Source organism: Pinus tabuliformis, chromosome 9 (assembly GCF_031772625.1).
Source record: "Pinus tabuliformis cultivar Carrire ecotype Pingquan chromosome 9, CPIR1, whole genome shotgun sequence".
Lineage (NCBI taxonomy): Eukaryota > Viridiplantae > Streptophyta > Pinopsida > Pinales > Pinaceae > Pinus > Pinus tabuliformis.
In genome coordinates, this window is record NC_142307.1 from 1,416,726,921 (window position 1) to 1,416,799,009 (window position 72,089).

Below are 72,089 nucleotides of genomic sequence, written 5' to 3' on the forward strand. Positions count from 1 at the left end.
CGTGGCATTAGCTAAGGCTCTAACTATATAAGGAGATGAATATCAAAGTGTTAAGGGTGCATGTGAAAGGGGTTTTGTTGAATACTTCAATCTGAAGTATATTTACATTGTAAGGGCCATAGTTGACACATAGATCTAAAATAATTATGCACCAATAATATAATGATGGATCAGGATCATGAGACCTGAAATGACTTTCCATTGCATGATATTCTCATGGATTGACTAGATATAAGTATTGGCACATGTTTTATCTCTAAATATTATGATCTGGGTCTTTCTGAAGTTCTGAAGAGTTGCGCAATTTTAGGTCAAACTTTACAGATCTATACGCAGGTTGGTCTCAATAAAGTCGCATATACATGCAGGTTCGTTTCTTCAAAGTCACCTATATAAAGTAAGGGTTTTTGCTCATAAATTACTGATCAACCTGATCAGTGTTGTTGTTTCTCTATTATCTATCAATGATGTCCTCATGTTGACCTAGGTTGAGTGATAATGTTTGAAATAGAATGGATTGAATGATGAAGTTGAATTTGTTTACATGTTGATTGGTTGAAAATACTATTGATGTTGCTAATTTTATGAGGGTTCTGTAAGCTAACAAAATATTTTAGAATATCTCTAGTCAACTCTGTGTCTGATTCAGAATTAGAAGTTTTCAGTTTTCAGTATATTAAGATTTGTACATAGGTTTCTCTACCGAAAAGCATGTATACATGCGGGTTGCCTTAAGTGAAGTAGCGTATACATTTTTTCATATGAATGATCAGGGTTTCAGTTGATTCTCTGTGTTGATGCAGTATTCTAAGTCCAACTTTGTGTTCTTCTTACAGTGATCTCACTGTTTTGTTTGAATTAAGTTGGTGTTTACTTCAGTTGATATACAAGTTGTGATGTATTAACGCAGTTGCATCCAGTGTGAAAATTTATGAAACATGGTCCACAGATGTTATTAAGGGTTGGAGCCTTCAGTGAGGAAGTTGAAGCTTCCTGCCAGTAGTAGTTGGTAATCATATTAGGGGGTTGGATTTCCCTTCAAGTAGGACCTGGGGAACGAGTGAAGGTTTTAGACTTTAGCGGGTGGGTGCCTGCGTATTGGTATGGGTCTACACCAGTATAAGAATGTAAGAAGTTTAGATATTAATAAGTTTTAAGAATAAGATGAAAACAGTGGTGGTTTTCTCCCACATTGGGTTCCACCTTAAATCTTGGTGTTCATGTGTGTTGCTTATGTGTGATACTTTATTTTGTTCTTATTTCACCTGCTTACTCCTTATCAAATGTCTGATAAATCTCTTACATTTTAGTTTAAGTTTAACAGATAAAGAATTAACTGTTTTACGAGTTTACTAAGCATACAGTGGTTTCTTTTACAACAATCACGTATGTACGTGAGTTGGGTTCAGTAAAGTCACGTATGAATTTCATAAAATAAAAAAAGTTATTTTGAGTTTTTAAAATAATGATTCACCCCCACCCCCACTTAGTATTTTTCCCAACAATTGGTATTAGAGAAGGTCCTTCAAAAGAAGCTTGATCGCTTGAAGGAAGATCTCCCAAGATGAGCAATCAAGATGGAATGACATCTATCAAACCACCACTCTTCAACGGAAATAATTTAATATATTGGAAGACAAGAACCATATCCTATCTTCAGTCCCTTGGAGCAGATTTTTGGGCAATTGTGGAAGGAGGTTACCAATATCAAGCTGCATTTCCCACAGATGCAATAGAAAATAAGACGTATGAAACCAATGCCAAAGTTGTCAATGAATTATAGGGAAGTCTGACAGAATCATAATTTGTCAAATTTATGCAGTTTAACACAGCAAAATAAATATGGTACAAAATCATTCAAAGCTATGGAAACGATACCAAGGAAAAAAGTGCTAAAATCAAAACTCTCAGAATTCAATATGAAACTCTTAGAATGCATAATGATAAAAGTATTTCTTATTTCTTTCTTCGTATAGATGAGATTGTAAATCGCATGAAAACTATGGCTGAAGAAATAAAGGACACCACTTTAGTAGAGAAAATCTTAAGATCTCTAACTCCTAAATTCGAGTCAAAAGTGTCTACAATTGAAGAGAAGCAGGATCTGTAGACTCTTACTGTTGTTCAACTTCACGGGATTCTGACTGCTTTTGAAATGAGGAAAGGAGGTTCCTCAAAATTCAAAGAAGCCACATTCAAAGCATCTGAAAAATGAAAATAAAAGGAAGAACACAAGGAATCAGGATATATATAAGAAGAAGATGAGGTGAAATTTGTAAATAAACTTAAACTGGGCACTAGCAAGTTCAGAGGTAAGCTTCCCTTTAAATGTTTTGCTTGTGGTAGAGTTGGTCATTATTCTGCCAAATGTCCTCATAAATACAATCATGACAAAGGGAAGGATACTGCTAAAGGTAATAGGAGATGGTTTGACAATAGAAGAAGTTATTATACTCATGATGATAGTGATGGATTGTCAAATAGTGAAGAAGAAGAATCTAATCAAGATCTTAAATTACTCGGCTTTTGAAAAAAATTCTAATGAGTCTAATGATAAATCTGTGGATGATTTAGAGGAAAAAGATTTCTTTGAAGAAATTACTCAAATCAAAAATTTCTTGGAAGAAAATAAAGTAGCCATAGATACATTGAAACATCAACTCATAGAAAAATAAAAGCATAATGAGAAGCTAGAATGTGAAGTAGTAAGTCTAAGAAAGGAATTTGAGAAAATAAAAACTCTGAATCATATATTTTCTAAAGGATATGAAACCTTAGATGAAATTATCAAGGTACTCTCCTCTTATGAAGACAAGTCTTGGATACACTGAAGAAACATCTCAAATAGAAAACTCTTCTGCCACCACTAGAAGTTATCTAAATGCAGCAAAAACCAGTCAAAAAAGCTTTAGTAATGCAGCAAAAACCAATCAGCAAAGCTTCAGTCCTTAGCAAAATAATAAAGGCATTACATAGGTAAATTGTGTTCACTCCAATCCAAGGATAAACAACAATAGAAGTACCAATCAAAAGGTAAACAACACCATAATATTCTATGATCACATAAATTTCTTCTTTAATGGACAATGTTTCTCATGTCATAATTTTGGTGATAAGGATGCCCAATGTGTTTCATACAAAACCATCATGACTAGAGAAGAAAGAAAACAAAGGAATGAGACATGAGTCAAGAAGAACACTAATAACAACTTCTCACCTCTTATAGATGAAATTGAATGCTTATTTTGCAATAACTTTGGACATGAATAATCTGAATGCAAGAGAAAATTACATCCAACATATCGAAAGGAGCAAATATCAACAAATTATAAGGTATGGAAAAGGAAGGAGTTATAGTCTGAAAGATGTGGCATAGCATTATTTGCAGAAGGACAAGAAAATCAATGGTACATTGATAGCGGATGCTCAAAACACATGGTAGGTGATAAAGATAAACTTATTTATACAATGCTTTAGAGAAAGAAAAGAATGTCACTTTTGGAAATGACTCGCCTGCTATCATTAAGGGTAAAGGTTATACTTTTTTAAAATAAAAGGTTAAAGTTGGTAATTCTATGTATGTTGATGGATTAAAGAATAACTTGTTGAAGGTCAGCCAAATATGTGGCCAAGGAAATGAGGTGGTATTCTAATCAAAAGAATGTGTGGTTCGTGAAATTGACACAGGAAAGACCATAATAAAAGGAATAAGAACCCCGAGTAATTTGTATATATTTAAAGGTGGCCAAGAAAATGTTACATAGGCAAGGCAAAGGAAAATAGGTTATGGCATAGAAGGTTGGGACATCTAAGCTTCTCTCCAATAAGAAAATCAAGTAGGCTCAAAGCTATTCGTGATCTACCCAACATCATCATACCAAAAAGTACCATATGTAAGTCATGTCAATTCAGAAAGAAAACCAAAGTTTAATTCAATGCGAAAGAAGGATAAGCAAGTAAGCCTCTTGAACTTATCCATATTGATTTGTGTGGAACAGTAAGGAAAAATTCACCTCGTGGAGAACAATACTATATCTTATTCATTGACGACTTTTCTAGAATGTGTTGGATCAGCTTATTGAAACACAAAGATGAAGCATTTGATAAATTTAAAGTCTTCAAATAATTAGTTGAAAATTAATTAGATCTAAAAATCAAATGTCTAAGATCTGACTGGGGAGAAGAATACATATCAAATGAATTCTTTGATTTATGTGAACAACATGGCATAAAAAATACAATTTTATGTAGCTAAAACTCCTCAACAAAATGGTGTGGCAGAAAGAATGAATAGATTTGTTCAAAAAAAGGCTCTTGCTATGCTTGATGAGTCTGGAACTCGTGACACCTTCTGGGGTGAAGTTGCACATTTCTCAACAAGGCTCATGTTCATATGAATAATGATAAAACTCCATATGAATTTTGGTATGGTAAGCCTCCCATTGTAAAGCATTTTAGAGTTTTTGGAAGCAAATGTTTCATAAAAAATAATGATGAAAAACAAGTTGGTAAGTTTGAAGCTAGAGAAGATGAAGGAATACTTCTTGGTTACTCATCTATAAGAAAAGGATACAAATGTTACAATAAGAGACTTTTTGAAAAAAATGTTGAATGCATTGATGTTGTGATTGATGAAGCATGCACATGTCCCAAAAGGGTAACATTAGCAAAAGACGATGATGATGATGAATGCTTTCCCACATCAAATTGCAATGATATAGAAGAAGAAACTAATGAAGAAGCAGAAGAAGACACATCAAGCAAAGAAAAGGCTCCATACACGTATGTTTTCAAAAATCATTGAGAAACTCAAATTCTAGGAGAAAAGGAATCCAGGGTACAAACAAGAAGAAACCTTGTAGGATCTTCTAATTATCTAGCTTTATTATCCACCATTGAACCACAAAATTTAAATCAAGCTAGTCAAGATGAATGTTGGGTTAAGTCCATGAATGAAGAACTTGCTAAAATTGAAAAGAATGATACTTGGGAATCGGTTCCAAGGCCTCATGATAAAAATGTTATTGGGACAAAAAGGATATTCAAAAATAAGTTGAATGAAAATGGAGAGGTCATTAGGAACAAGGCTAGACTTGTTTGTAAAGGTTATGCTCAACAAGAAGTTATAGACTTTGAAGAAAAATTTGCACCAGTATCTAGAGTTAAAGCCATAAGAATGTTTCTTGCATTTTCAAGTTTTCGAAATTTCAAAGTTTATCAAATGGATGTAAAATGTGCTTTCCTTAATGGAGATGTAGAAGAAGAAGTATATATTGAACAACCAGAAGGATTCACTTTGGGGAATGATGAAAACCTTTTATTCAAACTCAAAAAGGATTTATATGGGTTAAAACAAGCTCCGTGGGTATGGTAGTATCGTCTTGAATAATATCTTCAACGACAAGGTTTCACAAAAGTATCCACAGACAACAACTTGTACACAAAAATTGAGGGTGAAAAACTACTAATTATTGTTGTTTATGTTGATGATATCATCTTTGGAAGTAATGAAGAATCTATGATTCAAAACTTTGCTTCTATTATGCAACAAGAATTTGAAATGTCTCTACTTGGGGAACAAACCTATTTTCTTGGTCTACAAATGCAATAAGAAAAAGATGGAACCTTTTTCTCACAAAAAAAATATCTCAAGCATATTCTGAAGAAGTATGGGATGGAAGATTGCAAACCTATATGTACTCCCATGATGATAAGATGTAGCATCAGTTCTAATGATGATTCTTCTACAATAAACCAACCAGATTACAGGTTTATGATTGGAAGTCTTATTTATCTAACAGGTATCAGACTAGATATCATGCATGCAGTTGGGATTGTTGGATGTTTCCAAGCCAATCCAAAGGAATCACATCTTTAGGTAGTAAAGTGAATGTTCAAATGTCTCCAAGGAACCCAATACTTTGGTCTATGGTATCCTAAAGATGCAGATCTTACCCTTCATGCATACACAAATGTGGATTGGGTTGGAAATGTTGACGACCAAAAAAGCACTAGTGGAGGTTCATTTTACATGGGACCCCAATTGGTATCTTGGTTCAACAAGAAACAAAATTCCATTTCCTTATCTACAGAGAAAGCAGAATATGTGGTTGTTGCATATTGTTGCACACAACTTCTCTGGATGATGCAAACATTACAAGATATACAAATCAAATGTTTTCCACCCATGTCCATCCTATGTGATAATACAAGCGCTATTAGTATATCGAAAAATATTGTTATGCACTCCAAGACCAAGCATGTTCCTATTAAGTATCACTTTCTATGAGAACATGTTCTTAAGAAAAAGGTTAAAATGGAGTATGTTCCCTCTAAAGAATAATTTGTTGATATATTTACTAAACCTCTTCCTCATTTTGCTGTTAATCTAGTCTGCTCAGTCTACATGTGAAAATTCAGAAGGTTGCTTTCCATATGCATATGTGGGTTTCATGAAGTATAGTCACGTATATATGCAATTTTCCTTGTAGACAGTCATGCATGTTTTTCTCTAATAGAAAAACAATGGGACAGACTCAAGATCAACCCCTGACATGCTACTGACAACTATGATTTGATTTTTCTTGGTCTGGTGTTGATGGGTACAGTTTGTTGATATGGTATTGAGTTATGTTTTTCTCATTGATATTTATCTAAAAGTTGAAGATGCTTTGATGGATGAGTTGTTGACAAAGAACAGGTAGCACATGTTTAGGTGGAGCATTAGCCTTGCAGAATATAATGCATTGTTGGCATTATGGTTGTTGAATTATGCTACTATTAAGATATTTTGGTCTCAATTATTAATGTCATATCTATCATTTGATGTAAAGATCACGTGGAGACCTATGATGTAATAATTATCATATTCAATCATGTATGGACTTTTAAGGTCATGTCAAATTTGTAATCCCACTTGGTTGGGTGGTAGTGTCAAAAATGTAATCCCGCTTGGTTGGGTGGTCGAGTCAAATATGCAAACCCACTATGATTGGGTGATTGATGTAATTTTTTGGTGATAGTACCAATTCTATGAGTCATAGAGTCATGTACTTCATTGAAAATTTGTCATATAATTTAACATGTGCTTGGGGGGAGCACGGTCAATATTCATACTCAACAGTTTAGATATGGAAGTCTTCATTCATCGTTGGTCTGCCTTTTTTCCTTGATGTCAAAAGGGGAGAGTATCTTGGTGTTTGAGTAATGGTTCTTTGATGTATCTAACAAGTTTCTACAGGTTGAGGTGATAAGCAACAACATGGTTGCCATCAAGTCCAAAGGGGGAGATTGTTGGAATTATGATGTATGTGTTGTCCTTGGTGGCAACTCACTTGTAACAGAACAAGTATATAGTAACTAGATGAATCCACAGATCAGTTCATAGGTGACATAGTGACGGAACAAAATAACAGAATGATGGGACAAAGGTTTACAGATCAGAATTAGAAGTTTGATACAGGTGAATTGTTTAAAATCAATATGCAGGTTCATCAAGGCCAAGTCATGCATACACAGAGGTTTAGTGAAGCAAAGTCGTGTATGGTATTGGCCCGTAGTAATGAGTGTGACAACAGTTACTTGATCCCATCCAAGATTACCACCAGCACTAGTGTAGTTTTGATTTGTGGTATTGGCTAAGGCTCTAACTATATAAGGAGGTGAATATCAAAGTGCTAAGTGTGCATGTAAAATGGTTTTTGATGAATACTTAAATCTGAAGTATATTTGCATTGTAAGGGCCATAGTTGACACATAGATCTGAAATAATTATGCATCAATGAATACAATGATGGATCGGGATCATGAGACCTGAAATGATTTTCCATTGTACGATCTGCTCATGGATTGACTAGATCTAAGTATTGACGCATGTTATTATCTCTGAATATTATGATCTGGGTCTTTCCAAATTTCTGAAGAGTTACAAAATTTTAGGTGAAAATTTGCAAACTATATGTAGGTTGGTCTCAATAAAGTCGCGTATACACACGGGTTTGTTTCTTAAAAGTCACGTATATAAAGCAAGGATTTTTTTCATAAATTACTAATCAACCTAATCAGTGTTGTTGTTTCTCTGTTGTTTATCAATAATGTCCTCATGTTGATCTAGGTTGAGTGATAATGTTTGAAGTAGAACGGATTGAATAATGAAGTTGAATTTGTTTACATGTTGAATGGTTGAAAATATTATTGATGCTACTAACTCTATGAGGGTTCTATAAACTAAAAAAATATTTCAAAATATCTCTAGTCAACTCTGTGTTTGATTCAAAATTACAATTTTTCATTTTTCAGTATATTAATATCTATACATAGGTTGCTCTACAGAAAAGTGTGTATACATGTTGGTTTCCTTAAGTGAAGTAACGTATACATTTTTTCATACGAATGATCAGGGTTACGGTTGATTTTGTGTGTTGATGCAGTATTCTAAGTTCAACTCTTTGTTCTGGTTACAGTGATATCACTGTTCTATTTGAATTAAGTTGGTGTTATTTTCAGTTTATCTACAAGTTGTGATGTATTAAAGCAGTTGGATCTAGTGTGAAAATTTATGAAACATGGTCCACATATGTTGTTGAGGGTTTGAGCCTTCAGTGAGGAAGTTGAAGCTTCCTTCTAGTAGTAGATGGTAATCAGATCAGGGGGTTGGATCTCCCTTCGAGTAGGAGTTGGAGAATGAGTGAAGGTTGTAACCTTCAGCAGGTGGGTGCCTACGTACTGGTATGAGTCTACATCGGTACAAGAATGCAAGAAATTTTGATATTAATAAGTCTGAAGACAAAGACGACAACAGTGGTGGTTTTCTCCCACATTGCGTTTCCACCTTAAATCCTGGTGTTCACGTGTGTTGCTTATGCGTGATACTTTATTCTATTTTACTGTACCTACTTACTGCCTATGAAATGCCTGATAAACCTCTTACATTCTGGTTTAAGTTTAACAGATAAAGAATTAGTTGTTTTACAAGTTTACTAAGCATACGCTAGTTTCTTTTACAATAGTCACGTATGTATGTGAGTTGGGATTAGTAAAGTCGTGTATACATTTCAGAAAATAAAATTTTGATTTTGATTTTTTAAAATACTGAATCACCCCCCCTAAGTATTTTTCTCAAAACGGGACTGTAAACTACCCATCCCAACGATGGCAGGCTAAGCTAAAAGGATGTCCCAAGGACCGATCGCAGACACAGAAACCCCATATAACCCCATCCTGGATCAGATAATCTAGAACAAAAAAAACATAAATACCATGCCATGTAGATGGACCTGTTTCAGTAGGCAACCACATGCAAGAATATGCATGGTGCCTCTCTTTCTTACAAACCCTAGAAATTCAAAACCATATAGTCCCAATTCCAACAAACAAATAAGGCAATTCATGGAGGAGAGAAATGAATGATGGATCACATACCATTTACCCACATAGGGAGAATACTAGCCTGCCACCTTTCTTGAATACGCTTCGTTCCACCAAGCTCGACACCACCCTTCCCCACTCCTTGACCATGAACAAAGCACTTACCAACTTCTCTAATGGATCGACTAACCAAATGCCAAAACCAAAAAATTATACCATTGTCACCTCTTGCGGGAATATTTACACCATGCATGCATGGAGCCACTTCACCAAATACCTCAAGCATGTGGAGGGTAGTGGGTTTGTACCCCAAGGGCATCATCATTAATTTATCATAATGGGATTCCTGTCCAACTCGTACCCTGATTGGGGAAAAATATTTTTATTTATGTATATATATATATATATATATATATATATATATATGATGATGATGATGATGGTTAACGTCCACTGAGACCAAATAATGATCTATCGGACCTAAAAAGACAAATTATTTATTTTGATTTAAGATTTTATTCCTATGCTCAAAAAGCTTGGAGAGAAACCTCCCGAGATCACTATAATTTTGGCATTGTAAAAGGCTAGGAAGGTCAGTATTGTAACAAAGGTTGTGAAATTGAGATCTAATGTGGTTGTATACATGGCACTCTAAGAGGAAGTAGTTTTCATCCTCGATGCTCCCGTTCTCACAAATATGGCAGATCCTTTCCATCCATGGCGTTTTAGGAACTACCCAGCGGCCAGTTTCGCTATGGAGCTCATGAGAATTCGTTCTAATCTTTGCTATATTAATTTTCTTTTTTGAGCTAGTTAGAATAGAGAGATACTTTTGATCTTCAAGGGTGGGGTTGATGACCTTCTTATAATAACTTAATTTTCTTTTAGACGCTAAATCTTTCTCACAACACAATTTTTCTTTGAACTTAGAAGTAACAATATCTTTAATGTTATTTATGTTTTGCAAAGCATCATTCTCATTGATCCCCCAATAGTTTAACCAGGCCCTTGTGTCCTTATGCCATCCTCGGTTAAGCCTTAGGTGATTTTGGCTGGAATTTAAAGCTAGCTTAGGAAGTCTATGATTGTCTAAGTTATTGAGCTTGTGCTTGTACATCAGAAACCTGAGCATAGCTAGGCTCTCAATAGAAGAAAGACCTGCTTCTATAAGGAGAATAGGATAGGGTGTATTACTTTTAATTTTTAGGTTATAAGTTATAAAACGCTTCTGGATTTGCTCAATCTTCCTCCATGATTCTCTGGAGATGTTGCAGCCCCAAACTTCACAGCCATATAAGATAACAGGAGTGACTAAAGTTTCAAAGAGGAACTTCTTTTTATCCCACATTACGAGGTTCGTTGTTTTACAATTATTCTCAAGACCAAAATAAGCTTTCCATCCCCCATTGATCCTTTTCTCAATGCTATGGTTCCAGTTGAGCTTGTGATGGATATCAATTCCTAGGTACTTGTAAGAATACACTTCCTCCAAGTTATTATTGTCATACGTAAAATTAGCGCAAGTGTCCTTCTTAGATTTGATAATCATAACTTTTATTTTGTCTGTATTAACAGTCATACCCATGGTAGAGCAGAAATCCTTAAGAAGCTTGAGTTGCTTATCAAGATCAGAAGGGCACCTTGCCAGAAGAACAATATCGTCAGCATAGAGAAGAAGGATAATGACTATCCCAGCTAAGATTGTGCCACCACATCCTGCTTCTTCTAAATAACCTTCGAGCTTATCGATGTAAATGCCAAATAGGGTAGGGGAGAGGGGGCAACCTTGTTTAACTCCGATGTTACACTTAATATCTTTTGACCACCCCTCATTGTTCTTTAGCTTGGCAATAACATTCTCGTATAGCCTTATAGCAGCAGCTCTTAACTCAAGAGGAACCTTTAGCTCTTCTAACCTATTCCAAAGGTTGTGTCTAGGAACCGTATCGAAAGCCTTTCTAAAGTCTACAAAGCAGCAGAATAAATTGGATTTATCATTACGACATTCCTCAGCAATGATCCTTAGCGTAACAAGGTGGTCTGTTGTTGAGTGATGCCTTCTGAAACCTGCTTGGCCTTTAGCCTGCTTACCTTCACTTTCAAGCCATATGCTTAACTTTTTTTCCAGAATACTACCATATAATTTGGCTAAGAGAGGGCTGATCATAATTGTTCGATAATTAGAGGGGTTATTTGTATCTCCACTTTTAAAAATAGGGATAATGAGGCTCTCAGTCCAAGGCTTAGGGAACCCTTGCTTAACAGCTTGATTGAAAAGCTTGTGGATGTGGGGGATGAGGACAGGGCCTCCAATTTTTAAGATTTCTGCCTGGTAACCTTCAATGTCCTTAGCTTTCCCATTCGTGAGGCGATTAACCCCAAACTTAATGTCTTCTAAAGAGAAGACTTCTTTCGTTGTGAGCAGGGTTTCCAAATTATCCGTGACATTAGGAGATTCATAAAGCTTTTTAAGATAAGAATTCCAATCGTGAAGAGCAATTTTATTATTATCCTTAGTCTTCCTAGTCAGAATCTGCCTCCAAAATTTCTTAGGAGCAACCTTAGAGAGGTGTAAGAGATTCTCCTATCTTCGACGAATGTACTGCCTCTTTTTCCTTTTAATTAGGGCTTTGTATATTCTTATCTTGTCCATTTTAAGAGAATCATCAACAGCTTCCTTAATTGCTCTCCTCGCATTTTTACAATCTTTGTCATACCAAGGATTGGTTTTGCTATTTCTTTTATTATTAGAGACTTCAATTGAGAACTTTTTAATAAAATATGAGAGGGTTGTAGTAAAATTATGATATAGGTCTTCTATGTTATCTATACTAGATAAAGGAGGAAAATTAGTTTTTAATTCATTTAGAAAGAGGTCCTTTTTATTTTTATCAAATATTAAGTTCTTTTGGTTGAAGTATTATTTTCTATGGGAACTCTATGCATGACAAAATTGAGGGTTATAAGTAAAGGCCTATGATCGGAGTCAGGCTCGTGGTTGTTTAAGATGTCAAAGTTTATCATTTCGTTGTATAAAGGAAGATCGGAAATAACGTAGTCTACCACGCTGCTACCAAGTCCATGGATGCAGGTCATCTTGCTGGAATTGGGCCACTTTTTTATACCGTTGCAAATTATGAGATCCTGAGCACTACAGAGCTTGACAAGCTCTGACCCAAACAAATTTTCCCCGAGGTCTTCAGAGCTCCTTTTGTACCTACTAGCCAGGGTAGGGTCTTCGTCTAACCAAAGAGGGTTAGGGTTGGAACGATTGCTTAAAATAATAGCTTGGTTGCTTGAAGTTCGGGCATTGAAGTCACCTATTAAAAGGATATTACCATCATTCCTTAGGCTAGAAATATCGTTCTCTAAACTATTGTAAGGGTTAGTTTTATCTAGATTGTAAGGGTTAGGGCAAGATATATATATATATATATAGATATAGATATAGATATATTGTAAGCTTGGTAGGACTACATATTCATCATGTCCAACTTCTCATCCCAATTGGGGGGATAGCACAAGATTTAAACCCAATACTTCTAGTTTGGTGAGACTTCATTTCCATGACCATTTCCAATTGAGCTACCCCAAGTGGACATAATGAGTTTTAGAAAATTGACTAAAATAATTTTTAGGTGTTAAAAGTCAGTTTATAATTGATTGACTATGCAGCATGGACATACAATCAAATGATAATATTTTGTTGTCATTTATGAGATAATTATTTGTGTTGAATGATTTGGATAGCAAGGAAAATTCCCACAGACTAGACACACACGCATGAAGGCAGAGCACCCAAGCGCCCTTGGGGGTGTCACGAGTTGGGCATGTTAGGACATCCACCCAGTAAGGGTGCCCATGCGATGAGTTGGTGGGTCGACCCAACTTGGAAAGGGGTGCCCACATAAAAGAAGTAAGGTCACCACATGACTTCCCATGAACAAAGTTCCCACCAAGGGGTCACATAATGATTTTTAGAAAATCGACTAAAGTAATGTTTAGGTGTTAAAAATCAGTTTATAATTGATTGATTATGCAACATACTACTAATAACTTATAATATTTTGTTTTCGTTGATGATAGAACAAAGGTGGGGCGACTAGGTTCCCATGGGGGCATCACATGCTGGGCATGCCAAGGCACTCTACGCCCAAGGGGCGTCACATGCTGGGCACACCAGGGCGCCCATGCACCAAGTTGGTAGGTCATCCCGACATGGAAAGGGGCACCTGCAAAAAAGAAGTAATTTTGGCTGATGACTTCCCATGAACAGAGTTCTCGCAAGGGGGTCTCATAATGATTTTCATAAAAATAAGTCAATTAACATTTTGATGTTAAACTTCTATTTATAATTGATTTATTATGCAACATGGAATAAAAAATGATAATATTTTGTTTTCATTTATGAGCTAATGATTTGAGTTCATTGATTTGCACAGTAGGGTGAATTTCCGCGCCCTGGGCACACCGCACGAAGGTGAGCTGCTCAATGCCCATGGGAGCATTGGGTGTTAGGCATGCCAGGGCACCCGACGGCCATAGGGGTGTCGCATGTTGGGCACACCTGGGATCCCATGCGATGAGTTGGTGGGTCGACCCAAATTGACAAGGGGTGCCCACAAAAAAATAATAAAGTCAGCCCATGACTGCCCATGAATAGATTTCCCATAAGGGGTTTCATAATGATTTTTAAAAATGAAGTAAATTAATGTTTAGGTGTTAAAAGAAAATTTATAATTGAATATTAATTATACGGCATTGAAATAACAAATGATAATATTTTTTTATCATTCATGAGCTAATTATTTTTGTTCACTGATTTGCATAGTAGGCACGCTTGAACGAAGGCAGGGTGCCTGTGCACCCATGGGGGTGTCGTATGTTGGCACGCTAGGGCACTTGCACAGTATGGGCACCCATGTGATAAATTGGTGGGTCGAACCGGCTTGGAAAGGGGCAGCTGCAAAAAATATTTAAGGTCAATCCATGACTTCCCATGAATAGAGTTCCCACAAGGGGGTCTCGTAATGAATTTTAGAAAATTAACTAAATTAATGTTTGGGTGTTAAAAGTCGGTTTATAATTGATTGATCATGCAACATGGTACTAAAAAATGATAATATTTTGTTGTCATTAATGAGATAATTATTTGTGTTCACTTATTTTCACAGCAAGGTGAACTCCCGCACCTTAGACACGACCACATGAAGGTGGGATGCCCAAGTGCCCATTGGGGCAACACGTGCTGACCGGCACACCAAAGTTCTCGCCCGATAGGAGCACCTATTCAACAAGTTGGTGGATCAGCCCAACTTGGCAAGGGACGCCCACACAAAATAAGTAATGTCAACCCATGAATGTCCATGAAGAAAGTTCCCACAAGGGGGTCTCATAATGATTTTTAGAAAATTGACTAAATTAATGTTTAGGTGTTAAAAGCTGGTTTAAATTGATTGATCATGGAACATGGAAATAAAAAATGATGATGTTTTTCTATCTTTGATAAGCTAATGATTTTTGTTCACTGATTTTCACAGTAGGGCGAATTCCCATGCCTTGGGCGTCCCCACATGAAGACAGGGCGCCCGGGCACCCATGGGGGTGTCACGTGTTGGGCACGCCAGGGTGTCCATGCGATGATTTGATCATGCAACATGGAAATATCAAATGATAATATCTTTTTTTTTATTGATGAGCTAATTATTTGTGTTTAATGATTTTCACATTAGGGTGAACACCTGTGTGCTAGGTGAGCCCTCACGAAGGTGGGGTGCCTGGGCGTCCATTAAGGTGTCGCGTGCTAGGCATGCCATGGTACCCGTGTGATGATTTGGTGGGTCGGCCCAAGTTGGCAATGGGTGCCCACAAAAAAGAAGTATTCTTGGCCCATGACTACCCATGACTTGAGAATGGGGTCAACATTGAATTTTTTTCAGTTTATGCTCATATACATTGAAATTTGACATGGTTATGGTAGATGCATGCACTGATGATATGGGAGGGTTTTGAGACTCAAATACGAATCAATGAAAGAATTCAAAAATCAAACAAAAAGATTATAACATACATAAATGTCAAGGAGATGAAATTATTTATTACTAATTACCAGTTGTGGGCTTATAATGTACTTCATAGTCCAGAGGTTGAAAAAAATCATATCCTTCCATTTGAGAAAATTTCTTACCCTTCATTGTCATCACTATCATCATCAACATCGCCATCATCACCATCATATTTGTTCCAAGTGAGTTGGGCGATGAGTGAACTAGGGGACACGACGATTAGGCAAACATGGTTTATTCCAAGTCTAATATAACCAATTTAATCCATTAAAAAACATAAAATATTAATATACCCTTATAATTCATAAACAAATGTAAGAATAAATATAATCAATTAAATAGCGATAAATAATGAACACATCGATTTGGGAGGAAACCTCACCATATTAACACTATAAGACTTACCTTATTAATCATAAACTAATTTTCAATCCGTGGTGCTCCGTTATTTTATCACAAATTCATGTTTCTTCTTTACAAATGATTTGTAGATAATGGCGATGAATTAATAAATGAATGTATTTCACTAATGCATAATCCTTACTTATAGACAGAGGATAGGTTTATAAAATGAAGCTCCATCATTAGGTAAGGAACTGTTGGACATAGTCAATCATGATCCCTCTTTCTATGTTAATTTAACCAAATTTACATTCATTTAAAGTAAGTTTTATATACCCAAGACTCATTATATATGGCCTAATTTGGACCACATTGTAAGCATGTTATTAGAAGCTAATAGGTTCAGAAAAAAACAATTTTAGTAGAAGCAATGAGATGACCATCTATGCATACAATATACCCTAATAATGTGCTAAACGGAATCCAAAAAATACATTAAAATTAAAATAAATATGTGACAGTGAATATTACTCAAACATAAGGCCCAATGGCTACATGGTCTTTTAGTATGTTGTACATCGTCCAAACTTCTAGATAGACCTCCAAAAACTTGTGAATGTCTTATTTGAATGCTACAATGACCATCTTACAAAACATTTTAGGGGCATACTTAAGTCCAAAATGTGTGATATTGTCTAAACCCCATCTTGTAGCAAAATTCGTCTTTGTTTCCTTCCTACAACATGGTCAAGCACCTAAACATTGAATGTTATCAAGAAAGCTTCATGGACATAAGAACCATTTCATCCCTTGGCATCCACATAAACACATATCCATTCTCTTGGTTTTTAATCCATAATTATAATTAGGGTAATGCACTCTTAATATTCTAGAAAAAAAACATTTCCATAAATAACATCTTGTCTATTCTTTCCTTTAAGTTCTTTCTCACTTGAGAATACATCTTGTAGGACCACTTCTTGATGAGTTTGACATTTGTTTCAACCTGATTTTCCTCTCCCATAACTCTCTTTTGATTCCATTCATCTCTATAAACTCCATGGAAAAATCCTCATATTTTCTAAGAAAGGTTGCAACTTATGAAATGATATTCACATCCGAGTAATCTCTCATTGAAAATATGTTGGGATTCTCTATAGTACCATATTACATTTTGTTATATTCAAGGATGCTTGATAGATTTACTCACCTTCATCATCCCCAACTTGGTGGTGCAACTCCTCCCACTATTCTATAACCCTATAACCATATTATATATATATATATATATATATATATATATATATATATATATATATATATATATATATATATATATATATATATATATATATATATATATATATATATATATTATTAACATAGAGCGAGCAGGGAGGGCATTCATTAAGTGGGCACGAGAGCATACGCTAAGTGGGCATGCGACAATTCGAGTAGGTATGAGTAGGTGGTGCAACATTGAGTCCACAAGGGGATGGGTAAAACATATGGCGGTAAGCTCGAAACCATTCCAACAAAAAGTATGGCCACATGTTTTAAAACGAAACCTGTAATGAAATTCTTGATTGCATTTTTTTTAGTCCAGGTCATAAATAGATATTCTGCCCTCTGGTTAGGGCTTCCCATTTTCACTTTCTAGTGGATTCATACCTCATGCTCTCATCTCATTCAATCCAGTAAGAAGTAAGACCACCTTCCATGCCCTCAATCAATTGATAACGAATAGAAAAGTGTGAAATGGTTTACCAAATAGGGCCTAATTATGTATTAAAAACATAGAAAATAAAATGTATTGGCCCTGTTTTTCCTTCCTTCTCGTATGGAAAGTCATAAGGTCCGTCAATCCTGATCTGATGGTAGTCTTGGTTTGATAGGAAAATCTATAAGTTAAGGTTCCAAGCTATGACCTATTTGGCTCTGTCGGTCTCCTCAAGTCTAATCAAAATATCCAGTAGTAAGGTTCCTCAAGCCAAGCCTGCTAGCGTGGGGTTAATATATCATTATAGAAAAAACCTATAAGGTCTTTTCTTCAAGTTGGCATAGATCCTATCCTAGGATTCTTCTACACAGAATTGTGCAGAACCTTATGATTTTTGGATCTTTGAAATGTGTAACAATACCTTTGAATTTAAGCACTTTCTATGCCTAGCCTCTTATTATAGCATGTGTAACAGCCCTTCGCTCTAATTTCATTATTGTGTTCTGAAATTATTTCAGTGATTTGAAGTGCACATCCATGGTTTCATATGAAAGCTCCCATTTCAATTCTGGATCATACACTGATTTAAGCTTGAGAGTGAGTAGAGAGTATTTCCTATAGGTTCGTATATCTTTCCCATTTTTTCATGGACCAAGTATAGATGCACATCCTTTTGGGAGCACCCGTGTTCCTCCTCTTTTATTATTCATGATGGAGATGTTCAATATTTGGATAAAACCTCTTCAACCAATTCTATAACAACTATCTAGGGAAGTATGCATTAATAGTATAATTATTTGTCTTTCAAGGATAATGAATCTTGATAGCAAGGCTTTCTTCTTGTTAACAAAGGCCAAATATGTCCAGATATGTATTTCTTATAAGCTTTATTGAGCTCCTTACTAAATTTGAAGATGAAAAATATATTGTGTGTCTATTGCAGTCATCAAGCCATCTAGTTTTCTTAATGACATGCCTATGTCTCACTAGCTCAATTTTGTTTCTGAACTGAGTAGCCTGTGTAGTCTTAGGTCCAATTTGCAACTTCTCTGGAGGCACCATGATCTCTCTCTCATTTTCAATTTTACTTGGCTTTTTGGTAATAACATGTTGTTGGAATTTAATGAATTTTATTAATGAGGAACTGTAAATATCTGTAAATTCCAATGGATTTTGCATATAATCATTTCATATACATCGTAGATAGTAGAGTATATCTGTGACATTCATAGTCAACCAAAGGGAAGTGTCATAAGCAAGTGCTTTAAGCTTCACTCGGTAGTGATTCTAATTTCTATAGTCACTCTCTGTAGCATTTTTGATATAATATAATGTTTTGAGCTTTGACATGTTTTCTATTATTACTTCTTTGATGAAAATAATCTCAGCAGCTTTTTTTCCATATTTCTTGGTCATTTTTTCTATTTGTGATCTCCTATAAAATGTTTTAGATGAAAAAATGTTGCTAGGCTAGAAAAGTGAAAACATAACATGTTATTTTTATCTTTGGACGAGCATGTGATTGATGTCTCATTGTCTCTATATCATTTGTTTACTATATAAGTTCTATATGCATTAGTTCATCTGTGATCTTTTGAAAATGAGAGCCCATAAATAGAAAAAGCACATCATAACAAGGATTTCTTTTGAGAAATTTCAAACATAAATTAATTGATTGATTGGATTCCAAATCAATGATATCCTAATAGTAATATTGTTGGAAATAATACTGAGAGGAGGGGTGAATCAGTATTATCAAATCACTAACTTTTTCATTTCCATACTTAGATTCATATATGCTACTTCAGTTAAGGGAACCCGCGTGTACACACAACTGTGTTTAATGCAACTAGCGTATATCCAGTAAACTTATGATTCAGTTAGTTGATCTTTAATGAGTGCATTAGAACATTATTAACCATATGAACAGTAAACAGGTGCAGTAAAACAGAACAGATCATCACACATCAGAAGCACACATGAACACCATGATATAAGGTGGAAACCCAATGTGGGTGAAAACCACCTGCTGCAATTTGTCTCTATCTTCTTTTAATAAGAAACTTCTTTTTACAATATTTCTGTATTGGTGCAGTCTTATACTAGTATGCAGGCTTCTACCTGTAGAAGGCTACAACCTTCTCTCGTTCTCCATCTTCTCCTGGAAGGGAGCTACAACCCCCTTAGCTCTTGTACTAGCTGATGTGCTAGTACATAGGTGCTGACCTACGAAAGGCTACAACCTTCTCTCGTTCTTCAGCTTCTCCTGGAAGGGAGCTACAACCCCCTTATCTCTTGTACTAGCTGATGTACTAGTACGTAGGTGCTGACCTACAGAAGGCGACAACCTTCTCTTTCTTCCTCCAGGTACCACGTTTCATAAATTTTCAGATTGGATACTCATGGAACACAACATCATATTCTAAAGGCCATGTTTCATCCAATTTTCATACTGGACCCATCAATATCATTGAAGCAAAAAATCAATCACCACTTGCATCATTAATCTCTGAATCACCCAATATTGAATCAATGAAACCCTGTCAACAAAACGCAGTCACCAGAACACAAAGTAGAACACAGAACTCTACAACAATGTTCAGATCCAACTGTATCATCAAAAATCATGCATCAAAGTGCATACGCCACTTGGAAGAGTTGAACCAGCGTGTATACGCAACTTCACCAAAGCGAACCAGCATATATGTCTCAAATAATTACTTATAACTTTGCTACTCTTCCTGACTTTAGACATACCCATATCATTACATACAAAGGATAATACGTGAGTCAACAATCAAATCTAGTCCACAAGATCACATAAAGATAAGACATTATGATCCTGATCCATTATTAGATCTCATCCATCAACTCTGAAGCTAATCACAATCAACCAATCTAAATGTGCAGAATACTGACACCAGTAAACAGTCACCAAAACTCAAAACTTTGCATCAACAACCAGAACCACATGTAACTTCATAGTTCATCTGGTATACGCTACTTAGATGTATCTAACCTGCGTGTATACGCGCTTTTATCAAAGTCAACCAGCGTATACATCTGTAAATATTCATTCATGATTTGCAGCTATTCCAATAGTGAGTTATACCCAAATCATAATATTTACAGAACATTACATGCTCAGTATACAGATCTAGAATAAGCATGATCAAACTGTATAGAGATGATTCATTCCAAACCATTAGATCCCGATCTATCCTTAGATCTTGTTCTCCATCAAGCAAAGCATCATGAATCCATAACTTGCATATTGGATCTCCTACTTCATCAGATATTCAAGACTTTCTGAATTCATTTGCCAAATGATCTTCTCCTCTTTTTATAGTCTTAGGCCTTACTCAATACCATGGTCCAAAACCACTTAGAACTAATACCTTGGACCAAATAACTGGGGTCAACATGTCAGACAGGATACCTTGAACCAATACCATAGATCACAATACCATGGTCCAAATACCACGGACCAAAACCACTTGTACGCACCTTTCCTTGCATGAAAGTGTGTGTATAGGCATACGCGCCTTTTGTGCTGCTAATCTGCGTGTATACGCGGCTTGGTCAAGATGAACTTGCGTATATATCTTTTTCTCCATTTTGAGAGCCTGAACTGTGATCTGTCATCTTAGTTAGTTTCCATCAAGGACAACACCTGTATCATAATGCCAACAATCTCCCCCTTTGGACTTGATGGCAATGTTAACTTGCTACTGTGAACTGTCATCTTAATGAGTTGTCATTATGCATTACCTCTGAACTGATTCCTTTGAACTACCCTGCATCCCATGTATTCTGTCACATCTGATATCTCTTCTGTAGATTCATCTAGTTATATATAAGTGAGTTGTTCTGCTACAAGTGGGTTGCCATCAATTACAACATGTGCATCATAATGCCAACAATCTCCCCCTTTGGACTTGATGGCAACAACACCAACACCAAATCACTCTCCCCCTTTGACATCAAGGGCAAAGGGTCATGCTTCCCCTAAGTGCATGCTGAAATCTCTAATTGAGCTCCCCTTCTATTCATGCTGAGATGTACTATATCATCCATACTCCCCTTTAGTACATGTAGATTCTGTAAATATTTTCAAGAAAATAACATGGCTCTATAATTCAACTATGTGAGTTTGACCTTCTATCACCAATGACTTATACATACATTTATTCTCCCAACCAAGTGGGGATAAACTTGACTCATCCACCCAACCAAGTGGGGATATACCAGATGCCAATTATTTATACATGACTTGAATTATTACATCATCCTTCCCATGCATAGTGGGGGTACAAATTACATCATATGACCAAAAGGGATTCATCAAATGACTACAATAGATAGAGACAATCTGATATGACCTTTACATCGAATGACATTTATAACAGAGACCAAATATCTAAACAAGACCATGATAGTCATCAACAACTATCATACACAATGTATGATCTGCTCCATAAGCATCTATCAACAGCATCCAAACCAGCAACCTGTATATGTCCATTAGTGTAGATATCATCAACCTGTAACAAGGTATGTCTGCATATAGATATCAACTCATCCTTTTGAACATTATCATAGCCTTCCATGAATGAATTCTACATATGTCATACAAGATCATTCACATTATATCATATGTGAAAAACACCATAGTCATCATATTATCATCAAGATATGTATGATCTTTTATACTATCCATTTATCATCCCTTGGGAACATCCCTCATCTGATAAGAATTAATCAACATATGTGAGTATCAACCTATCATCACATAGGTAAGAACTCATGTCTTCAAATAGTTATGTCTTCATGTGACCTGTAATAACTCCATTATAATGCAACTTTGAGTAATCATCCATGTATTCAGCATACTGTATATAGCACTATGTATCTAGCAAACCTTGAGCTCACAGCTATCACCAACAGCATATGAGTGACTCATCATCAAGTAATGAAGTTGTGTATTCAAGCTTTGTACTTCTCCTTATCCTTATGAAGATCACCATGTAAGCACAATATATGCATCATCAGAGAATCATCCACAAATCTGATCTAAACACCAACTATGTAACCCCAAGAATCATATGAGATTTTGTCATGGGCAACTCATAACCATATCATAGCAAGATGTATAATATAAGCATCATCACCAAGGACTTCTAACCATAATGCCAACAATGCATTATTCAAAGTATATGCTCCCCCTGAACCTGTGCCATCTATTCACTGTCATATCTGATCATGCATATATCATCAAGAAGTATCAAGACATCATCATCATCAAGTAAGGATCAAGAACATCTTACGAGTACCAAGACATATCCACACAACATCAGCATATTGTAATCATTATCAAACAGAGCAAATAATGGATTGAATCATATCAGACCCTTTTTCTTGAGTCTGTCCCACTGATTTTCCTCAAACTAACATATACGTGACTGTGCAGTGTCTAACTCACATATATATGTGACTTCTCTTCATGAACATTGCGTATGAGATTTAGAACACTGAATTTTATACTTTCAGCTCCCTCTAAGTTTGTTATACATTGTGTTGTGCCACATCTTTCTTCCTTCTTCTTCCATATCTTCAAGTGTGATGATGTTTTCTCCTTTTGGTATGGTGCCTATACTTTGTTCCTTCATTCCTTTGTTATATGCCCAAGCTTGTTACATGCATAACATCTTACATGTTTCATATTCCTTCTATGGAAATCAACAGCTTTGTGACCAAACATATTGCAAGAAAAACAATATCCCTTAAAGTACCTGGAACGTGATTATCTTTCTGTGTGATGGTCTTGAACCATTCTACTTCTACATCTAGCTACAACATGTCCAAAATTATGACATACATAACATTCAGCATTATTCATCGGAGGAAATAACCAACTATCACTTCCATAGTTATGAGTAAAAGATTTTCTTTGAAGATTTTCTTTCCTTGGTTGTTGATGGGATTGACCTCTCATCTCCTTGTTGAGCATTTCAGATTTTGCATTAGAGTTCCTTGTCTTACTTTGTGAAATAGATTCACCTTCAACAAATTCATGAAAACCAAGACCAATTTTGATAGCAGGAGACCTTTGACTACAAATAATATCATCCAAGATCTTAGTACTATATTGAAATCACAAGAGCTTATCCTTTTCTTCTAATTTATCTTTTAGAATATTTACTTCAACCTGATGTTGCTCTTCCTTTTCAAGATGTTGCTTCTTCATTATTCCTTCAGCTTTTCTTCCTTCTTCCAACTGATGTCTTAATTCAAGAACTTTGTTTTCTTGTTTTTCAAGAGCGTGGAGTAGTTCTTTATTCTTCTTATTTGATTCTTCAAGATCTTCTTTTAGCGAGAGGATCTTAGCCTCAAGACTTTCATAGTAACTGGATCTTTCTCTGAGTTTCTTGATTGTTGTGCTCCTTTCATTTACTTCATTTATTAATGATGTCACTTCATTTTATAGCTTTTGACATTGATCTTCCTTTTCCTTGAATAGCTTCCTTACCTTGATTCCTTCTTCTAGTTGAGCTTTTAGTTTGGTAGCTTCTTCTTTGGAGGCACATTCCCTTTTGTCCAATAGATCTTGTTGATCTTTAATTTTGTCCATGAACCTTTTAAATTTTGTCTCTATTTGATATCTTTCGTCCTCACCCATAAGAGAAAGTTCATTTGTTTCGCTATCACTTTCATCATCTTCAAATGGATGGAGAAATGTATCACTAGAGGATAACAAACTCATACCTGATAGTTCTTTTGTTTGTTCATCTTCATTCTGAGGTGATTCTGAATCTGAATTGTTTCTTCCACATATTTCCCATTCGATTCTCCCACTGTCATAGTTCCTTTGAGATGTCTTCTTCTTCTAAGGTGCTTTCTTCTTTAGCTTCCTTCCCATTGTTCTACAGATATCCTTCAAGCTATCAAGCTTCTACCAAAGGACTTGCTCTGATTCAAATTGTTGGAAATAATACTGAGAGGGGGGGCGGGGGGTGAATCATCATTATCAAATCACTAACTTTTTCATTTCCACACTTAGATTCATATATGCTACTTTAGTTAAGGGAACTTGCGTGTACATGCAATTGTGCTTAATGAAACTAGTGTATATCCAGTAAACTTATGATTCATTTACTTGATCTTTAATGAGTGCATCAAAACACTATTAACCATATGAATAGTAAAAAGGTGTAGTAAAATAGAAAAAATCATCACACATCAAAAGCACACATGAACACCATGATATAAGCTTGAAACCCAATGTGGGTGAAAACCACCTGCTGCAAATTGTCTCTATCTTCTTTTAATAAGAAAGTTCTTTTTACAATATTTTTGTACTGGTGTAGTCTTATACCAGTAAGCAGGGTTCTACCTATAGAAGGCTACAACCTTCTCTCGTTCTCCAGCTTCTCCTGGAAGGGAGCTACAACCCCCTTAGCTCTTGTACTAGTACGTAGGTGTCAACCTATGGAAGGTTACAACCTTCTCTAGTTCTCCAGCTTCTCCTGGAAGGGAGCTACAACCCCCTTAGCTCTTGTACTAGCTAATGTACTAGTACGTAGGTGTCAACCTATGGAAGGCTACAACCTTCTCTTTCTTCCTCCAGGTACCATGTTTCATAAATTTTCAAACTGGATACTCATGGAACACAACATCATATTCTGAAGGCCATGTTTCATCCAATTTTCATACTGGACCCATCAATATCATTGAAGCACAAAATCAATCACCACTTGCATCATCAATATCTAAATCACCCAATACTGAATCACTGAAACCCTGTCAACAAAATGCAATCACCAGAACACAGAGTAGAACACAAAACTCTACAACAATGTTCAGATCCAACTGTATCATCAAAAATCATGCATCAAAGTGCATATGCCACTTGGAAGAGTCGAACCAGTGTGTATACGCAACTTCACCAAAGCGAACCAGCATATATGTCATCAAATACTTACTTATAACTTCGTTGCTCTTCCTGAATTCATACATATACCCAGATCATTACATACAAAGGATAATACGTGAGTCAGCAATCAAATCTATTCCATAAGATCACATAAAGATAATACATTATGATCCTGATCCATTATTAGATCTCGTCCATCAACTCTGAAGCTAATCACAACCAACCAATCTGAATGTGCAGAATACTGATACCAGTAAATAGTCACGAGAACTTAGAACTTTGTTTCAACAACCAGAACCACATGTAACTTCATAGTTCATCTGGTATATGCTACATAGATGTATCTAACATGCGTGTATATGCTCTTTTATCAAAGTCAACCAGCGTATACATATGTAAATATTCATTCATGATTCGCATCTATTACAATACTGAGTTATACCCAGATCATAATATTTACAGAAAATTACATGTGTCAGTATACAGATCTAGAATAAGCATGATCAAACCGTATAGAGGTGATTCATTCCAAGCCATTAGATCCTGATCTATCCTTAGATCTTGTTCTCCATCAACCACTGAGATTCCTCCTTGGCTCAGATCAAGCAAAGCATCATGAACTCATAACCTGCATACTGGATCTCCTACTTCATCAGATATTCAAGATTTCTGAATTCATTTTCCTAATGATCTTCTCCTCCTTTTATAGTCTTAGGCCTTACTCAATACCATGGTCCAAAACCACTTAGAACTAAAACCTTGGACGAAGTACCTGGGGTCAACATGTCAAACAAGATACCTTGGACCAATACCATCGATCACAATACCATGGTCCAAATACCACAGACCAAAACCACTTGTACGCACCTTTCCTTGCATGAAAGTGTGTGTATACGCATACGTGCCTTTTGTACTGCTAATCCGCGTGTGTACCTGCCTTGGTCAAGATGAACCTACGTATATATCGTTTTCTTCATTCTGAGAGCCTGAACTGTGATCTATCATCTTAGTGAGTTTCCATCAAGGACAATACCTGTATCATAATGCCAAAAATATCCCCCTTTGGACTTGATGTCAATGTCAACTTCCTACACTGTGAACTGTCATCTTCATGAGTTGTCATTTTGCATTACATCTGAACTGATTCCTTTGAACTGCCCTACATCCCATGTATTCTATCACATCGGATATCTATTTTGTAGATTCATCTAGTTATATATAAGTTAGTTGTTATGCTACAAGTGGGTTGCCATCAAGTACAACACATGCATCATAATGCCAACAAATATGACTCATGTGATATAGAATATCATGAAAATTGATAGTCAACATAGCACATGATGCTCTTACACATTCCAAGGTAATCTTCTCAAATGTTGCCTCACTTCCTAATCACGAACTTTTAACCACTAGTAAAACCATTGTACATTTTTGAATTCGTTGCATGTTTTGAAAAGAATCAATGCAAACCTTGACAAGGCATGAATCATAGTTATCATGGCCCATCTAACAATTGAAGAAAAATATAGTGTGCCTTGAAACTAAGGGAATGTTCAAGGCCTACGCATCAAACTCAAAACATTTAGGAGCTTTTCCATCAGGGATGGGAACTTGTGCATACTCTATAGGAAATCCTTCAACCTCTAAGCCTTTGAGAACCTCCAAATAATTTTGAACTACTTTTGAGTTCTTTGTTTCCCAAGAATCATATATTTGGCTATCATTAGTGCCATGAATTATCATTATAGCACCTCCATAGTATTCTTCTTTCCCATTTTTTTCTTTAAGCCAAGACTCCATCACATTATGTTTACAAATAATGACATTACCATACTCTCCATCGATCTGAGTATTAGGAACACATGCACAATAGAAATGAGAATTAGTTTCTAGCATCACATAGACATTCAAATTGTTGCAATCAAACACAATAAGTCTAATGAAAATTTGGACATAATTTAATCATGTTTTATTTGTTATTAATTTTAATGATAACAACTTTTAAACACTCTCCTTATTAAGAGATAAATAAATATGAGTTTGAATCATTGTGAGGCCTTGCCAAGACCAACCCAGCCACCAAACAATCCATACAAAGACTTCCCAATACCAAGCCACCCACCAAACAAGCTAGACAAAGACTTTCTAAGACCAAGCTAGCCACCAAACAATCTTCCTTGAAAAAAAAAAAGATATTCAACGAGCCAACAAGGTTGAACTTACCAATAACGTAACTTCTCTAAATTTTGGCTTCATCAATTAGGTCTGCAACTTTGGCTTCCAAAAATTTGTAACTACAGCAACTTAAGAATCACAAAAAGTCGCACGAGTGGGCCAATAATAGTAGGATATCATACTTCTTTCTTTTGCTAAGATTCTTATTTTCTTCACTGGGGTGATTTATTTTCTTCTAGACTCCTCACACCACTTTTATATCACAAATCAAATTCCAAGCTGTGTATCACTAGAGGAGGTTGAATTCCTCTTATTTATAGTCTTCACAAGGGCTAGAGTGGGCCTCTCTAGGCCAACTTTATCATGGATGTTCGAACTTGTCATGGGGTCTTTCTAGAATTTTCTAAACATCAAAATAATATTTTATTTCTTTATACAAGATCCTAATTGGTTTTATTACATCATGACATAAACTTTGACTCAAGAAAGAAACCCTAGAGCACTCAATGGGTGCTTAGACCTAGGAACCAAAAACTTTGAGCAAGAAACCCATGCTTTAGTAATAAGTTTATTTTATAATATTTTTATTTTTATTTTGATAATTACATAAGAGATACATCATGTTATGATCCCAATATAATTATGAGGACCAATACTAGTTACAACGTTTAATAGGAACTTCGCATGTGTACATAACTTCAATGTCTTCTAAGGAAAATTTATCCTCAATTAAACTTGCCTCTGCTTTTGTACTTCACATTTCTTTTTATTCGTAGACTTGCTTTGAATGAATTGCATGTTTTATTTCTCTCAAAGGAGGTCGAATTTATACTTTATATAGCCTTCCAAGGGCTATTTAAGCCCAATGGGAATCCAACTTCAACTAGCTAGTTGACCTATTCTTAGAATCACTATAAACATTTTTCCAAAATACAAAATGATTTTATTTCTTTGATACAAGTGCCCGAATGGGTCTTTAGATAATGAAAATAAACTTTTTCCTCAAGACAACCCTATAGGCATGCAATGGATTCCTATCATATTAACCAAAGTCTCAAGCATGAAACCCGTGCTTTATACAATTTTCTTTCTTCTTTTGATCAATATATAGTAAGTACATCATAACATGAGACAAATGACAATTATGAAGACAGAAACTAGTTACATTTCCCAACATATAAGAGCATGTTGATTCAACTAATCCATAGGAGAAACATCAATTATATTTCCATTTTGAGTTTCTCGTTCAATTTTGGACAAAGTTTGATTTGATACATGATGACAATAAGAGAACTATGGTTCATTATATATGTTTCATGATGAGATTGTCCAACCCTCTAAGTATAGTGAAACAAGATCTCCAAGGGTAGTGAAGCAAGATCTCTTGAACATGATAGCTCTTCTAGCCTTTCGTGCTCACCGAGGCAACCTGTAACACCTTATGCAATTTTGGACCTAAGGGAACCCTAGAAATGCTAGGGTATTCACACATGTGAAATTAGAAGATAAATCAAAAACTTTTGAAATATTGATGTGTCTATCAATAGACTAAAGATCCATGTTTATATAGAATTTCCAAGAGGCTCCATTAGTCCTCTCTAGGCTAACTTGGCCTTGGGATCCTTCTAGACATTTCTAGTTTCAAAATATTTTTTCTTTCCTTGATACAAATTCCAAAAAGGGTCTTTTACAATATGACAAGGACTTTTAACTCATGACGAACCCTAGGAGCATTCAATGGATGGTTGACCTAATGTCAAAGTGACTTAAGCATGAAACCCATGCTCTACAAAAATAAATTTCTTTCTTATTTTGATAGATACATAAGAATTACATCAATACATGATTCAAATGACAATTATGAAAACCGAAACTAGTTACATTCTTCAACATATTGAAGTATGTGGATAATTTTTTGTACTGGAAGATTAAATGCTATCAAATTATGTTTAGTTCTCAAGTTATCGAGTGAGCTAATTGGTTAGGATGAACAGGTTCTCAAGTTCTCAAGTTTTTAAATATTACTTGAATATTTTAAACGCAAAGAACTTCCTTATAACTCACTTGTACTAATATAATGTTCTTGTGTTTTCGTCAAGACGTTTCTCAACATCCCTTATGACACTCACTAACATTTTCTCTCACTTGATGGAGTGTTATAGGATGTTAAACCAAACAAGTATTTTTCATATATATCTTCAGGTGACGGAAGTTCAGGTAGGATAGAATAAATTGACCAAACATCTATTACATCATATTGCAGGCAAAGATCAACTAAATATGAAAAGATTATAAGAAAATTACATAGACGCATGGAATTTTTTCTCGCTAAAGGGGGGTCATGTTCTTATGATAATGAGAGCATTCAGGACATTTGGCTTCCCTTTAGGTACAAACATCTAGTGAAACAATGGCCACCCAAGGACATTCCTGAAATAAACACTAATTTTTATGTCAATGAAAGGATATACCACATTGGCCCATCATCATTACATGGTTTGGGGATATTTTCCATGGATGGAATAAAGGTATGGTATGGCGGATTAATTGAATTGATCAAGTATTCCAAACCCCGTTACAACCACAATGATTGGGTATGAATAATCCAATATACCAAAAGTATGTGAAGATATGGAGTGGTCGCAAATTATATACAACTAAAAGGTAATGATGAAAATAAAGGCGAAACTATGTGTATTGATGGAAGACCAAAAGCAACAGAGAATATTGCAAGGTTTATACATATTACATGGCCCACCACCACAAATAAGAAACCTAATTGCATATTCGAGGGATGTGAAGGAAACCATGTATTCGTATGTGCCATTAAATCAATAGTTGCAGGGGAAGAGATTCTCATTGATTACCATTTGAATAGAATAAATACAAGTATTTCTATTACGGGGGCATTATGTATTCAATTTTACCCAACTTGTAAGCAATTTCTATTATATGTTATGATTGTCATTTACTACGTGAAGTTTCTATAAAAGTTTAGACATATGTCAATAGTGGTTTTATGATTAATATAATGATGATTAATTGTGGATGAATTGCAAATTACACTTATTTGATAAACAAGGTGATAAGGGGAAGGCACCAGCCTTAGAGAAGTCCACGGATGCTCATGAGTAAGAGGTTACTGATGATGCAATTTTTATGTTTGTTGATCCATTGCAAGCAATAAGGAAGATTAAATTCAAACCAAACAAGGAACTTAATTATTTTTTTTTGACTGAGCCTCAGATAGATGAGATAAAAGGCGAAATCAAAACCTTGCTACAACAAGTTCATCAGTATGTGGTGAGAAACTCATTTAATTATCCCAATTTTGTGTTTATGATTTAGCTATCTCATCCTTTATAAAAGACTTTTTATTTTACAGGATTTTTTGGTGGAGTTTGATCCTCATGCTATGACTATGAGTCAGGACAACATTGGTAGCGGCGTCAATGCTCCACGAGTCACCGGTCATTGATACTTGTACAACTGCTCAACCACCCACAACAAGCTCTGCACCTCCTAAAAAACGTACGCCAGGATCTACACATGATGTTTTGGATGTAGATCATGATATACTTGCACAATTTGAAATGATCTTTCCTGGATCTTCCCGTGTTAGTGGCACGAGATCACTACTGATCACATTTTTGGTAGATGATGACAATGAACCTATGAAAATAAAGAAACTTCCAGGTATTTAAGAAGTTTTTTAAATATTAAGTACAACCTAAGTGAAATTATCATATAGTTTGTGATTATTTTAAACTAATGATAATCTCATTTTGCAGGAATGTTGTATTTTATAGTAATTTGTATGACATACTTGGAAATATTTGGGCCGACCATTTGCACAAACTGGAAATCAAAAAGTTCTAAGTTAAAAGAGGAACTTATTAACTAGATGGTTCGATTGTTTGGTGATGGTACCTTCAAAAAATCTGGAGTTACCTCAAAGGCAGGCCTACATTTAAAATATTTGTGGGACTACTATAGGTTTATGTTGGAAAGGGCCAGGTTTTATGAGCACCCTCCATCGATTCCATATATGTAGTGGAGAGAACTCATGGCAGATGCACACGAGAAGGCACGTCAAAAAGGAGGGAAGACTCCACCCAGACTAGGAAGGTATGATGCATGTTCAATAATGTAATTATGATGATTTATCATCATTGCAGCATCTAATTAATTTTTTCAATGCTTTAAATATAGGCTATTAGATAGTTCCAAATCCACACAAGCTAGAATAGCCAAACATGGGAAGCATCATCTTCGCTCGAATGGTTACTCAAAATTGGCTGCAAAAATTGTAAGTATATAAAAAAATCATCCAAATTAGAAATTGTTAACAATTTTACTTTAATATCACTGAAGAAGAAAAATCCATATTCTAATGCAAAATTGTAGGGGACGCAATTCAAAGAGGCTTTGACAAAGGAAGACCTAAATCTTTCTTTCAAGTATGACTATCAAGTTGTGATTGTACAAAGCACAAGTATTGCATCTTCACAGTCTTCTAGCATTGAACATAACACTCATGAAAATAAAAGCAACAAATAACATTTATAAATAATTACTTGTACAATTGATTGGTTATCATTTTTGGCCATAAAGTAATGTTCTTGTGATGCAGAGCATTAAAGCTTCCAAGCCATCAAACCTTTTGGAGATAAAGCTCCAAAAGTGGTTTCAATATTGTAAGGGAATTATAATTCGTTAATTGTAAATATTCTTATTTATTTTAATTATTATATTTTAAAGGAATTTTAATTCCTTAATATTAAATATTCTTAGTTCTTTTCATTATTATAGAATAGTTTAAAAAAAACTTATGGATAGGAAAGACTTCTCCATAAAGAAAAAGCTAATTTACCTTGAAAAGAATGATACATTTATGGAATAAATCATGAGAACTTTATGGAATAAATCAAGAGTAATTTATGGATGTAAAATAATATACATTATTCTAACTTTGTATTTAATCATTGTAAGCAAATCAAATGGCCAAATGAATTTAAAATCAAGCCAAACATGTACATATAATTTTCTTACATGCTTATGGATTGCGTAGTATTTTTGCATATATCTTAATGAATGTATTTACATGATTGTAATAGTTAACTAGTTGAGTAATTAGATTTGTGTAAAGTTCTTGGTATTCTTAATATTTTAGGTTCGTGGAAATGAACATAGCAAGAAAAGTCAAATTTTCCTGCATCAAGTGGTATCAAAGCAGGAGATATGGAGAAAACATAAGAATTTTGTGCTACAGTATGGAGAAAAATTAGAACGAGATTAAGACAACTGCAGGTAAAATGATTTTGGGTTTTTTATAATTTGTGGATATTGATGATAGGTAATCGTAATTCAAAAGGAGGATGTGGTGATAATTATGATACCTAGGGCACCTGTGACGGATGAAAAAGAGTGACTGGAGAAACCTGAAGGGAAAGGAGTGCTCAAAAGGAGTTCCATAGGAGGGAACTAGAAATGTCGACAATCCTAGATTAGAGGAGATAGTGTGGTGAGGCATGTGTAGCAGGAAGGAGAGTTGTTACTGTAAAGGTTATTTTCAGTTCATAATGGGTAGAGGAAAGCTCACAAATTGGGAAGATGAAGATGACTATGGGAATTCATATGAAGAATTTAGAGGGAAGCCACAAAGATGCCAAAATAGTTGGCATAAGGAAATTGAGTGATGAAGAATACTAGAGGGAACCTGTTGAGATAAATGAATAATTGAATGTTCTTACAAAGTTTCTACAATAGAATGAGGAGAGTCAAAAGTGAAGAGAGTTAGAAGTATGGGTGAAAAATGAGGCAAAGGGTTAAATGGATTATTGAAATATTATGGGCCAAGAAGCAAAGACATAATCTGACACAAGTTGAAGTAAGAACTCAAAGCTACTGAGTGTGAGGAGGAAATTCATAGCGCCGAACCTGAGCAAGGGAAAATCCATGGAGAAGATGGCAATGTTGGTGGAGATTTTATTTTAATTGATACATCAAATGAAGCTAAAAATACTTATGTTTTTCTTGATGGTTTGTTTATGGTTGAAAATTTTATTAATGATTGGCATCCCTCTAAAACTTTCATGAAGAAAGAGGATGATATAGGAGTGTTACTGCCTAAATCTACCACAGGCTCAAGGAAGGCAGGTCTAGGGTAACATCAAACCACGCTTAACTTGGTAGCTAGCCCTACCAAGTCGGGAGAGGGCTCTCTCCTTGTCAATCTCAAAATAATATTGCAACTTAGGCTTGAGATGACTGAAATTAAATGATGATTTTAGGCTAGGTATATTCACTTAGAGGATTTTGATTGATTTTAATGGTTGGTTGCTGGATCAGATGAGGAAGGTAGATTTGGGTCCGAGAGATCAACTCAGATTTGCAGAGGTTTCTATGGGGTGAGGTAGGCAAGTGTTTTAGCACTTTGAAATGAATGTGATGGTGATTCTAAAGACTGGTGAAGAGTTGGAGAGGGCATGCAAGGTTCATGAGTCCTCTTCAAACAACAGAAACATTAAAAATTAAATGTATCCTCTAGGCAGAGCATCGAATATCAATGGATTCTACCTAATTCTCTTTATTCATTTAATTATGAAGAAATAAATAGATACTGGAACACATACACATAAGAGAAACTAAATTACAGAAGAGAAAACAATTCCAAGACACATTACCACAAGAATCCCACAAAATGCTGCAAAACCCTGGTTCATTTCTTTGCCAAACTGCAGAAGTGATTTACAATAGTGCTCAATGCATCCACAAGAGTCCAACCTTGACAAATGACTAAGAAATTACAAGATATAGGCATCAAACCACCTATGCTAGCCATCAGGGGTCGAATCCATGAGTCAAGGAGTTGTTTCAACAACATCTAAACTAGGAACTACAAAATAGGACGTGGAGTAGCTTGCCTCTAAAATTATGGAAACTTCCAACCAATTCTAACTAATGTATCTACACCCTCAAGTCATTTTTCATCATATTTACATCATAGTACATCATTAATTTACCAAATAGAGAAGAAAAAGTCAACTGACAGCTAAACTGGGTGAAATTATGAACAAATAGGCAAAACTGGCAAAATTTCTCCTATGCGCAGCGTCACTGATCCTATGCATAGCGCCTTTTCCAGGACACTTTTGGAAGGCTTCCTGAAGTCCAAATTAGGTGTAGGATAGCTTGCTGGAAAGCTTGGTGAGTCTACTTTCTAGAACAAATTGAATTTTTGGATTTGGAGTTCATTTTCTCCTCTAAAATGGAATATCCCAAGACTGATTCCTGTGTGGCAAAAAAGTGGCAGAGAGGGCACTTTTTGAATGTTTTTTGCCCTTTTGGAGACCCAGAACTTGTCCAAAAATCTCAGCCATTCCTGAGCATGCATATTTTTTCATGTTGATTCCAAAAAATGCAAACTTTTTTGCAAATGGATGCCCCCAACAAAAGCGAAGCGCCAGTGGCGCTACGCACCTGTTGAAAGAACCTATTTTTTGCATTAAAAATTTCAAGAATGACAATAAATTCTCCAAATTCCTTGAAATTTGGCATGAGTGATCCTTTTTAGGTGATTTGTTGGGCCAATGATGCTTTAGCCAAGATCTTGAGCTTATCTTGTTCTTTTTTTCTCCTCAAAACTCTTCTTAGCTTGGCCTTTAACCTCTTCACCCTTGTTTTGCAAATTTTGTTCTGGGTTAAGTAGTGATAGGCCATATGGCGCAACATTTTCTTCTCTTTGTTGGCTTTCTCAAGAAATTTCTCCAGATGAATGTTTTCCCTCTCTAACCATGATTCCCAGTCAGCCTCAATTTCTTGCTCAAGAGATGTCATCTTGATTTTTCTTCTTTTTGCCACTTGCCTATTTTCTCTAATTGTTTGCAGCTCCATAATAGTTTGTTTGTCCTCCAGTTGTTTGTTCTCCTGCTCAAGAAAGTTAATGATCCATTTTTCCCTCTCAAGGTCAAGTGATAAGGCTTGGATTTTAGCTTCCTTCTCTTTGATGATTATATCCTTGAGTCGTGAGCTTTGAGAGCTCAAATCAGTGTCTGCCTCCTCAATCAAAACAAAATCCCTGTCTTGCCCTTCAGTAGGGCCCTCTTCATGCACCTGTTGCTTTCCTTTGTCTCTACCCTGTACCTGTTCAGCTGAAGAAGAAGGCAAAGCCCCTTTCACCCCTGGTGAAGATAGAATTTGCCTATGATCCGGTGAAGAAAACGAGACCCCTTCCACCCTTGGTGGAGATAGTACTCGTTTGGCAGCAGCAAAAAGTCTCCTGGTGCCTTTCTCATAAGTGACAAACACTGGCACACCTGTAGTTTTAGTCTCATGAACATTTGGCTGGTTTGAATGCCCTCCTTCCTCTTGAAGCACCAATGGAGTCACCTAAGGGCTTTGAAAATATCATGTGTAATGAAGGTATCCCATGGTATGTTCAGCAAGCTTAGCTGATGCAAAACAACAATTTTAAATAATGAGAAATGGTAAATGCTACTAAACTGTTGAGGAAAAGGTTTCCTTTGCACATATAGAGCCATCTTCTCAATATTCCTACATATAAAGTATGGGAGGTTCATCATCCTCACTCTTGTGAAATGCATCAACAATCTGACATGGTATGTATATAGACGAGAAAACCTCCCTTCACAAGTAAAATACTTGATGATGAGTTTCATGAGAGGAGCATAAGTGTTTTACAAGTATTTAAAAGGAAAAACCCTACTGATTTGCCTATGATAACCAGCCTTAATATAAGGCTCATAATGCTCTCTTCCCACAAGCTGCCCCTTATTCCACTGTTCACCTACATTAGGGATGCATGTTGCTGCTGTAATTATTTTAGGTGTCAAGGTGAAAGAGACACCAGTAAGGTTCACCTGGCCATTGTGAATACTAAGAACAAATAACCTAGCAAGCTCATGATGATATTTCACCCTCTCTACCATTTCACAAAACTGATAACAAGACTGGTGTTGAAAACAAGTTACAACAAGAGGGCAAGCAAGTAATTCTGTGAGAGTGGTGGGCTCCTCCCAGATGACTTTCCCTCCTTTATGTGGTTTTCTTGGCACATGAACTTCTCAAGAGGAATCACTGAGAGTTTCATCTTCCCTCCCATAGTCTGAATCTGTCTCCATTCTTATGAATTTGGAGAGAAAACTAATGAGTATGAAGAGATTTTTAAAGTATGAGGGTGAATAATGTATGTAGGAAGTGACTGTTGTTTTCTTTTTGGAAATGAGGGAATGGCTGATATTATGAATGTAGATGAGGGAATGGGAAATGGGAGTTGGGGTTTTGGGGATAGAATAAAGGGTTAGGGTTTTGGAATAGAGTAAAGGGTTAGGGTTTCGTAAATGGGAATTGGATTTGGGTAGTGAGTGATAATGATTTTTGGAAAGGGAAAGGGAAAGGGATTTAGGGAAATTTAGTGTAAGGGAATGGGTGTAGGAAAATAATGTAAGGGAATAAAAATAGCAGAAGAAAAAACCCTATGCAAATTTACAAGACAATTTGGAGGATAGCTAGGGTTTTAGTTTTAGAGACATACAAATCACCACAGTTGATGAAAAACTCCTTACTAGACAAGATGAGAAGCTTCACTTACTTGATGAGAGGTCAATCGTGAAATTTGAAGTAGAGGAAGGTGATGAAAATCGTTTTGAACCTCAACAGACAGGTGTGTAGCACTGCCTCTCAGGTGTGCAGTGCACTTTGTATGCGTAGTGCCCGAACAAATCTCAGTGTAAAAGTTGTGCCAGGTGTGCAGCGCCAGGTAGGTGCGTAGTGCCAAAGCACAGGTCCGCAGTGCCAGTGAAATTTCGAGTTTTTTTTGCTCAGTTTCGCCTCTTTCTCCCAAAAACATGATTTTTGCCTTTAGCTCACTCACTTGCAAAAAATGAAGACTTCAAACACATAGATGAGCTTTATATCCCCTTGGCTTTAATTTTTTCATTTACCAAACCCACTTTTCTAAAGTCTTAGTCATTTTCTTTAAAAACTCTATTTTTCATTTGAAGTTTGACTTTTCTTGATCAATTGATGGATTGATGCATAGGTGCTTTTGTTTTTTGCAGTGGCTGGAGTTGGCAAGGTGACCAAGAGTAGCTGCTGAACTTATTACATATAGAAACATTTGAAATTACATGAAATTTGTACATGAAATGGAAAAAATGTTGTTTTCACCTCAAAACAGAGTTTTGAGGTGAAACAAATTTATGGAGCCTAACAAAAGTAAAATTTATAATTTTATGAGTTTATTTATCTTCCTCGCCTGCATGCTGACCTTTTATTCAGTTTTTGATGAGTATGATGACAAACCCTAGACCTAGTGAGACAAAATCCTAAAACTGATTTGTGAATCAAATGAAACTGGATGACAATAAATAACCTGAAAAATGTGACAACAGGTCAGCAGATGAAAGACATGAGGGAAGTTGACATAAAACCACTACCATCAGTTGATCCATGACCAAATGGAATGCAGCTGATCAGATGGGACACCTAAAATGCATGCAAAAAGAGAAATTTGATCATTAATGGAGGGATGCAGATACCGACACTATCAAGGAGAACCAAGTTCAAATTTTGTTCTCAATGGAGAGGAGAAATACTTGAATGGGATGCTCATAAGGAATGATGAGCCAAAGGTAGAGAAAAAGTTTGGTCTCAACATTGATTGTGTGCATGCTGGTGCGACAGAAGTGATTATCGAATTTTAAATTGATGTATGTCGAACATAAATATTGGGTGAACAACTTGCAAAAGTTTTTGTGAATGAGGATGCATCGAATTCAAAGGAGGAAGACTTTGGAAGCATGGAGATATAGCTCAATCAACATATTGAAGTGAGACAAAGAGTTAAGGGAGAAACATTATAAGTGTGGAATAAGGCTGAAAATATGGTTGGATGTTCATATATTTTGTTTGGAAATTTTTCACTTTAAATAGTGAGCAACAATGTGCAGGTGAAAGAAACTGGTTTGCAACAAGGAAGGCAAAATATGAATTATAGTGGAATTCAAGAAGGAACATTACATCAACATGACAAAGTCAATGATCATCGACAAAAATATGTATGGGATCCAAGAGGATGTCGAGAACAACAACTCATGGTCAGGAGACCATAAAATTATTTTCTACCTTGGGAGTCGAAGCATTAAAGCTTCCAAGCCATCAAGGTTTTTGGATATAAAGCTCCAAAATGGGTTTCAATATTGTAAAGAAATTATAAATCCTTAATTGTAAATATTCTTAGTTATTTGAATTATTATATTGTAAGGGAATTTTAGTTCCTTAATAGTAAATATTATTATTTCTTTTAGTTAGTATAGAATAGTTTTTGAAAGAAATATGGATAGGAAAGATTTGTCCACAAGGAAAAAGCTAATCTACCTTGAAAAGCATGAGAGCATTATGGAATAAATCATGAGACATTTATGGGATAAATCATGATAGCTTTAGGGAATAAATCAAGAGTGATTTATGGATGTAAAAAAAATACTTTTATTCTAACTTTGTATTTAATCATTATAAACCTACAGGAAAATCTAATGGCCAAATGAACGTGAAATTAGGCCAAACATGTACATATGAATTTGGTTTTAGGATGGAATCTTTACATGCTTATGGATTTTGTAGTATCTTTTCATATATGTTAATGAATATGTTTATATGACTATAATAGTTAATTGGCTGAGTAATCAAATTTATGTAGAGTTCTTGGTATTCTTAAGATTGCAGGTTCATGGAAATGAACATAGCAAGAAAAGTCAAATTTTCCTGCATAAACTTAATTATAAAAGGTAGGAAAGTAATGTAGATACAACACATGAGCCTACTGATGGTGGAGTGCCTTGAGACAGATGTTCAGCTCAGTACTAGAGGTATTTCATGTGTTATAAAAAAATTGTAGTATGGAATACAATTAAAAATATTTAAATGCAAATGATGTATTAATTATAACCTTTCTTGTTTATACACCAGAGCATGTACAGGATGTGGCCAGAGAAGAGGAGGGATATATGGCCAAATCTAGAAGTATTTTTCTTCCTTCCACTACCGAAGCAGGTAAAGAAAACTATACTAATCTTTTTATTAATAAAACATTTGTAATAATAATAACTATAAATATGATTTTAACATTTATTTCTTATTGCAGTTGATACTTGGCCCCACATGCAGCAACATAGTCATTAGACTAGGTCACAAGCAAGACATATTACACCAAAGACCACAACAACTGAAGGGGGCCAAGATCAAGATATCTTGGCTAATTACATGTTAAAGAAGAGAAATAAATATGATAAAAGATGATTGAACATGTTTATTTAGAGCTCGTTGTTTTGAGTACCACATTTTTGGTTGACATGTTCAATGCCTCATGGCATGTGCATATGTAACTTTAGACTATCTTAATAAAAAAATTTCATTTGTCCATTGCAAAAAATTATAATGATTTTGTTTCTTATTGTGCAAACATATTTTTTGTGATACAAGGAGGGTGTAGAATACCATATATTTGATAAATTTGTGGTATAAGTAAATTAACTATGTTATGAACTTGAGAGCATATAATCAGGTTCCAGTGTTAAACTAAGCCTTTACACAATTTGTGCCCATCATAATTCAACCATATAATAATTTGTATACATATCCCAATCGACCATACACTACCACACTCCCAATTTAGGTGCTAGCTACTCTTGCTTCAATGCCTAATCACAACAATTTGTGATTATGATGACAATTTAAGTACATATGTGTGTAATGTCCATGATGGTATGTAGTAATTTTCCTCCCCAAATTTCCCATCAATCACTATAATATCCTTGAATAGGCTAGCACTGGTATGTCATCACCATCTCAAAATGAACAGACATATGAAAATTTACCATTTTTGTCATCATCAATTCAAACTATCTCATGGATGGCCCTTTCTACAAATTACATGAATGAATTTATGGAAGGCCATCCCCTCTACCTATCCTATGATTGATTGTGGCAACAAGTGAATAAAGAAAAATTAACGGATCTTTGTTGACAAGATCCCCTATTTATAAATTGTACTTTGTTTACCTATTCTCACAATCAATCATAGGCTAGGTAGAGGGGATGGTATGCCAAAAATTCATGCATATAATTTGTGGAAGGGTTCATCTATGAGACAATGTGAAGTGATGATGACAGAGATGATAAATTTTCATTTGTCGGGTCATTTTGAGATGGTGATGACAAATCAATGCTATCACATTCAAGGTTATAATATAGAAGCCATTCCAGTAGTGTCAACTAGTCTATATTATGACTAATCTTGATGCTTTATGGGATGGTGTATCAACTTGTCTCATTATTTATCCCAATAATCATTGAATGTCATAATATTTCTTTGAGGTTCTATTCAAATTCTCAAAATTTATAAGACTTGTAGCCTTCCACTATTTGCGCGACTCTCTAGATTCAAGTGGTACACCAAGTATAGGTTAATTAGTATAAATTTAATGAAGGTAGTTTGTTTTCCTCAATCTATATTTAGAATATCTTTCAAACGTTCCGTCATAGGTATGGGATCCTGTAGGTTATTTATATTCTCTATTTTCTTAGTTTGATCAATATTAAAAGTTTCATGTTGATAACACACACACATACACATCGGCCAATGTTTATCCAATATTAATCATTAATAAATATGCATCAAACATAGCTCTCATCGTCTATACTCCTCTTTAGACTTCAGATCTTATATGTGCGTGTGTGTGCAAGACTACTTTGTCCTATTCTAAGTATGATGACTGTAGTTTTCATACTAGGTCTGATATACTAACAATGTGTTTTCAAACTTAACTCTGATACCCTATTCAGAAAGTGAATTTCAGTCTTTATTCATGATCGATATTTGCTGCCTGATTTTTGAAATGGGCAACAATTCAGATGCCTAGTTTCAAACACACTGCTCATGCATGTCGTTTGGATGAGACCTAATCTATTAAAGGATAAATGTGCAATTATTAATTTTCCAATGTTATTAAATTTCTCATTTTAAGCATCTAGAAACATCATCGAATACACTCTTCCCTAAATATTTTATACAAATCCCTCTTATCTATTCCCCTAAACCCCTAAGTATTTTGTGTCTATGATTAATGAATGAATGAATGAGTGTTATATGTTAATGAATAATTTTTATATGTTTCTTTATGTACTTATTTTCTTTCATATCATGTAAATATATTTTTTATCATAAAATTTATTGAGATGAAATATTTTGTGGATTTATGAATGGATGAATGAATGTTTTCTATTTGTTTTTTTATGTATCTTAATGTTGGCCTTATTCAATAGAGAATAAATTATGATTTGGATAATCTTGGAGAAAATCACCCTCAATCCAATGGAGAAACAACAACGTCAATGTTGACTTATGTGTTGATTCATCAAGTGGAGGGAGGTTTCCTCGATGAATATTAAACTACAACAATTTATTCTCAAAAAAAAGGAGCTCATTCATGTATTCATATTGTCTATATTAGAATCTCCATATTTCCCTTATTGTCCTCTTCTTGGAAAATACAAAATTCAACCATTGTAGAATATCCACAATCAATTAGTGATTCATGCTTAAAAATAAAATGACAGATGTTAACAAAACCTATAATTGATCTTCAAAACTTTAAAAAAGGAAGCAATTACCACAATATCAAAATGGAAAAGTACAATTCTAAAGATACTTCGAAAAAAAAGTGTCAATATTGATCAAGATAGCCAATATTGCCTCTCGTCTTCACCAGTAGTGTTTAGGGCATCTATGAATTCCAAACATACTCCTACATAGATGCCATACACACTACTAGTGAATATGGGAGGCAATATTGGTTGTCTTGACCAGTATCGACGCTTTGTATGAGAAGTATCTACAAAATTACACTTTTATGTTTTGATATTGTGGTAATTGTTTCCTTTTTTAAATTACAATGTCGACTAGTGCACGAGGTAAAGAAAACTCTAATGCTATTTTTATTAATGAATAATAACAAAAAATATCAATTTAACATTTCTTTTTTGTTACAATTGATGATCCACCCCTCTTGCGATAGCCTCGACAACGTCATGAGTACACGACCAGGCCATCAAAAATAAAGAAAAAGAAAAAGAAATGATTGTAATAGTTATATCATTAGAAACATCACATACCATATTATGAAAACATATTTTGATGATAATGTTTTTTTAGATGAAATATTTTGTGTCTATGATTAATGAATGAATGTTATATGTTAATGAATTGTTTATATATGTCTCTTTATGTACATGACGTTGTTTCATATTATGTAAACATATTTTTTATGATAAAATTTATTGAGATGAAATATTTTGTGGATTTACGAATGAATGAATGTTTTATATTTTTCTTTTAATGTATCTTAATGTCTTGCTTTCAACTATTTCCTATATAGTTGATAGATTGGATACTGAGGAATTGAGAGTGATGTGTGTTGGGGGGGTGTTGTAGGGGGGCGCATGAGAGTTTCAACCTTCACATGGTGGCCTTGTTCAGTAGCTAATAAATTATTATTTTCATAATATTGCAGCAAAACACCCTCAATCCAAAAAAGCAACAACAAAGTCAATGTTGACTTCGTTATTGCATTGTCAAGTAGAGGGAGCTTTGCTCCAAGATTAAACTACTCCAACAATTTATTCTCAAAACCAAGAGGATCTCATTCATGTATTCATGCACATAAGTCTTTTTAATTATTATTTCATGCAATTAAATTTAATATTTCATCAAATTTAATCTAAGTTTTCCTTGTTGGTCTCATGAATATGTGTAGGACAACTAGTTTCAATTCAAATGATTAAGTGGAATAGCTATCTGAAGCAAATAACTCAAAATGGTAAGGGTTTAGGTTGATATTTGTATTGTATTTATTGGTTGAGTGGGATATACATAAAGTTTTATAAGAAATAACAAACTTTTCCATGAAAATAAATCATGTAGTATTTTCCTTTCTTTGACAATTGTGTTTCTATTTGAGTGAAAAACCATAAAATGGCATTTTTCATGTAGGGAAGTATGAGAAACTCTTACTCTATTAATTGGTCAGAAGGAACTGATATGATTTTTCTTCTATTTTATTTTTTTTTCCACTGGAAAAATCGTAATCTTTCATTAATGTTGAAAAATTACATGTTGTAGATGCCATCGGCATATGCTGAAAGCAGTGTTCCGTCAAAAATGGTGCTTTTTTAAAAGAAAGCAGTGATCTGTCAACACCGCGCAGGGTGTACAAGTGCAAGAAAATATCATGTTATGCATATATGATTATGTACATGTGGGGGAAAATCATAGTTTTCGCCCCTTTTTCTTCTCAACTTTTTTCCAAACCCCCTGTGGTTCTGTTGGACTTATCAATGCCAGTGCAGTTTCAGCCACAGGTTGTGGATTTTCTTTATCAGAGTCTGAAGAATCTGATATGTGATGTCGCTTGTTTCTGCTCATGTCCATGGTATCTATTGTATTTGCCTGTGTTATTTCTGATTTTTCCTGTGGTCTTTTGTCTTCCGCTGTTGGTACTTCGTTTGTCTGGCTGGGCTGTTTGGGATTTGTGGTCTCCATCTCTTCTTCCTCCTCGTCATCTGAATCAGGTGAGGAGAATTGCCATCCCTTCACTTGTTTTTCTGTTTTCTTCTTTCTTCGATTGTCTTTTTTGGCTGATGGACATGTGTTTTGTAGGTGTCCTGTTTGTCTGCATATTCGACATCTGAAGGCGGTATTTTCAAAGTCTAGACCTTGAGTCCAGCTCCGCTGCCCATGCTTCAGCTGAATCTGGTCTGGCAGGCCTTTGCTGAGGTCTACTTCTACACATATCCGAGCATATGTGTAAATTCTTTCCTCCAATCGCTGTGTGTCCCATTTGATGTAGCGTCCGATGGTATTTCCAATTCCAGCTAGTACTTGATCAGTCCAGAGATGTATTGGGAGGTTGTGTAGACGCACCCAAACTGGCATTTTTGTAACAACCATTGTGTTTGCGTCAAATTCTGGAAACCAGGGTGTGATGAAAAGTCCTGTGGATCCCCAGAACCATGGTCCTTCCTGCAGAACTGTGTCCCTGTCAGCTGCTGATAAGAAGTTTACTATAAAGAATCCTTTGGAGCAGAGGTGTATTTCGCATTGCATGGTCCAGTTCGTGAAGATCCAGTGGAATAAATCAACTGGTTTGGGCCAAAAGCTGTTAAATCTGCATATAACTGCTTGCCTTTCATATATATTACAGTACTCCTCTGTTTCTGGTGTGTCTATGTTATATACTGGGGTATGATCCAGCTGTTCCACAATATATGGCCTGGCGACCATCCCTGATTGATTTGGCGTTGATCCTTCTTTGTTTTTCCCTTGCAGGATGTCTTTGAAGGAGGTGTTACTTGGTTTTTTCCCTGCACCTGTGCCACTCCCTTCAGCTCTATTATTATTTCTGCCATTAACAGATGCTCCCCCTCTCAATCTCAGATTAAGTATGATTGTTGACAGGGGTTCAATCTGATATTCCCAGAGATATTTAGTATCTTGAAGGGCTCTGCCCTCATATATCAGATTTTGTGATCTGATGGGGAATCCTAATTGTTTCCTGATCATTTCCTGCACTTGCTTTACAGTATCCGTTTTTTGTACCCAGATAAATTTCGATTTTCCTTCTGGTAGTTTAATAAATACTTGGAATCCTCTTGCCGGAGTTCCATCTCTTGTAATTGATGGATCTGGTGCAGAGATTTTGTTCTGTGGTTTTTTCATGTCCCATATCAAAGGGTGGGCGACCAGATCTGATATGGTTTGAGTCTGATGGGTCCGATCTGCCGAGTTGATATCTGGTTTGACGCTCCCAGGTCTCGATCTGCGCTTATTCCCCTGGATCGGGTCAAAATGGGGTCGATATGCCATTATAGGGTCTAGATCTGTTAGTTTAGGGCATACTCTGTACAGGATGCCACGGATCGGAGGGAAGAGCTCCAAATTCGAGCTCCATGGTAGGAGGGAACCCAGATCTGCGCCAATAAAGGACAGAGCAGCGTTCTGAAAATCAATGAAAGGGGTTTTACTTCCATACCTTGAATAAAAACTACGATTTTCCATCCTGCTAGTTCCATTTTTGCAGAAGGCCGCTTCTCCACCGATCTTGCTCTCGTCAGCTGCGTCCTGGTGATCTCCTGAGTGGCCGTTCGAACCGCTTGATTCAACCCAGAGATTGTCGGCGATCTGCTTCTTCAGGGTGTTAACCGTATCTGCCAGATCTTGGCGGGCAGGGGGTTCGCTTTGATCCGGGTTCGTTTGAGCCAGGGGTTGTAGGGGCGGACGATCGACTATGGATCTGGATCCTCCCTGCTCTAAACCCACTAGAGAGCCCAAGGAAAAGCAGGCGCAAACAGTCGAGGCCATCTCCTTTGTTCTGTATCGGTTTCTCTCCCCGCAGAAAAATCCCTTCTTCTATTTTATTAATTATTTATCACATCTAATTTCTCCTCCTTCCATTGTTTTGTAGGAACTTCCATTCACATATTTAGATTTGAAATATTAACTACAGTTGGAGTCATATACGCAAAAAAAATCATCGAAGTAATGCTCAACTGTAGCCCACCAGGTGCTTGGCTACCAGATGTGTGATTTAGTTTTACGTTGCATTTGATTTCAAGAAATTTTTTATTTCTCAATTACAAATCTTCCAAGACCATAGATGTTGAGAAAAACTAGGGCAAATAGAATTAGGGTTTCTTTTATAATGTTTTCTCTTGTTATATTGATAATTCTTGTGATATAATGTTAGTTCATCATCATCATTATTATTTTATGTTCATCATCAAGACAATGCCAATAAAGAAGATCACAATGCAAAAAAGAAAACCATAAATAGGCTCCAGGCTAGGGAAAAATCCCTCGATAAGGGAAAAACCCAAAACTTCTCTTCTTATAGAAATTCAAGGAAGACTTCCAAGACCTTTGATCATGAAAACTCACTAAGTGATAGGCCAGTCACTCATAACTCAATCTACTTCTATTCTCTAGCCTAAAATATGAACAGAGATAACTTTCTTCCCATATGTGCGAGCTTGCCAAACAAATAATTGATACACAAGCCAAACAAATATACCTTCTTTCTTTCCTCGCTATCCTTCACCTCTTTCTTTCTTTGAATTTTCCTTAGACTTCTTGAAGAGACTAAATTACTTGTGTGAATCAAATGAGGACTAATGCCTCTCATTTGTTGAGAAATATACGACATTACGTGAGTTAGATTATTCAATTTGATTTCTCTTATCTTGACATTTACTTGTGAAATTATATGTTGATTATGTTAGTGTTCCTTTCATCAATTAAATTCCAACATGAAGATCACAAAGAGAAGAACAAAATATGTAAGCACATAGCCAAAGTAAAACCCCTATGAAGGAGAAAACCTTGTCAACTCTTTCTCTAGTAGATTAAATTAGGTTGAGACACACTTGACCTTTGACTAAATAAATAGAATTACTCCAACCACTAGACTAGTTCCTCCTGCAATTTATCTGCAATCATGATTCTTGGCTCTATCTATTTCAACTTCAAAATTTTGACCGTCTTTCTACAATAGTATCGACCCTCCTAATTCATAAATATTAGCCTTCCTGCTTCAGAAATATCGGCCTTTATTTTGCAATAGTCACGACCATTTTTGTAATCATCTCTACAATAAGGAACTTTAGCCTCCCTGTAATTGTTTCTGTAATTCACATTTTTGGCTTCCTCTCTATAATAGTCTTCTAATATTCTCTGCTTCCTCTCCATTTCTTAGTCCTATAATATTTTCTCTCACTTCTTGAATGAATCCAAAAGAAGATGTGCTCCAACTTATCCAAAGTGTGGAAAACCAGTAGTTGAACGAGCCTATGATGGGATAACATCATGTTTACCCCATTTTTTTCCTTGGAAATCATTCCATTTATGGATTGTAGGAGGAAGTATGGAACATTTGTGGTCTCTACAAGTTATAAGTGTGGTTGGTGTCTAGTTGGTATAGGAGTCTAAATTGATATAAACATAAACTATACCTAGAATTCCTTCATAGGAGATGCATTTTAAAAATATGATATGCTACCCCATTTGTACTAGTTTATGTTCATCCAAGCCCTTAGTTCAATAACACCCAACTTTCCCATTGTGGAGTTAGCAAATCCTTAGGTTGATGTAAATTCTTGAAACCTCCTCAAGAATGCATAACCTCTCACATCACTAGACATAATCCAAATGTAGGATTATTCCTTTTTGTAACCTTTGTAAGTCATTTATTATATTACTAAATAGATCCAATTTTTTTTAATATAGGGTTTCCCTATTAAGACAATATCTACATACTTGATCCAGATATCTTGCACAAAACAAATGTCTTTGGGTTCTTGTATCCAAAACTATCGATCAATATTAGATCTAGATGAAGGAAGTTTGATACATTTGGATCTCATGCCACCTCCACATCTATGCTTATTTATTTACAATTGGATTATTAAATGGGATGTGGGGGCCACATTTCATACCTTTTAAGTTTTTAGTTGTGGATAGAATCATGAAGTGGAACATTCGATGTGGAAATTTGAATAATTTGGGTTTTCATTTTGAGTTATTTTTTTTACTAGATCTATTTCTCATCCTTTATTACTCCTTTGATGTGGAAGTCTAAATGGAAGCTTAAATTGGGCATTTAGATAATCTAGAATATAGTTTCTCTCTCTTTGATCAAAATAATGGATACTAGATCAAACTTTTACATAATTGCTTATAACAAAAACCTTGAGGTTGGAACTTTATTATCGACATATGCAAATAAATATAAATCTGGATGATTTTCCAAATTCTGGATGTCCCGCCTGACTATACTCTTCTATAAAATTACTAGTTTTTAGAAACTCATAAATTTCTTCACAATATGGATAATTATTTAACCTTGCATTATAGGTGGTGTATGAAAAAAAAATTGTTTTGTTTGGGTTCTTCTCTTCACTATATTCCTTATCCTTAAGGTCTTCAGTCATTATTTTCTTCCCTTTTTTATTAAGTTCAAGGGATTTAGGTTGTTTATCATTTCCTCTTCTCAACATTATTCCTTTAACAAGTCAAATTCAAAATAAAATTATATAGAAATCTTATCCCAATTTAAATAATTTTAGTTGAAAATGCAGAAAAATCAAGAGAATATATTTAACAAAGAAAAGTGGAACCAGAAAATTACTTCTTAGAATCAATGTTAACTTAAGTTTAGTGGTTAAATATTTTGAAGAAATAGAAATCAATTTCAGTTACTTTTCCTAAGGTGGATTAATGTCAAGATTCAAAATTATATGACACTTCCATTTAATATAGGATAAAAGCTAAATCCGCATGTAGGCATCTATGTAGGTATATGAAGATTGCTAGGTATTCAACATACGTACATAATATGGAGTAAGAAAATATAATCCTTTTGTTTTGACTAAGATTCTGATGTAATGTATGATTAAAAATGTATCTCGTATCTAATAATCCAGGAGAGCATGATGAATGGGGAGGTCCCTTAACCAAACCATCCTTAGGTCATCTGATGCCTTTCTTTAAACTTTCTGATGGCCTGGTGATCCATTAATCGGACCAACCTTAAGTTTTTGAATAAAATCTTAGTCCTCCCAATGGTTGATGTCCCATTTAACTATTCCCATTTGACATAATTATGTCCATTATATGGCATCCATCAATTGAACTTGGATCTATCAAGGTTGGAAGTCATATGGAGTGGAGTCTGAATATTTGTTAAAGCAATTAGTGGGAAGTCAGGATGTTCTAGATATTTAGACATCTAGAGAAATGTATGAAAATATTTTTGCAAAAATCCAAATGGCAGAATGCATGCACGAAAAAATCTAGAGTTAGCAGAATGGAGGATCTAAAATATATTAAGATTCATAGACGGAAACCAAAATCCATCAAGTGATGGAGACTATCCCCAAAGTTTAATGTTATGAGTGGAAGATCGATTATCTGAAAAATCCAATTAGAGTCATTTATTAAAAACCCCAGATCCAAATTCCAATATATAAGATTGAGTTAACTAGTGATTATGTGGCATGATGGCATGTCATAATGATGTGGAACTAGGTACGAATTTGGCTTACATGGAATGCTAATTTATTCACTATAGTCAATCAGTAAAATCTATAAACTTCTAGATTCCCCATCACCATGCCACATTATCACTAATCATATCCAAATCCTAGGAAATTCTAAAAGACCCTTCTTTTCAAAAAGCTAGATTTCCAAATATTTATCAGAAAATGACAAAACTCCATGGTAAAGTGCATATATGAAGCTTGATATGCATATAGAACTCAGAGGTATCTAGACTAAAACAAGTGTAATATTTTTTGTTTTAACCTAGGTCAAAATGTAATATATGATTAAAAATGTACCTGGTATCCGGTAATCTTAAAGAAGATGAGGAATTCTTTTAACAATATGACCAGATGTGGATTGAATAAAAGGGGGAAAATAATCATAATTCATAAGGTTTTCATGTAAATAATTCCTTAAGAGATCTAGATCCATATATAACTTAAAATCTAGGACAAAACAAGATATCTAATATGTGGACATAGGGGATATTTACATTATGTCTAACATGACTTTACTCTAGATTTATTTTTTCATGAAACCCCATAAAGAAATGATTTTATTATTAAATAATGTATTCAAATTATTTATTAAATTGAGTTACAAAATGTATCCAAGGTATCTGGTATCTTGATATTAGATATGATGGATTTCTGTAAACTCGTCCAGATCCACATTGTAGCCCTTTGGCCCTGTGTCAGTACCATGTAATGTCACATCAATTGACATGTGGAAACGTCCCTAACCATCTGTCACCTCTTCATAAGGCTACATCTTTAGTTACAAATGGAATCATGTTTGATCCATTCATATGACATAATTTCTGTAAAATCCTTTTATAAAATTTATAGATATTCGATCTTCCAAATTTCCACTTTTTCAAATCTAGCATTTCCAAAACTTTTGAATCCATATAGATGCATGGTTTTATTTTTCTTCCAACTCACTCTTCTCATTTCTTCCAGATTTTTGTACAATCAATGAGTCAAATCTATGAAATTTTGAATTCCCTATCAGCATGCCATATCAACACATCATGCCAACATTCCATGACACCAAATCCTATCCAAAATACCACATCACTAGTGACATGTCAATAGCCATTTATGTTTCCATTTCACACTCTAGTTGGGTGCATCCTATGTGTAATTTCCACATCATTAGTGACACAACAATAGCCACGTCCATTAACTATCCCCGAAAAACTCAATAACTATCCCCACGATAATTTTTTATTGGTTACAAAATAATCTGCATCCTTCTTCATCATGACCCAATCATACAAGTTGATGTGACCCACCAAGTTCTTATGCCTTCCCCTCTCCATAGGCTTGGATATATATATATATATATATATATATATATATATATAGATATATAGATATATATATATATATATATATATATATATATATATATATATATATATATATATATATATATATATATATATATATATATATATATATATATATATATATGGGGTGTATGGAGAGAAAAATGTCATATCCCTTCAAGTCCTATGGGGTTGACATAGGACACCCATGCAAGTTGACTCACCAAAATTCTTTGGCTGACACACATCTCCTCCATGCAATGTACATAACTATTCACTCAAGTTTTGGTTGGGGTGTGCCTTTAAATAACTGCACCCACTTGTCACACATGCTAAGCCATGTCCTTGAGTGCCCATCCAAAATCATTGACCAATTCATTCTTTGAGGCATGATTATAAATAGTTGTTCTCATACTCAACTCGTCTAACTGCTTTTTGCACAATAAAAGTTTTGCACCAATTTCTTTGTGCCTTCTCTACACACTTTTACCATTCTCCTCTCCGCAATTCCATAATACTAAAGTTTCTCAATCCTTCTTCCTTCACACCTGGGGCCTTTTCTATCCAATGCCTTCTCTCCCTATCCACATTTCATAAGTAGAGGGGACAGTATGATGTAATCCCCCACTCAGGCTTCCCACTCTGATTTCAATGCTTTTCAGTGTAGGCCAATACTCCATTAGGCATATATTTATGACAATTAGGGGTGGTTTATATGGGCTTTATCATGACAAATCATAGGAAAACCAACCAATATGTAACATGAATTTAATGTTCATGCAACAACCCACCACAAGGTCTCCCTCTTAGAAATTTGGATTCACATGTCCCTCCATTCAGTCCAGTCATAAATTTATTTTCACAAAAAATAATTTACATAACTATGTTTATGTAGATGGTTTTTTATGGAAATGGAGTTGTTACACATTCTCCTATTCTAGAGTATATTTCCATCACACAAAATACTCTCTCTTCTAATTTTTTTTTATAACCATAACTCGTTAAGCCACAGTATCTTTTAGCTTTAACTCTGGGTGGTCAACAATGAAGGATGTTATGTGTGATGGAATTCTTATAGTCTTTGAAATAGTACTATGTATTATAATTTTTTTAATGCATATCTTCGTCAAATATTCAACAACAAAGATAGGTCATCAAATGTTCGACAAATTCCAATATGAGTACTCGACGGATGAAAGTGTCGGTACCTCAACACTCTTGTCATACAAAACTCTTGTTTATCACATATTCGACGCTTCACCATCGGCTTGAAAGCGTTGGAGCGAAAACACTTCTATCACACAATTTACTTCTATTGTTGATTTCTTGATGCCTCAATGTCGGTTTGTTCTATCAGAGAAAAAAACCTATGTGTTGAATAGCCATTGCATATCTGAAACTTCACCGCCGGCTTGAAAGAGTCGGAGTGACAACACTTGTGTCACATAATTTACTTATATTTTTTATTACCCGATGCCTTAATGTCAGTTTATTCCATCAGTCAAAACAACCTATGTGTCAAATATCCATTGCATATATGATGCTTCATTGTTGGCTTGAAATCATGAGAGCGACAAACTTCTATTGCACAATTTATTTATGTCGTCGATTACCCGATGCCTAAATATCAATTTGTTCCATCAGAAAAAATGAACTATGTGTCAAATATTTGACTGTGGACTGGTGTGCGACCTCCTATATATTCGAAATTCTATTTGTTGGATATTCGAGGATTTGTAGCATTGCAAACTGAATATAAAAGTTAGTTTTTTAATGACCATTTCGACCTTTTTGTGTCAGATAATTGACATGTGTACCATTTCACATTAAATGATATATAAACTATTGACTATTCAATAGGATTATAGCAATGATTTGATAAGCACCAATGTGTTGGATATCCGACGCCAATAAGTCACATATCTGACTAATAGCCGTCAGATTTTAGCCCCATTTATACTAGTGTTTTCTATTGCACATTATTATATATTGGTTTTAATTTCTCTTATCTTTGTGTTTGCAGGTCAGGAACAATAGTGATGCCTTCATTGGAAATGTCATTACACTTATTCCTAACATTCTAGCTAATTAGGTTAGGATTAGGCTTAGTTGTATTTAGTTTCCATTACATCACATCCACCCTCTATCTTGCTCTCCATTGAGTCTCTGCATTTTCTTGTTTTCTTGTTGTATACTATGCATGTTGTTTTATGTTTCATCTCCATTTGATTGGTTATTTTAATTTTGTTTTTTTTTTTTGTCATGCAATTTGTTTTTGTTTGTTCAATAAGACTTTGTAGGAAATATGCTCTTGTTTGGCTCAAAAGAGAATGTGGAAAAAGCTTGAAAAGGGAAATTGTGATGAAGAACAATGCTTGGATAATCTATTACCTCTTCTTTATCTCGGGTTTGTCTATCTTTAAATTCCATGATGTCTGAATGGAAAATTTGGTCCACTTAAACGAAAACCCTTCGGTCAAACTATAAAACCCATATCTATTCTAAGATCCTCATTCCTCAACTTGGTATTGTAAGTAAATAATGTTTTTCTTGTTGATTCAGCCAATTGGAGAAAGGATAAGGGGAAAATATAAAGTGAGAAAACCAATATAAAAGGTTATATAAATACTTATCTAAAGGGGAAACCTCCTTTTCTCTCAATAATTCAAGATCCCTCTTCCGCCCATTGAAAATAATAAGTGCAAAGCATATTCCTATTAAATAAATAAATAAATGGTTTGTCTATCTTAAAATTCCAATATGAGTACTCGTCAGATACTCAACGGATGAAAGTGTCGGTACCTTAACACTCTTATCATACAGAACTCCTGTTTGTCACATATTCGGCGCTTCACCATTGGCTTGAAAGCGTCGAAGTGAAAACACTTCTATCACACAATTTACTTCTATTGTTGATTTCTTGATGCCTCAACGTCGGTTTGTTCTATCAAAGAAAACAACCTATGTGTTGAATATCCGTTGCATATTTGACACTTCACCGTCAGCTTGAAAGAGTTAGAGTGACAACACTTGTGTCACATAATTTACTTATGTTTTCGATTACCTGATGCCTTAATGTCAGTTTATTCCATCAGTCAAAACTACCTTTGTGTCAAATATCTATTGCATATCTGATGCTTCATTGTCAGCTTGAAAGCATGAGAGCGACAAACTTCTATTGCACAATTTATTTATGTCGTCGATTACCTGATGCCTAAATATCAATTTTTTCCAACTAAAAAAATGAACTTTGTGTCAAATATCCAACTGCGGACTGGTGTGCAACCTCTTGGATATTCGACATTCTATCTGTTAGATATTCGACGATTTGTAGCATTGCAAACTGACTATAAAAGTTAGTTTTTTAATGACTATTTTGACCTTTTTGTGTCAGATAATCGACATATGTACCATTGCACATTAAATGATATCTAAACTATCGACTATTTGATAGAATTATAGCAATGATTTGATAAGCACCAATGTGTTGGATATCCGACGCCAATAAGTCACATATCCGACTAATAGCCGTTAGATTTTAGCCCCATTTATACTAGTGTTTTCTATTGCACATTATTATATATTGGCTTTAATTTCTCTTATCTTTGTGTTTGTAGGTCGGGAACGATAGTGATGGCTTCATTGGAAATGTCATTACACTTATTCCTAACATTCTAGCTAATTAGGTTAGGATTAGGATTAGTTGTATTTAGTTTCCATTACATCACATCTACACTCTATCTTGCTCTCCATCGAGTCTCTGCATTTTCTTGTTTTCTTATTGTATACTATGCATGTTGTTTTATGTTTCATCCCCATTTGATTGGTTATTTTTATTTTTATTTTTTGTTTTGTCATGTAATTTTTTTTTTGTTCACTAAGACTTTGCAGGAAATATGCTCTTGTTTGGCTCAAAAGAGAATGTGGAAAAAACTTGAAAAGGGAAATTATGGTGAAGAATAATGCTTGGATAATCTATTACCTCTTCTTTATCTTGGGTTTGTCTATCTTTAAATTCCATGATGTCTAAATGGAAAGTTTGGTCCACTTAAACGAAAACCTTCGGTCAAACTATAAAACCCATATCTATTCTAAGATCCTCATTCCTCAACTTGGTATTGTAAATAAACAATGTTTTTCTTGTAGATTTAGTCAATTGGAGAAAGGATAAGGGGAAAATATAAAGTGAGAAAACCAATATCAAAGGTTATATAAATACTTATCTAAAGGGGAAACCTCCTTTTATCTCAATAATTCAGGATCCCTCTTCCACCCATTGAAAATAATAAGCGCCAAAGCATAGTCCTATTAAATAAATAAATAAATAAAGGGTGAAAGAAGAGAAGGCCTCCTGTGCAAGGAGGTGAAGCAAGTGACTTTGTCAGGGTACTTATCAGGCTCACCAATAGTGAAGTAATTCTTGTGCTCCTGTAGTGACTCCACTGGGGTACTTTCCAAGGCTACTAGTAGCAGAGAAACACTAGATATGAAACTCATACTCTAAATATCTTAAACACGCCACACATATTACCATTTCCTAAATTAAAACAATTGTGTTTAGCAAACTTTGATACGTGTTTAACAAAATAAGGGAATGGAGGGGACTATATCTCTAGCTAGGTTAAGTGGGGAAGCCAAAATAATCTAGAAGATGAGTCAATGCTTCCTGAAAGACTGAGACCTTGCACTTACAAAATTAATCCTAAACATAGATTATAGTTTTACTAGTGTGTTGCCAAGTGTTGTCAGTATGACAAATACCCTCCAAAAAGTTTCTCACACTCGAATTTTGGAGCCTACTAAGGATATCATGATCTAAAGCTCTATGGTTACTCTAAGATCATTTGATGTGTTGCAAAGCATTCAAGTATTTGTCCTAGTTTCAAACTTTCAATTCACTTGCACACACATGAAAAATCTTTGATGATTTTATGGGAACACCTCCTTTATGCAAGCTTGAAAAAACATAGCACCATCCATCAAAATAATGAATGTGTGATTTTAAACTCATGTCAATAGTTAGTGCACACTTTTATTGACAGTTCCCCTCATTTTGTTGTGTTTGTACTTCTATTTCGGTGAGTTTACTCAATTGTCGTCTTTTGCGCACTTTCACTTTCGCAAGTGTCATTTTCATCTTTGAGGTTGTCATTTTGACTTAATTTTACTTTTATAAGTGGTTTTTTCATGTTATCTTCTCTCTGTAATGTGTCACTTTTAAGGTCATTCGCATTTTGCAAGTGTTGTCTTATGTTTTCCTCACACCGCGGGTGTCACTTTTGTGATTTTTAGTCCCGCATGTGTCACACCTTTTCACATCACCAAAGTTAGTTCTGACACACCCTTATACGTTATATGGTCTGATATATCACTATAGTATGTTTCAGACACGTTCATATAGATTAGTTCACCGTTTTGTCACGGTTGTCATAATTGTCGTAACCTGTGTTCAAAGTGTCGTAATGTGTCATTTCAAATGTCGCACTTAGACATAAGTGTCACTTTACTTTCATTTCAAGTTGTAATTGTCATTCATGAGACATGTGTATTCTTATAAGTTGTATTGATGGTTTTATGTGTGTGATACAAGATTGCTTCATGTCCGAATGAATTTTCCTCTTTTACTCTGTCAATCCCACACATAGTCATTGTGAGTGCTCTTCTTGGTACCTCAACCCAATGGAATTTATAAAGGAATTAGTTGTCTTACTAGGTGATAATCATAACTTGTTCATGAGCCTCATTGACATATATTTCCTCCCATACTTGTGCACTAAGTATTTTCTAAGGTATCCTCCCTCTCATAACGTAGTAGTACTTCCTAAGGATAAGTCACCTAGCCTTGTGCTGCCTCCCTCAGTGAAAAGCATATTCTAGATGAACAAGTAGCCACTGTTGGAGAGAATTAAACCCTCCCAAATTGAGTGTGCTTTGAAATAATGAATCACACTTCAAAACAATGAAGTTCACTCCAAAACAACGAAGCACACTTAAAAACAACAAAGCACACTTCAAACGCTTAGTGAAAAATCACACTTCGAAAGAACAAGGACCTTCTCTACCCTAAAAAGTGTACTCTGGACAATAAAATGACCACATTTCTTTTAAAATCACACTATGAGAATGTGAGTGCACTTTAGAACAATGAGCACATTTCGGGACTACAAGTGCACTCCTTCGACTTGAAGAATTGCACCCTCCTTGAGGGCATGTCGCACTCACGAAGCATGAAGCTTAATTATTCTCTTAGAGTGCAAGGCACACTCATGAAGCATGAAGCCTCAGTGCACATGGAAAAAACAACAAGCATGAAGCTTCATCCTTCCCTTTGAGTGCATGGCGTAGTCACGAAGCCTGAATCTTGACCAAATCCTTTGGCACAAAGAACTGCACACTCTTTGAGTGCAAGAGTGCATCCTAAAATATTTAGTGTTTCTCCTTCATCTCCTCAGAGTGCACCCTTTCACCCTCTTATTCTATTTGAGCACATGAATGCACCTTGAAGGCCTGAAGGCTTGAAGCCTCACTCCTTCATCTCTTTGGAGTGCACCCTTGTGCTTTCTTTGTCTCTTTGAGCGCATGATCGCACCTTGAAGGCATGAAGGCCTAAAGCCTCACCCATTCGTCTCTTTGGAGTGTGCCCCTATGCCCTTGAGCTCTCTCTCTCTTACTTGAGAACACAAGTGCACCTTGAAGGCCTTTTGTGATCCTTGATGTGTTTGACTGCACCCTCCTAACCAAGTTTGTTGTAGCTCTGATACCAATTGTTGCAGATCTAACTCGGAAATATTATGATCACAGAAATAAACCCAAGAATAATAAGATTGAAATAGATAGAAATGATTCACTTTATTATCAAAACCCTTAAGGTAGGGCAACACCATACATTCACTCCTTAAGGAAGGAGAACACTCCACAAGCCATATGCCTGTTCATACAAGAATACTTCTCTTCATCTTCATCTTTATGTGGAGTCTCTAGCCCTTATATAGGCTTCATACATACAATACCATGCATCATTACCATGGTTTCCTCATACCATCAACTAATACCATGGGCCCATTACATTATTATTAACTACTTGTGGTCCCTTACATGACATGGGTTAACCACCTTATTTATTACTATGGTCCATCCCATTATTACATTATTACCTTGGGTACCTCCCTTGGTACCCCATATTACCCCCCCTAGGTACATAACATTCCACCCCCCTAAGCATGTTTCGTCCCCGAAACATGGGAAGAACATAAATAATAAGATCTACTCAAAAGAGTAGTCCACTGATACCATGCACGTGCATCTAGCCATCCAAGAGAAAGGTGAACCCTCGATCTCGCTGGTGCCTCGCTCGCTTGAGATGGAAGTTGACCGTGGTAGCTCTTCTGTGTTGATGTGCAGTGGGTGGATCTTCTCTCCTCGCGATCCGTCATGTGACGACTTGGTTTCCATCTTGATGGTTGTCTCGCTGGGTGATGTGGGTGATGATATGTTGAAGTTTTAACCCACGATGGCTTTTGCTTGACTTCACCCTGTTGTGGTGCCTGTTGTGGTGTCTTCTTTGTCCATATGACTTCAACCACTGAGCCCTCCTCTGATGTATCATCACCTGTAACCTTTTCTTCTGCAGCCTCTGTTTGTGTTTGATTTTGGATCATCAAAGGCTCATCATCTGATATGTCAGTCCCTCAAACATCTTCTACTTCAGCCTCCATGTGCTCTACCTGTTTATGGATGGAAATATCCTGTAATGTAATTTTCTTCTTTTTATACCATAGCTTCAGGAATTTCTTCTGCACATTAATATTGATGGTACCCACCGATTCCATCCAAGGATATCCCAAAACAACATCGATATTATCCATCTCTGAAGCATAAAAATCACCATGAAACACATACTTATCCATAGAAATCTTCAAATCCTTATACACTTGAACATCCTCATTATCAACTTGTGTCGTTTCAATGTGTTTTGCCGGAACTTGCAATCTTTTTGCCAAATTAGCACTTATAAGATTTTGCTTGCAACTAGGATTTATAGTCACAACGATTTTCTCCTTCTGAATCAATCCATGAACCTGCAATAAGGAGACACCCGTAGAAATTAACCCCTTATGTGTCTCATTCTCCTTTTTTCTAGCATGAGACCATTTGTCTAAAAGGACTTTTTCAAATTCTGCATCTGAGAGTTTGGTCAATTGTTTGTCATCAAGTGAGAGACACCATTTGTAAGCCTCATCTTTGAAACCCAACCGCCAATAATCCCTCCCAAATTTTTTCCATACCCACTTCTGTTGTTTTATGTGTTCTTCAATAGTAGGACCATCATCTTTTCCAGTAAAGTATAGAACCTTGCTAGAAGCCATGAAGAGGGTTTTGAAAAAACTTGGCGAAAATTTGAAATGGCCACAAATCCGTCAATATTGCTCAGAATCTTTATTATAACCTATTTTTGGAAATGGAACAATCATTCTGCATCTGCCCATATGATAAAAATCCTGATCCAGGCACTAGAATTCCATATCTACACTGCTACGCTTCCGGCGTCACCCAAAATTTCTGCAAAAAGAGCTGATTTTAAATCAGCGATATCTCCCTCATTCAGACTCCGATTCGACTGATTTTTTTTTGAAATCATGTGTTTTTTCCCAAATATTCCAGATCTACAATTAGATCTTGCAGATCTGGCACTAGGACTTCTAGATCTGCGCCGCAAAACTCGCTGCCCTGAAAATTGTCTGCAACCCCACTGATTTTTTGATCAGCGATATCTCCTTCATCCGGACTCCGATTCAACTGATTTCTTTTTTGAATTTGGGTATTTTTTCACAAGGAATACAGATCTGCAATTAGATTCTATAGATCTTTCACCAAAACGTACAGATCTGACCTGCAACTCGCCGCCCCAGAAACCCTGCAAAAATGAAAAAAAAAATTCTCCATGGTTTGACCAAGAAACTGCTCTGATACCAATTGTTGTAGCTCTGATACCAATTGTTGTAGATCTAACCCGGAAATATTATGGTCACAGAAATAAACCCAAGAATAATAAGATTGAAATAGATAGAAATGATTCACTTTATTATCAAAACCCTTAAGGTAGGGCAACACCATACATTCACTCCTTAAGGAAGGAGAACACTCCACAAGCCATATGCCTGTTCATACAAGAATACTTCTCTTCATCTTCATCTTTATGTGGAGTCTCTAGCCCTTATATAGGCTTCATACATACAATACCATGCATCATTACCATGGTTTCCTCATACCATCAACTAACACCATGGGCCCATTACATTATTATTAACTACTTGTGGTCCCTTACATGACATGGGTTAACCACCTTATTTATTACTATGGCCCATCCCATTATTACATTATTACCTTGGGTACCTCCCTTGGTACCCCATATTACCCCCCCTAGGTACATAACAAAGTTGTTAGGTCCCAATAATACTATTCTATCCCCCCTTATTTTTATTTTTAGTGTATCCCCCTTATTGTTATTATTTTTCCCATGTAGCCCCAATATTTTTATTCTTGTGCTCCATAGAAGCCCACTATTGTTATTTTTGTTGCCTTACATTATTATTGTTATGTAGGCTTTGATTATATTGTGACCCCTTAAACTCCTATCTGTACAAAGGAGGTATTGTCATTTGTATCAACAAAGAATTGTTTATTTATGTAATTTAAACTAGATTTCCCCCTCAAAGAGGATAAGTCTTAAGTCATTGATCTATCTTTTCTTCTATTTTGTGAGTTGGTTGCATAACATTTGGTATGAGAGCTTTGGATTAAAGGGTTTCGCTTCTTCAAACAGGTCATCTTGGAATTTTCACTATAACATTGTTTATACGAGGCTTCAGAAGCTGGAATTTCAACCATGTGGAGAAAAATCTAGGTGAGCTTCATGTCAAAATTTCAGACCTTGGTTCGCTATATTTTTTGAGAGGTGATCCAGGGAAGTTAGGGTTTGTACAGGATCGAAAATTCAGTCTAAAACAACTAACCTAGGGAAAATCATTGTAACTTTCATTTCAGGCACCATAATTAAAATTTGTAAAATTAGTGGTGAAAAGAAAATAGATTGTACTGTTTTTTGTAGTAATTTCAAGGCTGAAGGTTGAAACAATGACATGTGTCATCCCATAATACTTCGCACTACCGAACTAGTCCATAATCGGGCCATCATGGGAGATTTGGCATAACTCTATATTGAAGAATCCAATATTAGTTTGGCTTGTGGAATTGGAAAGAAAATTCATAGGGATACCACAAGACCTAGGTTCAGACCTTGGAGATCCAAAATTATATAGTTAAAACTGTTTCAAGATCGAGCTCCTGAAAGCACGAAAAATATGTGTATTTTTATTTTTTTAATTGCATAACTTTTCTTTGAAAAATCAGTTTGAAGTGATTCCAAGGGCATATTGAAGCAAAGATATCAGTATTGGGTTATAAAATTCCTCCAAAACAAAATAATTCCAATCCCATTAATCCCTAAGAAAGGTCTACTATGATGCATGAAGAGGAATAATTATAGCATGATATATCAAAATTACAGGACCAAGTGCAACAAATTTTGCTCTCACAAAGAGCAACCAAAGATGAACTAAAATGGGACATGGATGGATTAAAAGGGGACATGGATAGTTTAAAATAAGAAATAAATGGTGACATGGATGGCATAAAAGGCAACATGGAGGTTTTTAAAGTAGACAGTGATGTAATGAATGTCAAGTTGGAAGGGTTGACAAATTTGTTGCAATAAAGTCTTCTTGGTGGTGACAAGGTAATCCATGAAAATCGTGAGGATGAAAAAAGGAATATGAATTATTATTTTAGAGACTCCAATGTGGGGTTTAAGAACCAAGACATTCCAAAGATAGATATGAGGAAGCTTGATGGCAAGAATCTGGTAACATAGATACTACAGATGGAGCAATATTTTGATCTACATGGTGTGTAACCCTCACAAAAGGTACACATTACATATTTATATTTAGAATCCAATCAGTTTGTATGGTATATATGGATTTTTTATCCTAAACGACTTGTCACCTGGTCAATTTTTATGGAGGAAATAAAAGCACATTATGAAGATACAAAGAGAAACACCTTCTTTAGCTAATTGATAAATATTAAACAAAATGGTTCAATGGTGGAGCACATTGAAGGCTTCAAAAATTGAATATTAGGATAACTGATATTCTAGAGGAGCATAGGATTGATGTCTTCATAGGGACTTTAAAATATAACGTCCAACGTGAGTTTCAACTTTAGGAACCTGATTCATTGGAGAAGGAATTCAATGTGGAAAGAAAAGTTGAAAGCAAAATTATGGCAACAAGGAAGTACACCACTCACAACTATAAAGATAGAAATGTTGATGATCCTAGTCTTCCATAACCTACAAGGTTGACACCACATAAATTGGAGGAAAAAATAGAAAAATGGATTTGTTATAGTTGTGATAGAGAATACTCTAAAGGTCATAAGTGTGTTGAGAAGAAATTATTCTACAAATATTGTGAATAGGAGGAAGAAAAGGAATAAGAAACATCAAAAGAGGAGGATATACACCAGGAACCAACTGGGCTAGAGAAATAAGAAATGAATCTAACCATATGTTGTAATGCATTAGCAGTAATTACCATTCCTCAAACTCTCAAGATAGAAGGATATATCAAGAAGAAAAAGGTAATAGTTCTTATTGATTTGGGTAGTACCCATAATTTTATTCATTGTAAGATAGCCAAGGAATTGCATTGCTTCCTATATCCAGCACTGGAGTGTCAAGTGATGGTTGCAAATGGAGGAACTATAAATTTCTCTAGAAGTGCCATAATATCAAGTTAATCATGGGGGAATATGTATTGAATAGTCCAATTCTTTCCATTCCAATGAATGGTGTTGATTTTGTACTAGGATTCCAATGGTTACAATCTGTGGGGACAATAGATTTCAATTTTCAAGAATTTTTCTTGAATTTTTTTGGGAAGGAAAGGAAGTTGAATTAAGGGGTATCACAAGGAAATCAGGAAATATAATAATATCTAATGGCATGAGAAAGCTTCTGAAGAAAGAAAAATAAGGCGTAATTCCACAATTATGCTCACTAGAGGTTCAAACATCAAAATCATCTATTTTTCTAGATCTTCAAAAAGTCTTGGAAAATCATTCCAATGTGTTTGAGACTCCCAAAGTCTTCCCACCTATTCATGATCATGATCATGCTATTCATTTTATTCTAGGAAGTGTTCCTCCAAACATGAAGCCTTACAGATATCCTTATGCCCAAAAGAGTGAAATTGAACATATGGTTGCAGAAATGTTAGAGGCTGGTATAATTCATCCTAGTCAAAGGTATTTCTCTTCTCAAGTAGTATTGGTGCACAATAACGATGGATCATGGCATATGTGTTCGGATTATAGGGAGCTCAACAAGATCACTATTAAAGATAAATTTTCCATTCCTATCATTGATGAATTGTCATGTGAATTACATGGAGAAATTTACCTCACCAAGATGGATCTTCTTTCAGGATATCATCAAATTAGAATGAAGACTGAAGATATTCTAAAAACAACATTCAAAACTCATGAGGGTCACTATGAATTTTTGGTCATGCATTTCGGCCTTACTAATGCACCTTCCACATTTCAAGGTTTGATTAATTCCATTTTCAAACCCTTCCTTAGAAAGTTTTTGTTATTATTTTTTGATGATATAGTAATGTACAACAAGTCTTTGAAGGATCATGTTCAACATGTTGACATGGTGCTCAAACTATTGGAGGAGAAGCATTTATATGCAAAAACCTCCAAATGTTTCTTTAGAGTACAAGAGATGGCATATTTGGGTCATATTGTATTTCATGAGGGTGTTAAGGTAGACCCTAACAAAATTAAAGGCATTAAGGAATGGAAAATCCCCACAACCATAAAGAATCTTCAAGGATTTCCCTGGTTGACGGGGTATTATTGTAAGTTTGTTAACAATTTTTGGAACATAGAAACACCTCTAACATCATTACCGAAGAAATATGCATTTTCTTGGACTCCAAAAGAAACTAAGGCCTTTGAACATCTTAAAGAGGAAATCTTCAAGGCACAAGTCTTAGCTACACTAGAATTCAAAAAAACCTTTATTGGGGAATGTGATGCCTCAGGAAATGGAATTGGTGTTGTTTTAATGCAAGAATGAAGACCCATTTCATTTGAAAGTCATCCAATCAATGGAACGTATTTACACAAACCTATTTGTGAGAAGGAAATGTTTAAAATAGTACATGCACTAAAGCAATGATGACCTTAACTAATGGGAAGACACTTCAAGGTAAAAATAGACCATGATAGCCTTAAATACTTTTTGGAGAAAAGATTATCTTCAAAAGAGAAACAAAAATGGGTGAAAAATATGTTGGGTTATGACTTTAAAATCATCTACAAAAAATTGAATCAAAATGTTGTTGAAGATGCACTCTTAAGAAAGCATGAGAATGTGGACGAATTTTTTGTTCCATTTCTAATATCCAACCTAAGTGGATAACCGAAGCAAGGGATGAATGGAAGAATGATGAAGAGATGTGAACACTTATTCAAAAGTTGCAACAAGATCATATTACATCTGATACCTTTAGCTGGAAAAGTTATTCATTATGGTACAAAGATTGCTTATATCTTTGTAATAATTCCCAACTCAAACAAAAGATTATTTTGGAATTGCACACCTCTCCCTTACGAGGGCACTCGGGATTTTTAAAAACTTACCATAAAGTCAAGAAGGATTTTTTTTGGTATGGCTTAAATTTGATATTCAGAATTTTTGTGGCAGAATGTTTGTTTTTCCAACAAAATAAAGTTGAGACACTTAAGACCCCAGGTCTATTACAAACTTTAGCCATTCTAAGTCAACATTGGGAGGAGGTCTCAATGGATTTTATCAAATATTTACCCAAGTCTGAAGGAAAGAGTGTCATGATGGTGGTAGTTTATATACTTACAAAGCATGCATATTTTGTGCATTATCTCATCCTTTTAAATCCAGTACAATTGCTATTATATTTATGGAAAAAATTCAAAAGCTTCATGGAAACCAAAATGTTATAGTAAGTGGCAAAGATCCCATTTTCACTGTCAATTTTTGGATGGAATTATTTTCTTTTCTTGGTACTTAATTAGCTCATAGCTCATCTTATCATGCTCAATCTGATGGGCAAACTGAGATAGTGAACAAATGTTTAGAAGGATATCTTCATTGATTTGTATTTGATAAGAAAACACATTGGGTCAAGTGGTTACCTATAGCTAAATGGTGGTATAACACTTCCTTCCATACTGCAGCAAAAATGACCCCATTATGGAACTTTATGGATATCATTCACCATCCATAACATCATATTTAAGAGAAAATTCTAAGGTTCAAGCAGTGGAATATCACATCGAGCATCAACAACAAGTTCTCCAACTCTTAAAGGATAACCTCACGCTGGTGAAAAATCAAATGAAACAACATGCACATCAGCATCATAGTGAAATAATTTCTTATGTAGGTGACTAGGTATTTTATGGCTAACCATATAAATAAATGTATTTAAATCTAGCTAATAAGGATAATAAATTATCACCCAAGTACTATGGTCCTTAGAAGGTGTTGCAAAATATTGGCATTGTGGCATACAAATTGGATTTCCTTGCATCTTCTCGAGTACACCTAGTTTTCCATGTTTCATGCTTAAAGAAGGTTATCGCTGACAAGATCCAGTTCAAACAGTGTTGCCAAAACTTGAAGAATTAGTAAAAAAAAATATTTGAGCCTAAATCAATCATGGAAACAAGAACCCAAAAACTATGGAATCAATCAATTTTAGAGTATCTCGTTTAGTGGAAAAAATTACCCACTAAAGCTTCCACATCGGAGGATTAGAATTTTGTACAGAAGCATCCATAATTACTCAAGTGTTGAGGACAACACCTTTTTGAAGGAGTAAGGCATGTCAGGTCCCTATAATACTAGTGTAGCCCCCTTATTGTTATTTTTGTGCCCATGTAGCCCCCATATTTTTATTCTTATGCCCCATAGAATCACATTATTGTTATTGTTGTTCCCTTACATTATTATTGTTATGTAGGGTCTAATTATATTGTGGCTGCTGAAACTCCTATATATACAAAGGAGGCCTTGTCATTTGTATCATCCAAGAATTGTTATTTATGTAATGTAAAAGAGTTTTCCCCCTCGAAGAGGATAATTTTTAAGACGTTGATCTATATTTTCTTCTATTTTGTGAGATGGTTGCATAACAAAAGCCTTCTTATTTTAACCCTTTCACAGACCTATTATGAGAAGATCATTCCATGATCTAGGTAGTGATAGAATAGATGTTTTAAGACTAATTATTCCTTACCATGAATTATATTCATTTGCATAATACTATCTTAGCATAAAAAGGAAATGCTCAAGCATATAGCAAGGAGAAATCATAAATAAACACCTACAGAGAAGAAGAAAAAATAATAATAATCATCAAGACATCAAGAAGATGATGGACCAAGATAGAAAGAAGATATTACATGATGACTCGAATGATTCATTTATTGATCAAAGACTCTCTGTTGGATAAATATGAGCAACAAAGTGGACCTTTCACGAAGATGAAGTAGCAAGGAAGACATCTTGGCATTTCCACCTCATCATGAAATCCATGTCATCATCATCAAGTTGTAATTTGTACACGTGTTATCATAATGGTAAATATGTGTCCATGTGTCATGCCACATCATCATGTGGAATGTAATGATGTATTCTCATGAAAAGGAAATAATGTAATGTGTGAAAATCCAAGAGTCATATGTTGAATATGAAAATTCACTTAGTCATATATGGAAAAAATACCTTTAGGAGAAGTCCAAAAGTCATTATAAGTTCAAGAGTTTTTTAGAAGTCCAAAGGACATGTTAGAAGTCCTAGAGTCATTAGAGTAATTCAAGAATGTGGGAATATGAAAGGTCATGCCCCTTATTATAAAAGGAATCTCTTAACTCAAGCAAATGGGATTTTAGATGCTTAAGATTTGGAGACCTAGTCTTGGCCTCCCTACTTGGCATAGGAGAGAAAAATATTCTTTGGAGAAGCAAGAAGTGAATTAATGTTCCACTACTGGAACTAGTTTCTCATCATTGTAATTGTGTACACCTTATAATTCAAGCTCTATCAGCCAACACATTTTCATGCATGTATCATGAATGTTTTAGGACTATTCTCTAGAAGTTTATGGTATGTTGTGTTCATATGTACTGGAGAAATTGAACTATTTTGGTGGCTATGGTACTTATCCTGTTGAATGTGTGTTTTATTTGTTTTACAATCATTATGTTAACTATTTCACTAATAAATATTTTTATGCTCTTGTGTCTATCTTAGGTTACTACTATTAGTTCCTTCTAGAGGCTCACTTTATGTCTCTCCCTTGTGAAAGTATCCTTTTATACATTACAATCGGTGTTTCACAATGTCAAAGAGGAGAAGCTTGATCAAATTCAAGGAATTTGAGGTGCATGAATTGTTTGCAATTAAAGATCCTATTTTTAGCACCCAACTCTCATCGAAAGAAAAAAAGGATATAGAAGAGTGATAATCAAGAAAACCACATGTACCCTAGTTATTGGTGAAGAATTGACTTGAATTGATTGCAATATGTTTGTGGAGAGGCTTGGTGATTACTTTATTGATAAAAATTTCTATGATTTGTTTTCCATAAGAAAAAATCATAATCATATTTATAATGATAAACATAATTACGTTTTGTAGATACAGACTCCCATATCCCTTAAAGACACAAAGGAATAAAAATACATCTATGGCCATCTTGAAAAATACAATATATGTTTGACCCCATAGGTCAAATGAGCTAAAAAATATACTCACCATTAATAAGAAAGAAAATGTGCAAAGAAGTGACAACCATAAAGGCTCCATACAATATTTCCTTGATGAACCATACAACAGAGTATATGATGAAATATCAACTACAAAAAACCAAAAATAAAAGTTTCTAGTGTTGTGAGTTTTGAACATCCATAAAAGTCCTATGATAATAGTTGTAGTGAGCATAATTTAGGACTTCTTCAATGTGCCAATATCCCTAATCTAATTGCATGCCTTCCTTAGAAAGTAGATCTTCCTTTGTAAATATGAGTGCATGAAAAATATGAAGAAGTAGGCTTTATTATTTTTCAATCCTCCAAAATCTGAATCAAGTGAATACTATGACATTGTTGGATCTCATTTACCTAGTTTATGTATAAAACTTCTAGCTACTCTTCAAACAGTTTTATTATATTGGACTGTGATGACACATTTTTGTTATGCTTGTATCAGTTGATGGAATTAATTGTTCATTTCTATCAATAAGTAATGTTAGGAGTCATAAGGAAGAAGTAAATTAAAACTGTATAGATTTTGTAACATCAAAGAAATTTTTACTTTGAGAGAGGGGCAATTATAACAATTGATGTAATTGAAGGGTAAGAACATGCTTTTAAGGTCAAACTATGAAAGTTTCAAGAAGCCATATTGTAAAGAAATTATCAAGAATTGATTAGAACCAAGTGAAAATCTTAATCAATATATTTTTCTCAAATGACTATACAAGGGTCAAGGCCAAGGCATGACAATCCTTGTTTTTGGAGCGCAGTGTGTGGTGTGTTCATATTATTTTCCTTACATGGTACTTGCCTATTTTCTTAATTTCTTACGCATATATTTCTCATCCAACAAAGCATTCACAATGTCAAAACATATTAACTTATTTGTTGAGACTAAGAAACTTGAAGTTTCAAAGAACTATAAAACATGGAAATGTCATGAGCTATGGAAAGACATATGCAATGGTGATGTAAAATATAATAAACCCATCGATGTTGATTCTCTAGCTAGGTGGGAACTAAAAGATAAAAAGTATTTGGCATTAATAAAATACTCTATAAATGAAGAAATGTATGTTCATATAGAGAATGTGTTAAATGTTTGATATACTTGGAAATAATTCCTATATCTCTTTGATATGCAACCTGAAACAAAACAGGTTGATCTTTAATTACATTTTCTTCAACAAAAATTGTCTAAAGGATGAGATGTACTTGAATACATTTCAAGGCTTGGTATCAAAGCCCTGATAAGAAATCAATAATTCAAGTTTTACTCCTATAGAAGATAGTTTGATGGAAACAATATTAATTCCAAGATTTCCATTCTCTTATAAACATTTTTTAGAGACTTTGGAATTGACAGGAAAGTTGGACAAGGCATCATTTGATCAATTATGTGACATGTTAGCTCAACATGATAAAACATTTGGAAAAATGAAACAATTAGATGAATATTTCTTCCTTATATGTACAAGCTCAAGTAAGTCATCAACTAAAATTTAAATAGGAAGAGGAACTTAGGTGAATAATGGAGAATGAGGAAATCAAAATCAATGGTCTTATAGAGGACGAGACTGATGCCAAAGTCAAGGAAGAGAAAGTAATCATAGAAGAGGGCATAGTCACAAAGGAGAAGGAGGAAGAAGTAACTTTAAATAGGGATCAAACAATTTTAGAAGAATTAAATAAAAGAGGCCTCCTAATTGTAATAAAAAAATGGACGAGGTTGAGAGTTAAGTCAAGTTGTAGCAGAAGTTGTAACAAAGTTGGTCATTATGCAAAAATAATTCTAACTACAACTGATATTATATAAAATATTAAGCAATCTTCAACTTCAACACAATAATAAAATGATCAAGAGGACGATAATTATGAATATGTATTCACTTCTCTTCAAAATAAAAAAAATTAAGTGTCTTGTTAGCCTCCAATTTATTTTTTAGTAGTGATTATGAAGATGCATGGATATTGGATCCAGGGGCCACTCAACACATGAAATTCAAGAAATACTTCTTTTGAACATTTCATGAACGTAAGCTCAACTCAATGTTCTTGGTTGATGATGCAAAACATAAACCTCATGGAAAGGGTACTGTGAAAATATCTCCCCAACAATGGAGAGACTTATTTCAAATGTTTGGTATGTATCAACATTAAAAAATAATAGTTTTAATTATTATTAATTCATCAAGTAGGACATCAATTATCATGGAATGTGGACTAGTAACTCCATCAAACAAAATTTTAAAACAATCATGATAGGTTATGAAGATGACAAGCTTCTAAGGTTGAAAGGAAATGTCATTCTTAGGAAGCAATATTTTGCAGGATATAAGTTCAAATATTCATGTATTAGATTATGGCATGTACATGGAAATTTAAACTTTGACAGTCTCTCTCAACTACAATAAAAGAGTACAGTAAAAGGGTTACCTGCTTTTAAAATAGATAATGAAAAGTGTGAAGCTTGCATTTATGGGAAACAAAATAGGGAGACAATTCCTACAAAATATGGCAAGAAAACATGTGTTTGCAACTTGTTCACAATGAAATTTGTGGACCTCTAGAAAGTTCTCTTGGAGGATGAAAATAATTTTTACTTTTCATTGATGATTTTAGTCAAACGACTTGGGTATATTTTTTCAAATAAAATTCATAAACATTTGAAAATTTTAAAACTTTTCATCATCTGGTTGAAAAAGAAACCAAAGAAAATATGGGAACATTGAAGACAAATAATGGTAGGGAATTCACTTCAATTTAATTTCAAAAATATTTCAAAGATATGGGGATTAGAAGGAAATTAGTGAATTCTTATACTGCATAGCAGATTTGAGTAACTTAAAGGATGAACATAACTTTGTTATGAATGACGAGATCAATGTTAAATTTCAAAGCTTTCAGTGCCGCATACCGGGATTAAGGAGTAGATACGATAAATTATTTAAGAAATCAATCTCCCACTACTTATTTGGATGGAATCACCCCATATGAAGCATGGTATGGTTTCAAACCAAAAGTTAAACATCTTTGAGTTTTTGGTTCAATTTTCTATGCTTTAGTTCCTAAGGAAAAGAGAACTAAGCTAGAATTAAGAAGTATGAAGTGTATGATGATTGGATATTCCAAGGAGAATAAGGGATGTCACCTTGTACCTAATGGTAAATTTATTGTAAGTTGAAATTTCATCTTCGATGAAATAGAAAGAAAAAGTGTTGCAGAAATTGAAAGCCTTCTTGAAAAAATAGAAAAACAAGTAAACAAGGAGAAAAATAGGATACAAAAAGAATGATTATTTGAAAAAGGTTTTAATTTACCAGCAATAGATGATAATTCTTCATAAAAAAATTCCTCTAAATATTCGCCATAAAGTTATTTTAATTCTTTAGGAAATGAAAGATCAAAATATTCTAATGGAAACAATTCAAATACTCCAAAACAAACTATATTTTATATTCATATCAATCCTCATTTTCACAATGGTAATGGTTCAAATCCCCAATCTAGTCAACATCAATTTCCAAAGTGGACCCAACAACTTATGAAATATGTTCAACTAGAGGGAGTAAAAAAAATAGAAACACAAAGTGGTGCTAGGGTAGAAGAAAAAATTGTATTAGTAGCAAATGATTTTACTAAATCCTGAACTTTCAAAGAGGCAATAAAACATGAAGAATGGAAAAAAACGATGATTAATGAATATAATTTAGTGATTGAAAATGGTACTTGGAAACTCGTTGTTTGTCCTCCAAATGTCAAACTTATAGAATGAAAATGAGTTTCCATAATCAAGTATAAACCAAATGGAATGATTAACAAATGTAAATCAATATTTGTGGCCAAGGGTTTTGCACAAGAGGAAGGGGTCGACTACAAATCAACAACTACACCTACAACAAAATGAAACACAATCAGAATGGTAATTATTTTGGTAGATCAAAAAGGATGGAAATTACATTAGATAAATGTTGAAAGTGCCTTCCTCAATGAAGGAAGGAAATTACATTAGGTGGAAATTACATTAGATAGAAATTTTGAGGTCTAAA